General features: G+C 39.9%; 4 protein-coding genes across 6 annotated transcripts; 3 read left to right on the top strand and 1 right to left on the bottom strand.

Annotated features, from left to right (window-relative positions):
* Window positions 1-41415: 41415 nt before the first annotated feature.
* LOC116320004 (cyclin-dependent kinases regulatory subunit 1) lies at window positions 41416-43400 on the bottom strand. Its single transcript, XM_031739502.2, has 4 exons — window positions 43241-43400; window positions 42974-43041; window positions 42683-42810; window positions 41416-42142 (listed from the first exon to the last, which is right to left on the bottom strand). Exons 2-4 carry the CDS (start codon window positions 43030-43032, stop codon window positions 42093-42095), a joined length of 237 nt encoding a protein of 78 aa, XP_031595362.1. The 5' UTR covers window positions 43033-43041; window positions 43241-43400; the 3' UTR covers window positions 41416-42092.
* A 2573-nt stretch (window positions 43401-45973) lies between these two features.
* pbxip1a (pre-B-cell leukemia homeobox interacting protein 1a) lies at window positions 45974-59311 on the top strand. 3 transcript variants are annotated; one of them, XM_039605584.1, is made up of 10 exons: window positions 45974-46245; window positions 47032-47160; window positions 48290-48374; window positions 48471-48538; window positions 50921-51560; window positions 53832-54065; window positions 55252-55295; window positions 55421-55516; window positions 55675-55855; window positions 55979-59311. In XM_039605584.1, exons 2-10 carry the CDS (start codon window positions 47089-47091, stop codon window positions 57325-57327), a joined length of 2769 nt encoding a protein of 922 aa, XP_039461518.1. In that variant the 5' UTR covers window positions 45974-46245; window positions 47032-47088; the 3' UTR covers window positions 57328-59311. The 3 variants fall into 3 exon arrangements, with proteins under 3 accessions (XP_039461518.1, XP_031595387.2, XP_039461517.1); XM_031739527.2 differs by having other exon boundaries at window positions 45974-46258; XM_039605583.1 differs by lacking the exon at window positions 45974-46245 and adding an exon at window positions 46265-46501.
* Window positions 59312-60953: 1642 nt separating this feature from the next.
* s100a11 (S100 calcium binding protein A11) lies at window positions 60954-62904 on the top strand. The gene is made up of 3 exons (XM_031739504.2): window positions 60954-61111; window positions 61202-61336; window positions 62573-62904. Exons 1-3 carry the CDS (start codon window positions 60986-60988, stop codon window positions 62705-62707), a joined length of 396 nt encoding a protein of 131 aa, XP_031595364.2. The 5' UTR covers window positions 60954-60985; the 3' UTR covers window positions 62708-62904.
* A 1383-nt stretch (window positions 62905-64287) lies between these two features.
* Window positions 64288-71194, top strand: s100u (S100 calcium binding protein U). Its single transcript, XM_031739544.2, has 3 exons — window positions 64288-64495; window positions 67045-67177; window positions 67508-71194. Exons 2-3 carry the CDS (start codon window positions 67058-67060, stop codon window positions 68015-68017), a joined length of 630 nt encoding a protein of 209 aa, XP_031595404.1. The 5' UTR covers window positions 64288-64495; window positions 67045-67057; the 3' UTR covers window positions 68018-71194.
* The last annotated feature ends 214 nt before the right edge of the window (window positions 71195-71408 follow it).

Here is a 71408-nt window from a genome sequence, read left to right as displayed (position 1 = left end):
TATATATCGTATATAAAAGATGATCGTGGAGTATGAAGTGAAATTAGACACACAAAAATTGACACAAACATTTGTAAATCTTAATTTATGCTTGTGGGTCATATGCACTATCATATGCATCTGTAAGACTTTTGAGACTAATTTACTTCATTATACATATTTTATGGAGCAAGAACTTAACATACCTGGAAATAAGTGGTTATTAGTGTTTACAGTATGTATGGATGCAATACACAGACAGATACCTGTAATTACTAACAATAGAAACATTAGAATTTCACTCATACAAACTGGAGCAAAACCTTCTTGGATGACCTGCTAACACAATTAACAACACAGCAAGCCATAATATTTATTATATAATGCATTAAAAATTCACAAACACATTAAATAGTATCAGTTCAATGCCTTAAACTAGCTGAGGTGAAGCCTGACAGACTGTACTGGCACAGAGCTGTCACTCAAAGTGACCAGAGCCCTAATAATAACTTTAAGCCCTAATAATATTTAAGCAGATGAGCATGTTCCTTTGCACGTGCTCCCTCTAGGTCAAATTATTCATCAACAGAAAATCTCTTTTCTTTGCTATGCAGTATGGATTTACCTTTGAATCTTGGAAATCACTGTTCCATAAGAGGGCTCATTGAGTGCATTTAGGATATAAAGTTTCTTACAGCTAATTGAAGCTAAAACAGGGATCATATTGTTTGACCCTCCACTATTAACTGAGAAGCTGAAGGATAATTGGGGTTCTTTTTCACTTACTTTATTAAATCAGGTTTAAAACCTTGAAATAATCACAAATTTGAAATTAGACAAACAAATTAGTGTTCCAGACTATCATCTATTTTAAAATCATCACATCTGCAAAGGTTTTTTTGTTTGGTTGGGTTTTTTTTTTTTAACATCAAGACTGAACTGCTGTAATGCACTGCATACAGGAGTTAGTCAATCATCTCCAGCTCATCTACAATTAGTCCAAAATGCTGCAGCCAGATTACTGACTGGAACAAAAAAGAGAGATCACATTACTCCAGTGTTGGCAGCTTTGTGCTGGTTCCCTGTGCACTACAGAATGAAGTATGAAGTGGCACTCTTTGTATTTAAAGCTGTTTTGCACCTGCTTATGTGGTAGACATGCTGCATCCATACATTTCCTCATTCCTCATCATTAAGGTCTGCTACCCAAATCACTACTGCCCATCCTGTGGCTGAAGTTTATTTCTAAAAGGGGTCGTGCCTTTGCTGTGGTTGCGCCAAGACTCTGGAATGATCTCTCGAGTGAGCTCAGAAACGCAGCGACTGTGACTGTCTTTAAATCTAATCGAATACCTTTTATTGTCAATCTGATCTCTGGAGCTGTAGTTGAAGGGCAGGACATTGTTCTGGTATTTTATATAAATACTGTAAATGTATGTAACATGAATTTTTTAGGAACCCTTTTGTTTTATTTATTTTAACTTCACTATTTTACATTTTTTAATTGTAAATCAGTTTTGTTTTAAATTTATATAAATGAAATTTGCTTACTTTATTGTACTTTACTTATTTATTTAAGAAAATCACCATCTGAGCATTAGTCACAAAAGGTAAAAATTTAAAAAGATTACATTCGGCTGTAAAGTTCTGCATTTTAATCTGGGATCTGTGCGGATTGGCTAGTTTGTTTTTGGGGGGGCTTTCCGTTCTTCTTCCCAAGTGGCCATTTGAGGAATTGCAGTTTTGAGCTTCAACTATTGGACCCATATTTGCATATTTCCAGCTGAAAACATTTTCCCGTAGGCCACAGTCCTATCACTGGTCCATTTGGGCTAATCCAGCTAATCCCACCTCTCTCCACGGACACCTCTAGTCTCTTGGCTTTCCTCCTTTGATCCAAAGTTGCTGGGGAAGAAAAAAGAACTCTTGTCTTGTCTATGTTTCTCCATACAAAAATCCAGTGGGAGGAGGAGGAAACTTGGCAGTCCAGCTTCCCTCTCTGTCTCTCTCTCTTATTTCTGAAAATACCCTGTTCCCTAATCCAGCTAGAGATGGCAGGGAACAGAGCAGGTTGGCGTCCAAGGTGGTATATAGGATTCTGCCTGTTCTCCATCTCCATCCTGCAGGGACTTTGCCTGTTCAGTAATTAAGATCTAACAGAGAGAAGATTCCCTGTGATTGTTCTGCATCGTTAATGACTACTGTAAAATGAAACAGTGACATAAGAGCAATGATACCACTGCACTGCTCAGCAGCCCCCACCCCGCAAAAAATATCCTCAAACACTTTACACACTGAGAAAACTGACTGCTGACAGAAGACAAAACACACAGAGAAAAAATGTGCTGTGCTTTTTGAATAAACCAAAACCACCAAAATGTCATGTCAGCCACTGGAGTAATTGCTTGTGTGCTTTACTCTTTGCATATTTGTTTCACCTTTTTTTCCAGATCAATACTCATAAATACAGATAAGCCAAGCTCGCACTTGTAGTACAATTTGACAGATGAAATTAATGAGGAGTAGCCTGTCAGAAGTCAAGGATCAAAGAATACTTTTATTTTTGTCAGACCTTTAAAAAGAAAAAGCTCCAAATCCAATCAATAGCATTTTGTTTTGGTTTTCAGTGTTACTGGGTGAGAGTTTTTGTGCGCGTGTGTGTGTGTTTGCATATATTAACGTCAACTTTTGAACTTTATGAGCTACTGTGTGGATGCGTTTGTGGTTTTGTCTTTTTTTCTGGATGCTTTCAAAGATGTCTCTGAGCATAAAGATGTATTTGTGACTGTAGGAGCGCGGGCTTGCGAGGGACGGTGCTTGAGGACTGTGCGATCTGCGCGAGATGCCATTCAAATAGCGCACGGCGTGTGCTGCAAGGCTGCGATAAGCGTAAAGATCTGATTTCACTTCTCCGTGTGCCTACCGTTTCGGCTAATTTTCATAATTAATTAAAAAGCGGGTAAACATTACATCACGCAGCTGATAAGGTTCCCTGTTGTTCTCCTTGCTTCCCATTAACTGAGCATTATCAGTGAGCAATGCATTTTCTCCGCTTCATTATTGAACTTCAATGGAGTGATAGTATAGACCTAATGTTTGACACCAAAGCTAACTGACACAGTGTGGCCCCTGTCAGTCTGCCAATCAATGTGATGAGGCTGATGTTGGCATCAAAGGCTCGTGAATGTGATTGGTGGGTATTCAAACTGGCCTCCTTACCGGAATAAGCCCTTTTTGTTTTGGCTTAATGTTCCTTAATGTTATCTTCTAAAGACTTATAACTATATATTCCATATAGATAGAGAAAGAGAAATAAATTCATGAATCACGTTGGGTTATTCTCAGCTTCCTTCACATCTTTTCAATAATGAGCAAGAGGAGGAGGCTTTTGGCCCAGTTACACCCTGCACGTTTACTGCCAATTTAAAGATGGAGTGAAAATCAGAAGAGGAGGCGAAAGAGAGTTTTTAATTTAATTTTTTTTTTCATTTTAATTAACCCTTTTGTATAAAGTGACTCCCACTGTGATCTAAAATCTCATTTGCAAGCTAAGACAGCTGCTTCATAAAGAGCCACAAACAAACCAACAATAAAATAAACAATTAATAATAAGTGACATGCAATCTAAGCAAAAGGAAGCAGGAGAGCGGGCAAAGACAGGGAGAAGAGGGATGTGAGAGAGGTTTTAAAATGATGTGCTTGCAGCTGCCTGCTGTGAACAAGCCCTCTCAGCATCCAGGTCCTCATTGGTTAGGATGACTTAGAGTGGCGCCACGGGCCCTTCACTCTATTCCACCACCATCCTCCATCTCCATCTTCTCCCCATTAATCTTTCACTCGTATTCCTTCTTTTTCTTCCCCTTCCTCCTACTTTTCTCTCTTTTTTATTTGCCGTCCTATTCAGCTTCCTTTTTGGAGTCCTTTCCTCTTTTTGCCTCTCACTCTTCTTCACATCCCCCATCAGCTAAGCATCCTCTTCACATGCTTTTCACTCTGTATCTGTGTCTATCTCACTTTCTGAGAGCCATTACACTGCATGCCAATCCATATTGCCCCGCTGCTTGTCATACTTGTGTACCGGTCTGCATATACCTGTATATCGCACAATTGCGACTCTCAGTATAACTGTCTCTTCCTCTCTCTAGCCCTCAAAGAGTGCTCTGGCTGTCAGCATCACCCACCCGTAGCAGCTCCACTGTTTGCTTTGGGCTTTTGGTGAATAAGCAGGTCTCCTGTTGTTCGAGCGTCTCCTCGCTGCCCTGTATGTGAAGTGTCGCTGTCAGGATTAAAGCCTCGTAATGAAGAGCAGAGGGAGAGCCACGGACCCGAAGGTTGGGTTAGAACACTACTCTGAAGGATTAACGCAGCACATAAGTGTTTGGTTGCACCACGGTGTGTTATTTGACAAACTCATTCTTGGGGAAATACTCTCTGTGGGTTACTGCGAAGCCAACATTGAACACAGTAAGCTTGAGTGAGACCGGCGCATCAGGAAAATCAATCGATCCTGTTATAAAGAACAATATTTAAATGTTTACATGCTGACATGGGTTCTTATTTAAAACACTCAACTAGGCTGTTCAGGAACATCATAAAGATGAGTGATTTGTGGTGTGTTGTCTCCTTCATAGGCCACATGCTCATAATACTGTTTCATCCATTAGTGGGAATCCCTAAAGAGAAAAAGATTGGGAAATAAAATGGGCTAATTCCCACTGGATGTCGCTCAAACCTAGAGGTGACAGAAAAGATGGCACGGAGCAACGAAAAACTCCCGAGCCCCTGAAATCAGGTGTAAGCCTAATAAATATGGAGCCACAAAGCGCAAAATAACTGTCCACTTTAATTGCACATTTTCCCACAGTAATTGACGGAATAATTAAGACTCAGAGGAGTCACTGAAACCATCTGTGCAGGCAAAGAGAGGAAGTGCAGGAGGGACAACAGAGGAAGAGCAGAGAGACACTATAGTGGGGAAATTAGGAGAGGGAGTATGTATGAGAGAGACAAATTGAGACAGAGAGTAGGCTGAAAAAGAGAGACAACAATAATGCAATGTGAGGGAAGGAGCAGGAAGTAGAGACAGCTGAATGTATTAGCTTCAGTGTTACTCGTCATAGAGGAACTATGCTGCCAGATTACACTTCTGCCAAACAGATTTACACAAGAAGTGCCAAGTAAAGTTTCCCCATAGGTGTGTACATTCTCAAGCATATAGCAGGGATTCATTCAAGTCCAATGAGCTCAGTGAAGCTCTAAGAAGAAGAATTGTAGATTCATGGGAGCTGATAAGGCCTCTTGGAGCTATTACTAAACAACTGCAGATCTGTTAAACAATCGTATGTAAGTACAAGTTATTCACATGTGTAACTACTGTGACAAAGTCTGGAAGAAGACCCATCTGTCACAGTCAGATAAGAGAAAACTGATTAGCATGGGAACAGGTACAACAGAAAACACGTCAAAGCTCAAGTCTGCAATTAACTGAAAACCTTTTACATCACGTAGGACTAAGAGGGTGCCAACCAAGAAATAAACCTCTTCTCCAGAATCGACACCTTTAAGCTTCACAGAAATTTGCAGTTGCCCACATTGACAAGCCAAATGCCTTCTGGAAAAAATGTTTCATGATCAGACAAGATGAGATTGAGGTATTTGGCCACAATGACAAGAAGCATGTTTATAGGAGTAAAGGTGAGGCTTTCAAGCCTAAGAACACTGCACCAACTGTCAAGTGGTGGTGATAGCATCATGCTCTGGGGCTGTTTTGCTATATTACACAAAGTGGATAAAATAATGAAGAAGCAGGAATACCTCCAAATTCTTCAACTTCACCTCTAATCAACAGCTAGATGGATGAAACTTGAACAGAGCTGGGTGTTCCAACAGAGCAATGATCCTAAATACACAAACTGGTTTTGGAATGGTTAAAGCGGATTAATATTAAGCTTTTGGAATGGCCTCCCTCAACCCTATTGAAAATCTGGGGACTATGTTTAGAAGCTGAATCCATGCCAGCAAACCAACCACTTTAAATGAACTCTGCTAATTTTGCCAAGAAGAGTTGTCAAATACCCACCCAGAATTATGCCAGAAGCTTGTTGATGGTTAGCAAAAGTATTGTGGTTGAGGTGCAGCCTTCAAAGGTACAACCAAATATTAGTGCAGTGTATGTATATATGTGAGCCTGTATGTGTAAGTTACGGTGGCTCTGAGAGGCCACAGGGACTGCAACTTAAGAAAACACTAGCAATAAGAAAAACGCTGCAAAAGCGCACAAAACTAAAACAGAAATAGGAAAAACTGATTTCCAAAAGCACAAGGGAAGTGTTTCTGGGGAGACAATAACCCGACGGACCAGTTGAAGGTGTGTTTTAATCTCATGATTCATATAACAGATAGACGGATTTTTAGGCTAATAGTCAGGCTAACACACTTACCTCTCATCTTTTTGTTCCTCACAAAACCGATAGATCCTCCACTTCTTTCAAGTGTCTCCCAGCGCAATTCTTAGCATATTTTGGTTCCTGCAGCTGGTCCTTCGGGTTATTGTCTCCCCAGAAACACTTCCCTTGTGCTTTTGGAAATCTGTTTTTTCCTATTTCTGTTTTTGTTTTTTATATTTCTGTTTTCTTTTTTCCTATTGCTGTTTTCTTTTTTCCTATTTCTGTAGTGTTTTTGTGTGCTTTTGCAGCATTTTGCTTATTGCTTTCTTAAGTTGCAGTCCGTTAGGCTTCTCAGGACCATGGTAGTAAGTCCAAATTTAAGTAAAAGTCTAAAATTACCATGCCATTCATGCCCATGATGAGTGTATTTAAACTTCTGACCACAATTGCATGTGTGCATTTCCGATAGCAGTTACTTATCAGTGTGTCAGGGAAATAATTCCGTTTAGAGGACAAACACGGGGACAGAAGGCGATATGAAGAAAATAAGGAGAGAAAAAGACACCACAATTTCTCTTCTTTCTGTACAAACATTCATTCTTTGGTTAGCATGGATATGCACGGGCCATCTGTGCATCTCTACACATGTTACAGCTAACACAGCTAAAAAACCCACCAGCCTGTCTTTGTGCATGCTCGTATTACAAATTGTTGGCACAGACATGCCATCAAGACTGGCTGACAAAAAGATGAAAAAGATTTGCTTTACAGTACCATGCTACAGTGTTTGTTTTTTGGTTTTATTTTGAGGCTGTGCATCTGTAGCTACATTCATGTTGTCAGTGTTTGAGAGTGACAAGCTCTTTGCTAATGAGAGTGAATTTCAATTTGTGGTGCACAGCGGAACAGAATGAAATAAGGGCTCTGTATGTGCGAACAGGTAAACACAGTTAGCTCCCTTAGCCAATGAATAATGCCTTATTACGGTCTGTAACCATAGCAACATTTAGTACAGACAATACATGGCTTGTACCTTACCAAATAACCAGAGGTGTGTATTTGTCCACCACATTAGGTGACAAACTGATGCCAGTAAAAAGCTTGTGAGAGCAGTGGGCGGATTTTCATGTGGAACCGCAGATAGCTGATAGAAAATGTGACACAGTTGTTGCACATTTGTCGTTACCGGCAACTTAAAGGTCTCTCTAGTCCAATCACTGCAGATACCAACCACATGCACAGTGTTTTTCAACTAAATTTAGTGTAACACTGAGGTACGAGAGCTCTATTAAGCTGTGGTGTGAATATGCTGCAGTCTATCATTATACACTGTAAATGTGGAAAGAAACGGCACGGTTATGGATGACTAGAGTAGATATAAAGGCTTCTTCTTTTTTTTTTCAAAGGCAGACTATATTTTTGTTTTCTCCAAGTAACATTTCTACTAATCATGATTGTTTTTTTTCTCTAGCTCAAAAGTAATATTTCCTTTTAATAGGAAACAGAATACTTATCCAATTTGTGCCACTTTTTCATAATCCAAATCATGCTATTGTTACATAATCCAATTTTTGGAGCGGGAATGTAATATAGCCATTACTCGAGTCCAGATCGCACAATCTGCATTTTCAGTTTTATAAGAATATATTGCAACATGTGGGCTCTCTGCCACATGGGCTTTCTCTAATAGTTTCTCCATTTCTGTTTGTTTTATCTTTGAGAGGGAGATAAAAAAAATAAACATTAACCTTTAATAAAGGCAGGACAAGAAATCAGCATGGGATAAAAACATATTATTAAAAAAATGGGGAAGAGGTAGTCAATAGGTTTCAGCTCCCACAAAGTCAAGGAAATCCCAAGAGGAAAAGACAAGGAAGAGAGCTAAGTCCAGGAAGGCCCGTAGGGAGGGCGAGAATACATTACTGTCAACGATGGCACAGTTCCCCACACTCACAGAGCTACAGATTAGTGTTTAGGGCGAAGGGACCGCAGAACACAACCAATTTTTAAAAACTACAAAGACAAAGATTCCTAACTGTTAATGAAGCTGTGAATGATGGGTTTTATAGGAGTATGCATATTTGAATGTAGTAATCCTTGTACTGTATGGACATGAATCACCTGGCATTTATTTCTGAAGCTCTTTATGAAGGTTTGCTTCATTTTTATAGATGTACAGTAAACCATAGGCTTGCGTACTTGAATCTGGAAAGGGCTGTTTTTGTTCTGCAGTTGCTCCTAAACAATGAAACTCTTGCTTTTTTCTCCTATGGCACTTTGGAAAAAATTTCTACTACGGAATATAGGCAATTTTACAGAAACCACACCCTCAGTCCTCACCATTGCATGATTGCAAATGGCGCGGGAGGGGACATCATAAGTGAAATGCAAAGAAGAATAGCGGTGGTTGGCAAACAAAATAATCCCTAGCCAGTTGGCTCTTCCATTGATCCTGGTCTTCTATCATCCTTTGCCAAGAGCTTCAGCTGTCTTTGTGTTCACATTATAATAACGTAACAGCCTGCCATTTAACGTGATTGACAAGAAGTCAGAATTTAAGCCTGTATAAGAGAACATTAGTCTCTTAGCAGCACTGCGTTTTATTCCTCGTGTGTTAGACTGAAGTTGTTGTTACAGTATATTAGCTATATTAGAACTGTTTAACATGCTTACCTCAATAGACATCACAGTAACAAGTGCACTCACTGGCCAGTTCACTAGTTACACCTTGCTAGCACCAAGTTGGAACTGCTTCAGAACTGCTTTAATTCTTCATGGCATAGATTCAACAAGGTGCTGGAAACATTTATCAGAGATTTTGGTCCATATTGACATGATTCCAGCACACAGTTGCTGCAGAACATCCATAATGTGACTCTTGCATTCCACCACATCACAAAAGTGCTTTGTGGATTGAGATCTGGTGACTGTGGAGGCCATTTGAGTACAGTGAACTCATTTTCATGCTCAGGAAGGCAGAGATGCTTTATGACAGGGCACATTATACCTATACCGTCAGAAGATGGGTATGCTGTCGTAACAAAGAGGCTGAAATCGTGCCAAGAAAATATTCCCCAAACCATTAGACAAGTTCAGCAGCCTAAACTGTTTGTATAAGGTACGATGGAACCATACTTTCATGTTCATGTCAGCTACCCTCACTGGCCACTTTATTAGGCACACCTGTTCCTCTAATTATTAGCACACATATTTCATCAAGCGATCACTTGGCAACAACACGAGGCATTTCAGCATTTAATGGTGGAACAGGAGATTCTCATCATGGATGTGCACCTGCAAATCTGCAGCGACTCTGTGACACTATCATGTCAATACGGAGCAAAATCTCTGAGGAATGTTTGTAGGACCGTGTTGAATCTGTGCCATGAAGAATTAAGACAGCTCTGAAAGGAAAAGGGGTTTCGACCCAATACTGGCAAGGTGTACTTGATAAAGTGGCTGGTGAGTCTATGTACTGTATTTTGGTCTTTATATGTGAAGTGGGTGCAGTCCGGAAGTCTGATCACAGCCATTTAGTAACCACATCGACTGTGTGGTTTTGCAGCTGCAGTTTTAGCTGTTGGGGTTCAAACCATTTTCCAGCAGGGACACATCACCGCTGTTATGTGCAGTTTAATAGCAATTTTCTAGGATAACTCTTTGGACTGCTACTATTTTGTTTACCATCATATCAAAAACAGCGGCCATCTGTTTACCTGCAGCACAAAGTTTTCCACACAATAGTAGAAAAAAACAGCTTGCTTTAAAAAAAAAAAAACCTGTGCATTTATTTTCCAACAGCTGCAGTTAGAGCTAACCTGAGAGATGAATACATTGCATCTGTTCAGCAATGAAACGTACTCTTTGTTTCAGCAGTTCAAAACCTTAAATGATAAGCTGCTGCGGTAGGAAATATTAGCTGGGATTAATCACAGCTCTGATATGAAACTTATCAGTGAGATAAAATTACAAACAGTAATGCCGTATTATTTGCGTGCACTGTTTCTTTTGCACAAATATCAACTGCAATAATGAGAGATAATTATAGAATATGAATACATTAGTAAAATATGGCTCAGATTTCTTGAAAATCTTTAAGATTGCATCTTACCTGTTGAAGCTCAACAGCACATAGTTAAATTTACTTATCAGTTCAGCTTCTGTGGATTAGAGTGCCCGCCTTTGCAGCATCTTCAAGAATTCCTGTCAGCTGGTATTTAAGGTATAATATGTATAATTTCATAGCAAACTAAAGGTATGAAAGAGACAAGCCTACTAAGGCACTCACATGTCCTTTTGCTGCTATTATTAACCCAGGAAAAAAATTGAATATAGAACTTAAAACGAATGAGATCAGTTTCTTGATGTTGCTCATTTCAAACATTAGCTAGATACGACAGTCCCTGCCCTCTCCAGGTTATTAAATTGCCCATTGAGGGCATCTATCTCCTTTGATAATTAGGAGCTGCCGGGAAGCTCTTCCTTTTATTTAACAATTACATGTCTGTGAGACAGTCTAAGTGTAAAGATATATTTTCTCCCGCCTATGCTTCGTTCTTTCTGGCCCAGTTTTGTGCTGCCATCTCTCCCTAGATCTAAAAAGCTCCAACGAGAGTGTGAAACTGTGAAGTTTGTGAGAAACTCTGAATCTGAACGTTTAAAGAAGCAGGGAGCTATTGGAGGAAGCGTTTAAGGAGGATGTAGGGGGATAATGTAAAGAAGTGTAAAAGAATTTTTTTAAAGGATAGAAAGAGAAATATAGAAATAGAGATAGGCCAAAATTCAGAGTGTGTCCATCGGAGACAGAAGGAGGTGAGGATTTGTTCGTTCAGCACAGTCAGGGTGCAGTGACTGTGAAACTGCTTAAACAAACACTGCATGAGAGTCAGAAGGGGTGAAGGGAGGGGGAGAAACTTAGAAATTTGTCCCCTTTCAAGGAGACAGAAAAAGGAAGAGAAGAAAGAAAAAGAACAGAGCCTTTAAGGAGTTAGACACGAGGGTAAAGAAAGCGAGGTAGATGGTGTGTGTCACCAAAAAAAAAGAGAGATAAAGAGGCAGATTATGAACCAGACCGTGGAATTGAACTCAGAGGTGGGGCGTTGTAAAAGATGGAAGCAATGAAGGTGAAATGCGGTTGGCAAAATAAAGGGAAAGATAGCGAGTGAGTGAGGAAAGCGAACTGATGGAAAGAGATGACTGCCGGAGGGGGGAAAAAAATGCCTCAGGGACCGTTTCAACCTTAACTCACATAACGCGGCTGTGACAGAAAACCCTTTACCTCCAATCCTGGTAATTTCCATTTTCAATTCAGCCAGTGTTGGCACAGTCTGTTATGTGAGGAGCCAGAGTCATGACTCTACAGGGATTATACAGCCTGTTTAAACCAACTGACATTTGCAAAAACAAATGGATATTTAACAGAAAGTGCTGGAGTTAAGATCTGAGCTTTTTATCCATCGGGTGTCCCGTCTTTTTTCCAGCACTGTGAGTGTACTTTTGCCAAAGGCAGAAAATAATTTTGTAGGAACAGGCATATAATTACTGTACACTACGCATGGGTGATTCAAAATACATTTCAAATGGCGTTGTGTTTGGAATTTCTTGTATGTTTGACTTTTATTATCGTCACTCTTTCTAGTTCTACAAATTGCATTTTTTTTATATTATTTTGGGTATTTTTGCCTTTTATTTAATTGGACAGTGAAGGTTTTCCTGACAGAAAAGGGGAAAGTCATGGAGCAAAGGGCTCTGCAGTGGAGACGAACCCAAGCCGCTCAGTCAGAGGGTTGAGCAGATGAGTTAAACTGGCACCCTCTAAATTGTATTTCTGACTTGTTTAGGCATTTCTGGCATCTGATGTTTATCTTTTATTGATATGACCAATTGGAAATCAGTAATCTTGCAACACAGCTAATTAGTGACTACATATATGAAAAGGGGTAATCAGGGTCATGGTGGGGCTGGAGATGGACAAATGTGATATCCAGATTCTTATCTGACCACAGTTAATAACAGTCCACTGAAGGATCATTATCAGGTCTTAGACTAGTGTTATACTTTATGTGTATCCTGAGTCTTAGACCAGGATTTTAAATTCTTGTTTATCATTTATTGCAGTTTGAATCTTAGTTTGCTTACTGTTCTTTAGTTTTTAGTTCCAGTTATTGTTTGTATGAAAGGTTATTTTAACTCTGCCTCCCTCCGTTGCATTGTACTGTGTCTAGTTCACGTGTGTTTGGTGTTATTATTTCCACTGAGGAGGTTATGTTTTTCATAGCATTTGCGTGCATGTCATCATTCTGTCTGTTAACACAATAGCTCAAAAAGAGTGATGTCTTATTAACAATCCATTAAAACTTAGCATACATCCACCAAGGTCTTTAAGATCAACTTAATAATTCATTGGTCAAAAATTGACAGAAAGCCTTATAACTTGTATTGTATTGTCACAAAGTATAAAGTACTGTATAAGGATTTAAAATATCAAATATCATTTGACCTCTGACCTGTCCTTCAAGGTCAATAGATTGATGCAAGGTCAAAGTGAAAATAATACTATATAGAGCTATTTAAACTGACAACCGATTTTCAGACTGATTATTTTTAACATGATTGTATTATGTGCATTGCAGTAACAGGTTATAATCATTTACATTAACAACAATTTGAATACATGTGGAATCTTTGTAAATAAGAAAATATTATTTTTAGAAAACTGGATCAAAAATTGTTTTCACTTGATATTAATTACTAATCATTCATATTACTTTACACATACTTTACATATTACTTTTACTAAACATGAAATTAATGCACTACACACATGTACTACATGCATGTTAAATAAAAAAATAATAATTTTACTCAAAATTATGTCAAGTATCATATTTAAATTAAATGAGTTTAAAGGGGGAAAATAGCAAAAGTTGTATTTTACTCTTACTTTTATGCACAATGAACTTCTTAAAGTATGAACAAAAAAATCAAAATGAATTTGTAGAAAATACAAAATTAATCCCTTAAAAGTAAATACTGCCCCGAGGGTGAGCTGCCCTGGCGGAGGTTTGCGTTCTCTGAGTGCTTCTTGTTGATTTTATAAAGTTCTCGTCCCTGCAGCTCCCTGTTCCAGTGATTACTTCTCACTTCCTTTTAGTATTTTGTTAGTCATTTGTCTCCTGTGTCTTGCATTCATTTTGAGTTCTTGTGTGTCATTACCTTGATTAGTTTCAGCTGTGTCTCATTACCCTCCTGTTTCCACTTCCCTCATTACCTTGTGTATTTATAGCCTGAGTGTCGCTGCATCTTCTGTTGTGTCATACTGGGTTTCTGCCCTGTAGTTCTTAATGTGGTCCCTGCATGTATCCCTGCAGATTTCTTCTTATAATTCCGATTGTTCTGAGCTTACTTTGGATTTTGGACTTCCTTTCACTGCTCTATTTGTTTTGGACTTAATCAGCTTCAATTAAGGTCGCACCTTTTTTCTGTCAAATTTGTCTTAGAAGTCTGCATTTGGGTCACCCACTTTCACCCACTTCCACCTTATGGCACCTGCAGTTTGTGTCAGTTTGCTCACACAGACACTACAATACAATGCATCATTTCCACACCCTCTGGACTCCAAGTGGACTTGAAAAAAGTGCAGTTGTCCATAACTGCCTATACACATCCCAAAGCTGCTTTAGTCTTTGCATTAATGGCAAATGCAGAACAGCTTCCTGCTCGCAGCTCAGGAGCTCATCCAAGTAGACATGATGGGTGTGTATATGAAATGTGAAAACGGATTAGATTTGTTACGGGTTGCCCCAATAACTGTTCTGGTACAGGTTATTTTAGAAGGTAAAGAAAATAAGTCATCCATAAAGAATATTTTATTTACATATCAGGTGAGTTTTTTTTTTTTATTTGCTTCTCATCAGTTTCCTTGAGCATATAAAATAAAGCGCATGCAGCACATCCTCTGGTAAAGCTTCTCAAGAAGTTGATCGATTTCCACCCGTGAGACTTAAATTCAATATCTGGCTTTTAGATTTTAGTTTATGTTTTGGCAAGGAAAAACATCTCTGACATTTGAATCGACTGAAGATGATAAATAACTTCTTCCAAATGTTGGACTGTTCCTTTAAAGTTCTGCAGATAAGGCCAAATAATAGTTTTTCTGCTTGTTGGGGGAAGAATTACTTTTTTTTCTCGATAATAAAAAAAAATCAAACAAATGTTTATTTTTTGTTATTATAGCGAGGTTATGTCCTTTAACAAGATATCATAAGAAAATTTGAACTTTTTGAATTGATGGATATTCTGCGCAGGCTTAGTTTATCCACTGAGGAGGACCTCACTTATATGGGTATGATATAATTCTATGTATCCTCATTTCAACACTACACAAGTAAAGCTGACAGTGTTGTTATTGTTTTTGGGGAAGAGGTTTGCAACATCAGATTAGTTTGGAATGTTATTACTCTCATATATCATATTCTCATACACATTTCTATTTTGTACTACATCGTGATACCTTATGCGCTTCCCCAAACTCATCCAAAGCAAAAGTGTGCGTTTCATCTTTCTGGCTGTGCTTGTATATGTATGGCCTACCCATGTGTGCATGGGCACTGCTGCTCCAGCTGCCACTTTCTGTCTGCCGTCTCCGGACCAAAGGTCAGCAGCTCAACTGTCACATTTTGTCCGTCACAGGATCTGCTCTGTCCTACAACAATGGTGTGCAGTTCAAGCTCTGCTGACGACATTCGACCCTCCAGTGCGGGCTGCATGTGAGCCAGGACAAGAGTGACAGGGACTGGTTGAGAAATGGCAGTCGACACAGGGGTCATGGAGCCAAAGGGCCATGAAGAGAGTCGCAGGGATGACGAAAACACAGCCAGGGTGATGGAGGATAACCAGAAGAAAGGGCAACTTCACCAGGTAGCATGTGGGTCTCTCGCATGCTCCCATGCTCCGTCTTCCTATATTTCATTCTTCCACACCTGACTCGGCCTCCCTCTGCCCCCACACCCTTTCTTTTCTGTTCTGCACTTTCTCTCTTCCTTTCTCTCCTTCTCCTTTGCTCGCTCTACTGCTCCGTTGGCTTCGAGCGATGCTGTCCGTTCCCCCCTCTCACTCTGTGATGGAGGGATGGTTTGTGGAGTGAAGGCGCGATGAAGCGATGGAGGCCTTCAGCACAAGGAAAAATTTCCTTCCACTTGCAGCTATTACGCTCCCTAAATATCAGTTTTAATAATTATTAACTGGCTGAAAGTAAGACTTGTAAAAACACAACAGCCACATTTATGTTAAAATAAAGGGCCAGCTAACATTTTCTCTCATACCTGTAGCCATGGAGTTTTAGCTGTGCAGATCAATCTGTTGAATTTTATTTTTAGCTGGCTGGAAACTCATGACAAAGAATTGTCGTGGTACAGACAATCCAGAGAAACAATTGTGGGTAGTAACGATGCCTTTCTTTATTAAAGAAGAAATTGTTCCCTGGCAACAAAGTGCCATATCCCCGTTCTTATATCCTTATTCTAATGGGCAGTGGTTGTGGAAAGTACTGGGCTCCCTGCAGGGTGTGCATATTGAGCGTTGCGCATACTACATTAGTATAAAAGTTGACTTTTCTAAAACTCAATGAGAATTACTGCCTCAAGTTAAAAGGAAAAAAGTGCCTTTTGAGTTTTTTAATATTCCCTAATCCTTTCTTTAATTTGTTTCTTGACGCAACCAAAAAAGGATGGAGCATATTTTAGCTACAATTAGAGGATGGTGCATTTTAAAGCTGGATATGGTTGAGAAACATTTAAATAACTGCCATGAGATTTTTACTGATTTTGCTTTAATGATGTTTCCTGTTTCCTAATTATGTTAATGAAAAATAATCTTAGACATAAGGCATTATGTCTCTCCCAAAGGTCTAGGCTATTGATTATAGCCGTCAACCTATAGTTATACGCGTTTTACAGCGTAAATAAATGTGCCAATAATGCCTTAATATAAATACCTAAACGTACACATAGGAGGAAGGAAACAAGCTGTGAAATTAGGCAATAGAGGGTAGCATAATAGACACATCCAAATTATTTAGGCATGATTTTAATTAACAGGTAGCCATTCTGTTACAGGATACCGCGTGATCATTACCAAACAACAAAGATGGAAGTTTAGAAGATATGGTAATGAGTCCTGTGGCACCTAATAAACCTGCTCTAATTTACTTGCAAATTACCATAAACAACTACAAACAGTAGATCGGAACAGATGTTAAGAAAAAGAGAAAAAGAGTGTAAGTAAACTATAAATGCCTCTTTTTTTACACAAGGCACATTTGTGTTTTTACACTGCATCAAAGAGTGCAGGAAAAAAGTTTGAATTAATTTGTAGTTTGAAGACAGTCTTGTTTTTATTACAGTTTATCCCTCGTCATTATCTAGCTTCACATCTTGTTCCCTTATAACAATGCTTCTCAAACTTTTTGTCTGGCACCAAGCTCTTGTTTATTTTCCCCGATAAAACTGTTTTCGTTCAATTTTATTTCACCAGTATTGTTTTTCATGCCTCTCTATCCTGACACATTATTAATACATAAAAACGATACCGTACTTTTCCATTATTGTGCTATATGTTACATGCCATAATTTAGCGTTAAGTATACTTTCTAGGAGACAGGATTGGGCTGGATGTGGTCTGTTGGTTTGGTAGAAATTGGGTGGAAACAATCTTCAGAGATATAAATTACAAGAACCTGGAAGAATATAACAGAATATATGCATGTCTAGGTATTTCTAAAAAGTGGGTATTTGCAATTTGGTTGAAATGACCCTTTAACAAAACAACTCATTATGCACACTGAGCTGTACCCTTAACGATCTCAATTATTGGAAGCATGTGCTCCAAGTGTGTGCTTATTGAGCTGACACGGACGCGTGCATAAATGTGTCCGTATAATGCCATGTGTGAATTGACTCTGCTTGGGATTTGCATGCGTTGACTTCACATTTTTCCTTAACTTTGCACTATCCTTCGTTATCTCGTTGCACACCTTAATGAGCCAGTTATTCACGATTGGACCAATTAGTCTCAGTAACCTGGTCAATTTAGCCTCTCTGCTGTCTCTCACTGCTCTCCTGTTCGATGCCTTAGCACTGAATTGAATGGTACTGCAGGAAACAGGGATATATTTGGCTTGCGTGGAGGTCAGTGGGGGTGGTGGCAGGAGGAAGGTGGAAGCTATCGGCAGTTCAATATCATAATGGTGCATTACGGCTCGGAAAGCACCCAGAGCGCCTCTGCTAGTTGCGTGCGAGGTCAGAGAGAGTATCATTTAGCTGTGATAGAAGCATCTGTGCTTTGAGCGGCAGCCTCTCTCTAGTTTTCTCTCCCAAAGGCATTATCGTTTAATTGCAGGTGTAGCGGGTACACAGGGTTAGCAGGGGTTATCCTTAATGTGAGGCAGTGTGGCTCTAACCGTGTATTGCAGCCACTCGTTTCTCCATTAGACTGAGCCAAGCATTGAGAGGAATCGATCTTCAGGCTTCATTTACATCCATGCTTTAACAATTATCTGAGCTTTAATGAAGATTTTATATCTGTATTTGGATCTGGTGTGACCCCTGTGTCTAGATGTGTGGTCTGTGGCCCCGTGTGCCTTCCCCCTGACCCTGTCTCCATTTTCTCTCATTATATAGTGACATTTGTGCAGCAAGCATGACTTCAATCTAGCATAATTAGCCCCTACGTATAATTAAGGCAGCTCTTGTTGCCCTTCTCTATCTGATTGTTTTGCTGCGTTATGCTGTTATTAACTTTGCAGAGGAAAAACTCCACGGCTTCTGCTTTTCTGCTGATTTTCTCCTCGCGAAGACACTCACTTAATACTTTAATATATATGTTTTGCAACTCTATATTATAGCTCTGTGGCAATTTTCTCTTTTTTTGGCTTGTGAACATGAAAAGACACATTTTTCTTGTCTGAATAAATGAAATGGAATAACATTATAGATAAATCTCAGATTTTAACAATAAAACAGTGCTATTATATCTTTTGCAACCCGCTGGTTTATTTGTCACATCATCTTTCACTCTTCCCCGCTTTAGGTGTGCATAAATGACTCCTTCATCAAAGTATACACTAGCAAAATGAGCAGTTAATTGAGATACAGCATGTTTGTCTGGGACTAAATATACTAACATCATATCGATCCCAAGGCCTTGTTTATGTCACATTTGACTGAGCACAATCAATTCTGTCTTGGGACTTTGATTGATCACCAATATGCTGTCACAGGTATTGACTGGGGCTATGGTTAGAATAATGCCACTATCCTAAATGGAGTGAATGAAGACGAACATGCTGAGCTGGCCCCATTTGGTTTTGGTCTGTCCCTTCTTCTCTGTTTCGATCATTGTCAGTGTTTTCACATTTCTGTGTGAACATCTCTTTCCTTCCTTCCTCGGCTCTCTGCAATAAGCTTCCCCTTTTTCTCCATGTCCCTCTTGGCTTTGGTCCCCCTCCAATTTGCACACAAACACATACTTTCTCCTCTACATCTCTGCTCATTATCCCACCTTCCCCAACTTCTTGACTTGTCATTTTTCCAAAGCCTCTCCCAGATCTCTGTGCATCTGTGTATTGTCTCTCTCTTCATAGCAGTGCCCCTGTACAGCCAGACTCTTCACTCCATCCATCTCTGTCTGACTCCTGCCTCTCCCCACTCCTCTCATCCATCTCTCCTGCTCCCTTATTCATGTCCTCTGAGCTTTTGCTCCTCTCCACTTTGTTGCGTGTCATGGCAACCAAGTTTCTCCTTGACCCTTTACATCAGAGGAACACGCACATATTACTGTGAAATGTCAATACGTGAGGAAATCGGTTTTCCTGTGATGTTCTTGTTACATTGTTCTACCTACCATAAAGTTGGCCACCGATGTTTAGCAACAAGGCGATGATGGCTGGTTTGCACTGTCATCCATCCCAGAGGTGTTGGTTGTGGTTAAGGCAGGATCTCAGTGCAGGCCGTGGGAAAGCATTTTTTTATGAGTCTCTTTTTGTGCTTGAAAAATATCCTTCTTATTAAAATTGAATGAGATATTGTGTAAAATATGTACCTTGAAGTACTGAAGGGTCATTCTGGTTTATTTCCTATAAATGTGGCCATTACAGTCTCATGGTCACTTTTATTCAAGATATTCAGCCTGCAGTGGTGCAAACAACAGCAACAGTTTTACAAAAAAATAAAGTAAAACACCGAAAGTAGCCGGCAAAAGCAACCATTATACCTAACTGCATTAGAGAGTGACATCAGGGGCAACTCACACTCTCAGTTTGTGTTCACGAGCTAATAGCAAACAAGTGCCGATCCTAATTGCCAAAATGCAATGGTAAGAAACACAATGCTGCTCGATGACAAAGCCTCCAGCTGTGGCTAATTGACAAAAACACTGCTGTGAGATGTGACACTCGTTTCATTTATTTATCCATTTATTCTTTTTAAACATTCGAAACTTTGGTTCAGCTACGACTTTAATCTTATTAAGGCACACATTGCACTCCTTCACGTACATCCACAACCCATTACACTTTGAAATCTCGGGCATTTGGTCTAGTTGGCCTCTGGCTCATCTTTAATTGTTGGTTAATGCCAGTTCAGGTAAATAGACCATCCATTCCAAATGCAATTCCCCTTAAAAACAGATAGCTAAATGGTGTTTCCATAACTTTCAGAGTTCACTTTCAGCCCGAGGCAAGTATTTAAAATTAGTCATTTAAAAATCCAGGAGGCTCTTGTTGCTTGCTATGCAGTCTTTTGTATAAGTCCTAATTTCTTTGAAACTATGGAAAGAGGTAAAAGGTGAAAAGTTAGCACAGGTGAAACACAGGAACTACTTTTAAGATATACTGTCAGTATTTGGACAATAACACAACTACAGTGGAAGTCAAATTAAACACACAAGAGGTCTCAGTGGCGTCTCACAAAAGTATTGCATTAACTGTTTGGGAATTACAGCCATTTTTACACATAGCCCCTGTTCCCAGATGCTCAAAACTAATTGGACAATTGACTGACAAGCAGTTTCATGGCCATGTGAGGCCTTTTCTCTTATTATGGACATGTATGGCAGTGTGCCACACATGTGCAAATGGATAATGACCCAAAGCATGCTGAAAAAGAGTTTCTCAAGGAAAGAAATGGCTTCAGTGGCTAAGTTACTCATCTGATCTCAACCCAAAAGGCCTAGAAGCGCATCTCAAAGAAATAAACACAGCTTTTGGTAACGCCCATGAATTAGATCAGCCATTAAATCCTTAAAATTATATGTGACATCTTAACTCATTCAAAATCTACTGGTATGTTGTACAGAGTCATCATTGCAAAGATTTTGTCATTGTCCAAACCTAACTGTATGACAGGTGAAAAACAAAAACTGCAGTGTTCCTTCCATATTTATCTTTAATGCAGCTAAACAGACCATCCTGTTAAAAGCATAACTTCTGTAGATGAGAAGTATAAGTAGAAATAAAATATCAACCTTTATTTAATATAACATATTCCTGAATGTAAGATAGAACAAAAGCTCTGTAAGTATGTTTATTATGTTTATTTTTTATCATTAAGGCAACATGACAATACTTGAAGTAGTGATCAAAATTCAGGTTTTTATGTACATTGTCATAAATTATGTTTTTTTGTGTGTAGTAATTACACTACATGGGCATGGTGCTACTGATGAAAAAAGCCAGATGCAAAAATTTCTTAATTCCTATATATGTATTCCACGATCAGCTGTGAGTGGTATTACTGCACAGTGAAAATGTTTAGGAACCACAGCAATTCAGCCTTGTAAAATTAAAGAGCAAGGTCGCCGAGTGCAAATGCGTAACAGTCACCATCACACTGCAGAGCTCCAAACCATCTGGCATTAAAATCAGCACAAAAACTGTGCACTGTGAGCTTCGTGGCTTGGTTTTCCATGGCCAGGCAGCCCCTATAAGCCAAATGTGTAGAATTCTGCACCACTATATTTGAACCACTACATCATAACTGAGCAGTTATATAACCTAAAACTAACCCTAAAAAGTATTTCAAGAACTGCTCTGAGACTGTCTTGTCTCTTAGGGCTTGCATCAGACTATCCGTTCTACTGTACCAGTTACTGTTCATTAAGCAACAGCAGATAGGAACTAGAAAAGAAGATCACTACATGCTTGCCTGATATACTGAAAGTAACTGGTTACTTTACTGAAGCCTGGCCTATGGAGACTAAAAGCAGGGGGGGGAATAATCCTCCGACCAGCAGTTTGTTTAATATGAATAAAAATGTTGCAGCTTTTATATTATCATTTCAACACATTACTATTAAAATAACTGTTTAAAACATTATACAGAATGGGTCATTCCAACTTACCTATCAGCAGCTGCAGATGTTACAGAGATGTAGCACAAGGTGTACTTTGGGGTGTACATTTAAACACACCGGCCACCTGACCTGAGAGGTAATGATCACACTTTAAACAACACTTAACCCCACTGACTGCATTAAAAATGTAAAATTTTAACTGCATTTAAATGTGATTTTGAGGCATCCTCTGAAAATGTGATAAGTCAGGAGTGACAGACCCATCTCTCTATTACTTTGTATCTGACACTGGCAGCTGTGAAAAAGTTTCTTTTATTGCCAAAGTACTCAACATGAGTAAAGTAAACTTACATAAGTTGTAGTGAATACAGTAAATAAGGTTACATATCTACCAGACGAAAGTCCAGTCGTTTCTCCCGCTTCTCTTCTCCTCCCTCTTGTGCCTGTCTCATCTGTGCTTCTTGCTTTTTCCTCCTTCCCTCCCTCTCCACAAAGCAAGGCCAATTAGAGAACATCCCATGCTCCTTCTTGGCTCAACCAAGACACTCTCCAGGGCCGCTAATTAAACACAACCCTTCCCCCTTTCTGTCTCTTTCTTCCTCTCTTTCTTCCTCTCTCTCTGCACTGTCACCTCTCTCCATCTGCCTCGCCTCCTCCTGCTCCCGTTCTCCCACCCTGCCTTCCTCCTCCACTCACAGCAACCTCTTTCCATCAATTCACTGGTGCTTCTCTCTTTTCACAACTCTCCCCCGGCCCTTCATCCCTCACCCTCTTTGCCTATTTGTCACGGTAGAGGTTTGATATTCACATCGGGACAGTCTTCAGAGTCAATCTGTACAAAGCACTGGACTTGTTATTCTCTTCTGCTAGTGTTAACCATGCGCCCTGTGACCTCATGTACACTTTAGGAGAATGTCCAGATCTGACAGTGCTGCTCCTTTTTAACAATGTTCCTCCAGAACTACTGTTGCCCGCTGTCCACAGCTGAGCCCACTGACACTGACAACCAACCCTGTTAATGGGCCAGTCATAGTTACTGGATGTTCTCCTATTTTCTCCCTCAGTTTCCATTTTTCTTTTTCACCCCTTTCCCTGCTCGTCAGGGAACTTCACGAGGAATATATGCGGCTTTTTAGAACCATTCACCTGGCTTGGCAAAGCGTTTGTTGTCTCTGCACATAAATGTTGGCATACAAAAAAGGAGGACATCTGTTGTTGCCATATTTTCACATAATGAGTTTCATCCAAGAAACTCAATTAGTCAAAGATATGATCCAGTCGTGGTGTTTATTCCCTTTAAGCACATATATTTGTTCTTTTTTTGGCAGCAATGCACACTCATGTAACAACCAGGGAGCTAGTTAGTGCTCCTTTTTTTTCTTTCCTTTTTTCCCCCCTCATATCCACACAACTTTGAAGAAAACTTCAGACACCACAAATGGTTTGTTGCATCATTTTCTTACCCTCTATCACAGGAAACAACACCCAGTTGAGCACTATTTCTATGTTAAAAACTCTCTTGACATCCTCAATAAAAGGAAAAAATATATCACAAGCAAATCTTTCATTTCCAAGGCAAAATAGGAGCAACGAGAGATTCCTGCCAACTGCAAATGGAACAGCTGTAGAGGCTTTTTCTGACTCATGTGCTGTAAACTAGTTTCTTGTTTTTGGACTGTTCTGAGTAATTACTTGTGATTTTTAGGAATCCAAAAAAAAAAAGAAATCTGAATGCACTATTATTCGCACTAATTCACACTTTGTTTACCCGTAGCTTCCATAAGGAGACAAAACATTAATGCATGATACTGGCTGCCAGCATGGGTGTAAAGACTTCAAGAATAAAAGATAGATCTGCATATGCAGAATGATTATTATTTTAGTAACAGCTGCAAAATAAAGCAAATGTTTATAGAGATGTAGCTTGTCCCACATTCTTTGTGAAATGCTTGGTGTTCCTAACATTGACTACAGTACTGTGCAAAAGGCTTGTGTCGACACTCATTTCTTTACTTTTTGGGAGTGAAAATGGGAAATAAGTACAACAATTTATTGAAACAAGCAAACTTACAGTATATGAGACAAAAGTTTTACAATTCTAACAAGCTTAAGAGTCAGTATTTGGTATGACCACATTTTATTCTTAAATGCAACCTGAACTCTCTTAGAAAGCTTTCTTGTAATTTCTTTAAGTAGTCTGCAGGAAAAGTTCTTGAAGGACATTCAAAGCTATTCTTTGGATGTTCTCTGTCAAGATGATCCCACACAGTGCTTCAACAATGTTGTGGTTTTTAGGCCAATGCATTACTGATAGTGTTCCAGTGTCTGTTTTTCTATCCATGTACAGTATGCTTCTACTGCATTTGCAGCATGTTTGGGGTTGTTGTCTTCTATGCTAACCACTAATGACTGTGGAAACCTGCTAATGACCAAAGCAAGCACAAATACATTTTTAGTGCAGTAATTTGTACTCTTTGTGATAAATTTCATGCTAGCAGCTGCCAGCAGCCTCCATCAATCACTCTTTAACCAGTCACAGAATACACAGTTTCTCCTGGGAATGGGTGTTTAGCGAAGGTGACTGATCTCTAAGCTTGCATCGATGTGATTTTAGCAGTCAGTTTCAGAATGGCTGCCAGTAACTTCAAGCAACTACTTCCAATCGGTCGACAAATACAAATTTTTCTGGTTTTAGGGGTTGGTAAACCAGTTTCCAGGCCTAAACAGCGCAGGTGTTGTGTACCTTTTAAAACATATTAAATTCAACACGGTGTTTATTTTATACATTATGGCCACCTTTAGTGACCAACATGATGATAAAGCAGGGTTTGCTTGTTAGTGAAAACTCTCTATATGAGCGCAGTGTCCCTTGATTTTACAGTGAGATCCACAGTTTAGCATCTTGTTTCAAAAGAGCTAAGACAGCCATGGATAAAATAATCAGCTTGAGGCTGCACAAACCAGTGAATGAGGTCATGGTGGCCAGGTCCATCTTTTCTACTCAGTGAGCGGGAATCACCAAAGTCACTGTGATTCATCTTCTAGGAGTACCTTAAAATTTCACAGCAATCAATCCAAAAGGTTGCCAAGAAAAATGACTAAAAGCCAAAAATGTCAACCTACAGAAGCAATACAGAAGGAGTTAAAGGATCATCACGTGAGTAGCATTTAACTCAGTAGTGGATAGGCTTTTTTTTTTTTTTTTAGTGTATCAAAAGTGATTACAAAGTTAGCAAAATTTTTAAGTTATTCTTTCAAGTACAGACACTGCAGTTCAAATCTTTTATTAACTGCTGCATCATTAGTTATAAACTGTGCTGCAGGTGACGTCCAGTAGATAGACACATCCCAGAGGGCTGTGAGAGTAGGAAATGAGAGAGATTGCTCTGGGTCTCACTTTGTCAACAATTGATTGATAAGAGGTTTTGTTTTCATGACGCCAACCAGATCGCCCAACTCTCTCTCCCTCATCCAATCCCCAGCCTCTGAAGCAAAACTAATCCTAACTAAACTCCCAGGATTCCTCCCATCTCCCATCCCACTCCTCTTTCTCTCACTCACCCATGTTCTGTCATTCCTGAAGTGGCACTAATCCTCCCCTCTTCTCTCCTTTTCATCTCCTCCTTCCTCCCCTTCGTGTTTTTATGATCTGTCGTTACCGGACCAAAACTAATCTTCACCCCTCCTCCTCTTCCCGCATCCCAGTCCTCTTTGCCCCCACCGCCCTGCCCTCCCTCCTTCCCACTCTGACTCCCACTTCTTCCCTCTGACACCCAGCTGTTATTTACCTCAGACCATAACTGTATTTACCTCTCAGCCTACTCCCTCCCCACCGCAGTACATCTCTTCTACTCTCCACAGGCAAAGTCATATTGACAGCAAAGCCTTTGGAAAAAGGCTCAGGTGAAAGCTGCCGCCACGCATGTGATGCTCCTCCTCAAAGCATCTTACACAAATAGACTTCATCTGACACTTTGTATCCAAGAGCTGCACTAGGAGGAAGAAGATGTACTGTGTGATTGTGTTCTCCCACCTTTCAAAGAGCAGACAGTGGCAGTGCACAAGGAATAAAAGCAGAGCCAAAGAATTTCCCCATACTTACCTGCAGCCCAGCTGGATTCAGACATCCTGAGACGTCTCATTCATATACTGAGATACACCCGTGAGTCCTCACATACACACAGAAATACTTGTGCATTTGTACTGAAAAATGCCCTGCAATTTTTTTTTGCTGCATCTCAAAGTCCAAAGAGGGAAAGTGGATGTGGAGAGAGCATGAGGCTGTCAGCTCATTCTTCACAGCTTTGCTACAAATGTGAATATCTGCTGTAGCCGCATAATTACAGAGTTATCAGAGCCTTTCTCAGGTCCTCGGCTACCGACAGCATATGAAAAGACCCCAATTAAGCAATTATCTTTAAAGGTAGAGCCTAATTCAGTCATTCGAGCTCCAAAGAAGCATTGAGAAGGAGACCACAGTGGCTGACAGCTAATTCAGAAAGTGGGGCTAAAAGCATTAAGGCTCAGATAAAAATGGAGAGGGCTTGTCATCATGTAACGCTCTGAAAAATTGCAATAGCGGCACGCAAATGTCAGACTCTTTTCAGAAAAGATTACAGTTTTTACATGCATGCCTTGGACACTTATATTACTTTATCATACATGTCCATTCTTTCCAGTGGCTTTCACATTGCTATAGCACTTACTCATGGAGTGCAATTCACTTTTATAAGGCAATCGAGTGTGGACTGTTTTTATTTGGTTTGTTTTTTTACTAATTGCTAACATCTCAATAAAATCTCCTTTTCTGTTTCATGCCACAATTTAGTGGCTTAATGCTGCTGCCATTTTTACAGTCAGTTTCTCACGCTTTCACTCCTTCTTTTTCACTCTCGCTGATGTGAGAAGACCTCCTCCCTAAACTGGCTTCTCGCTGTAAAGATTCACACAAATCAGCAAAGCACTTACGAAATTCCGCGTCTTTTTGAAGCAAATTAGGGCATTTTCTTTGCACCCGTTTGCCACTTTTGCTCTTTTTATTCATTATTTTTTTTAAATTTTGTAACTTTTTCATTGTGCACATCCTTTGTATATCTCCTCTCCGTGCTTGATCACTGGAACGTAGTTGTCCAGAGCTTTCTGTATGTCTCTGCGGTTGTATTAATCTCAATTGTCTGTGTTATACTGTTTGTCAATGTGTCTACACTACTGGGGCAAAGCGAAGTGATAGACGACTCGACTACCTTCTTGCCTCTTGAGCTTACACTTTATGGGGAAGGAACTGACAACTGCAGTTCTAGCGTTTTATAACTTTTGGATGCAGTGCCACATTAAATTCGAACTGTATAGAGGAGGCTGAAGATGTGTATATTTGCCTTCGGACAAAGTGGAAGAGCTGCGCTGAACATCTTTTCCCTTCAACAACAGTACTTTGGTTCATTCTGACAATAATCAACACTGTGATAACCAGACATATTGAGATGCATTATTCATTTTTGTCTGTCTGATTACCCGCCACCATTTGACAACCATCACACTCAAATGTGTTTGGATTACAAGCAGTGAGCAGTGCAAAGGGGGAAATGGCTCATATATTGCCTATCTATCATGCAAAGAGGGTATTTTGCAGCAGCAAGGGAAAAGAAGTAAACATCGGCTGACTCACCGTGGGTATAGTTCATAAACACTAAGCCCCAGCTTGACACAATGTCTACCCTGAGGGAGGATAAGTAGCCTCACGAGTGGTCAATAAGTCAGACAGTACCCCACCATCCACAAAGATAAATCCACTGTTGCGAAGGCTATTCATAATATTTGAGTTGTGTGGAGGGTCATTTAACCATTTCCATTGATTACTGTCATTTTGGAAGTGGTTACTGTCAAGGGGCCTGAATGGAGCGACTACTTAAGACTCGACACGCTGATCAATAGTGCAGTCTCTAGGTCCAGACAGCATCTCACACCTCAAGGCCATGTGGAAGTCCTCCCCAGCTCTCCTCCAGCTAGATCAATATGCCATGCATACTCGCATGCACTCCATTTGCTCCAAACCACACATCAACAGGTGCAGCTTAATATGCCTCATTTATATGAGTGAGTCCCTGATTCACCTCAGATTGAGCTGCCTTGTTCTACATAAAGAGCGCAGTCAGACGATTCGACCGCCACTTGCCAGTGCAAGAAATATACTAATGTTTAAAACACCCCTAAAGGATCTGCCAAGGTTGGAAATCAAGATAAAGCACTCAGCCTATCCTAAAATTGATTTATAACTCACCTCTTACAAAGAGCTCTTGAAAATACACGAGCCCGTGCCACAGTGTTTAAGGCCGATTTCATTTTGAGCTTTTTCCCTTTCAACGGAGTCTCAAGACATAATCTGAAAATATTCTTGGATAATACCGCCACAGAATGATGGCGAGGAAAGAATGACACCTTGAAATGCTGGGTTATGTGTTTACTGTACAGCACTTTAAGGACAGGCAGCTTGACCCCTGCCGCTCATATCGACTGACATTACTGATTTTTCTGCTATACAACTTAATGTGACGCTTGCTATCCCGACAGGTCGGCTTACGAAAGTACTCTTCCTGCCAATCTCATTATTCTTTTCAAAAGGCCAATTCATAGTACTGCTCTTACACAAACATGTCTAATGAGCAGTCTGCAAGGTTAGATCAATACAGCTAACCAGAAAAGTGCCCAGAACTAAACATCTTAAAATCAGTATCACCGGGTGATGGAGTCATTTCTCAGGCCAGATCAATGGCTGACCAGAAGACTCCATTAGAGGACCTTTTAACAGCAGCAGTGATTGGTGGAGGTGAATGGGTTAGGCTCGGGCTTTAACATTTTACAGCAATTTCCAGTAGTTGGATTTTTTTTTGAAGAAGCATTCAATAAAAACAATTAGGCCACATTTAAACCCCTATACGGACTAATTGCAGAATTTAGGCCAAGTTTGGCACCCTCAACAGCAAGATAGCATGAAACTGAACACCCATGGGGTTCTGGGTAAAGGCTGTCAGTGCTTAGAACATTTATACTTATATGCACTACAATCAGAAAAGTATATTATTGGTCACAAAAGTAGTCATGAGGTGCCATAAAGAATTGCCTTCAACAACAAGGAGAACAAAGAGCACTGCAAACAAAGGCTCCAACAGAGCCATCATTTCAACATTGTAGAATCAGTCTGAGGTTACACAAAGAGACAGAAGACACCGAGTCCACGGACAAAGTGTTATCTTCCAACCAAATCCCTTGAAAATATGTTTACCTTGGAAAATGTGCTATATATTAAAGAATAACAGCAGTCACAGGAAAATATTAATCTTATTCAAGTTTTCATTCTGCTTCAATGACATGAAAAGAGGAGGAACTTAACAGAACTCCAACTCCTTTGTCCCAATCAGCCCAACAGCAAATTAAATAATTTTCTTCATTACTGTTTTCATTCTGTCATGAGGACGAGCCACTTGTTGCAGATAGAGGAATACTTTTCCCGTGCAGTTTTTGGCAAATACGAAATATGTCTTTTATGAAAAACGCTCCTGAGGTTTTTGGATTAATGCTGAGATATTTAATCTGTGAGGCACCATAAGACGACTGCTCTTTGCTTCTATTATATTTGAGATACAGGAAGACAAATCTCGAATTGGTCTATCACACCAAACAATAAATAAAAATAGGTTAAAAATAAGAATGCATTTTAAAAATGACAGAAAAGATATCTAAATTTGATTTTGGGGTGGATGGCACAGATGTGCCAATGTTCTGCGTGCCAGAGTTTGGATTTTATGCTCTGGTTTCTTTCCTCAATTGAAAGACATGCATGTTGGTAATTGGTTGTTCTGATTTGGCCTGAGAATGAGTGGCAGAAGTCCATCCAGGGTGTGCTTTGTGATATTTTTGAGCTAACTTCAACTGCTGTAATAGGATCCATACAAAAAGGCTGTTAATTAGTTTGCACAGGGTTAAACCTGAACCTATGTATCAAGTCATCAAGTTTCTCTGACCCGTGCTTGACGGCATATGACAAAAAACTCTGAAATTTGATTCAGCTTCAATAGATTCGTGACAGAATATATTCCTTGCACCATACTAGATACTGTTGTCATACTTATTTGCATTTTTCTTGTGCAGTGCAGAATAAGGTATCCAGATTTGACAATTACTGAACAATGTTAAATATCATAATGCAACACTTAAGCTGTCGCCATGACTGACATTCCCTTTTTTTAAACTTTCATTTAAAAAGGAAAAAAGAACATGGCATATGAAAAACTCACAGTGGGGTTTTTCAGATGCTCTTTTAATACCGAAACGAGTTATTTTTTCATTTCTTTTTGTCTTCTAAAATGTGCTCAGCTTTGTGCCTTTGGCTCTGGACAAATCCCACCAGGATCTTTAATTTAATATACACTACAGCACTCATTTCGACAGAATTGCCCTTCTAGCCTCAAGGTCTCATGTTGTGTGTCTTAGGGCTGGGAGATCATTTTTATATTTTCACTTTCCTTGACAGAATCAGTCTGAGGAAAATCGGTAAATCATATTAGCTGAATTATACATTTTGTGAAATGTATTATTAAAAGATTAATTTATCACAGACAGTTTGTTTTTTCACAGAATATTAACCTTAGAATGACTTCCAATCAAGTGGCTTTTTTGTATACTTTGATAGATTAGTCTTATAAATTATTCCATGCTTCATTTTTAGAATATGATTTTCTGGACAGTCTAATGGAGCAATTTTGGGCTCTTTGTTCCATCAGCCATCTTTCAAACACTAGCGCTCTCTCATCTCTCGCACTCTGTATCAAACTTGGCTTCTTTCAGGAGGTGTCCCACTGTGCTGACGACACCCAGACATAAATATCCCTTCTCGCCAGAGCACTTTTCATCTCTCTGTCTGACCTTCTTTCTCTCCTCTCCTAATGTCTTTCTTTCTCTGATTCCTCCCTTTTTGAATTTCTTTCCCATTCACGTTTCTCTTCCACCTGCTCCTGTGAAGACTTACCTTTTTGCCCAGCTTGGCTTTATCTCTTTGTGTCTCAACTTCTTTTTTTTGCAGTTTTCAAAATTTTCCTCCTCTGGTTCTCTTTTCACGTCTTTAACTGAGCACATCTACACACCTCGCTGTCCTCCATTACATCTTCTTAATCCTTTTCAGTTGAATTTTCTGGTTAAACTTACTGACACTTTCGAGGTCAGTAAGTTGTCTTTTTTTTTAATTGAGGTAAGAAGTCATTTAATAATAAAGATATAGAAGAATCAAACAGAAGCAAACTCAGATTCTGTCCCTGAGTCTTTTATCCACTGGGCTTTTTGGTGTTCTAGGTTTTTTCTAGTATTATTTTTGATTATCTCTGAATTTTATTTCAACATTCTGTATTGTTGGAATACGGATTTCTGGTTTATGGTTTATTTTCTGATGTGTTGTAGAAGTTACTGTTATTTCATGCCTTCACATCTGAGCTTCAGTTTCATTCAGTTAATCCCATTTTGTGTTCCTATTCTGTTCCCCCAGCTTTGTCTTCATGTCTGTCTTTTGTCTCTCTGTGTTGAGTTTGGATGTTTGCGTTTTTGCCTAAGTGGTTGTTATTTCCTGTTTTATTTTGATGATTTTCTGTCACTCATGCATTTTATTTAATTCTACTTCCTTGTCTCGTCTTCTGTGATTAGCTTCAGCTGTTCTCCCAACTGTTTCCTTTCCCTGGTTACCTGGTGTGTCTTTATTGTCTGAGTCCCTCGTGGTTGTGTGTCTTCATCTTCGGTGTTTCCTAGTTTTCAGTTTCCCTCTTCCTGCCCTGCTACTGTGTTGGACTTTTGTATTCTGTTTAAACTACATCATTAAAGTTAATTTTGAGTGCATTACCACCTCATATCCTTCATCTCAGTCAAAATCCTGCCTGCCATGCCACACATCTGTTTTATGAAATATTTGCTGTCATGTTGCATAAACATTTCGATTTGGTGTCCTAATCTAGTATATACGATGGTGTAACAGTTGTAATCAATCACTGCTATCACAGTTCAAAGTGAAATATCATTTTTACTGCTTTACTTGTGTAATTAACCAAGCCTTTACAGAATTAACACAAGATTAACGATTGAGTGAATATAAGCTCTATTTGTGAAGAGTAACTTAGCACCAGACTGATAAGTAGCACCTTCACTACAGTATGTGGATGTTTTAACTCTGAGCACGTTTTGAATCCTTGAAATGAGTGTTTCCATTTTACCATCTTGGTTGCAAAAAATCAGTGCGAGTCTGACTGGGACTTGTGATTGACTAGTTGTTAGCTAATGAGCATCCACTTTAGCTAATGACTAATCAATCAAAGTAGAGACTAGTCAGTTACTGATGGAGATAGCTGGATGCAGAAAGGACTGCAATCACCCCTGAAAAAAATTTGTACACCAGATGTTGCTGACTGGCCAGCACTTCTGACACACACATGCGCGCACACACACACGCGCACACACACACACACGTCTGGTTTGCTATCCTCATGGGGACATCTCATTGACATAACAACAAGAGAAACTTATCTCAAATCACATTGTGCACCATTTCAAGGAAACATGTTGTTCGACCCAGAAAAAGCAGAAAAACAATATTGTGCACCGTTTTCAGATTGAACATGCCCCAGGTGAGCTGTTTCACCTATAAACACACCCAACAGTGATGTCACAGGGTCATGGAGCCCAACTGTGCATCGTTCAAGAGGATGAGGCATTAAACTTCAGGAGGTCAGCAAAAATGTTTTCAGACAGTGTTTCTGCACAGTGGAATTTTTAGCAGAGCTAAAAGAAAATCACCACCATTGAAATAATAGTTGAGGCTTACCACTAAGGAATAATATTGGTCATCAAAACAGCAGAAATAACAAGAAAATTCATCAAGTGCTGTCACACAGGAAACTGACCAATTGCAAACTGTACATGGAACAATGGAACAATACTTATTATGCTGTCACCCAAGGCCCAAATCTCAGCCAGGGAAAAATCCTGGCAATGGGAATGAGGTTAGAATTTAGAGATGGCACGATACCACTTTTTTATGTCCGATACCGATACCGATATCATAAATTTGGATATCTGCCGATACCGATATGAATCCGATATAGTGTGTTTTTTAATCAATAAAACTGTTTTTTTAATATCTTGCTGCATTTTGTATAAGTTCATACTCAAGTTTAAATAAACAACAACACTAAAGCTATTCTGTTATACCTGTATGTAAAAAAATACACTGCACCCAAAATATTTCATAGTTCAGGAACACTGATCAATCTAATAAACTTAATCCTCCCTATTCTGGTATTTTAAAGAGTACTTAGCAGAAATATTAAGCAACCTAACTAATAGGGTTGCAAACTCCCAGCAAAAAAAAATAGGGAACCACCCCCCACCCTCCACCTCATGATGCTTAATCGATGTAATCAACTTTAATTTGATGCAGGGTGAAAAAAAAAATGCACAGAAATAAATTATTTTTCAAGAATAATTAAATAGATTCAACATCTTTCTTCAACAGAATTGCAGAATTCACAGATGGTACCTTCTCAAAGAAAAAAGTACTATAGCTTACTAGGGTATATTAGACTTAACAGTTACTATATACAGTAATGGACTTCTATACATTTTAAATCAGATTAAAACTTTGGGTGTAAGATTCAGATAATTATTTATTAAAAGCTAGGCATTTTAAATGAGAATAAGAAAGAAAAGTATGTCTTTGTGCCCCTTTTCCTGTTCATGCCCTATCGGCCCCCTGGCTACACTTTGCTAGATCCGCCCCTGCACAGTTACCAGCTGTCAGCTACGTGAAAAGGATCCTGGTGTAGAAAGTAATATTAAATAAATTCTAACAACAGCTTATCAAGCTTAAACGTGCTGCTGTTGTTCAGCCGCTGGTTTCCTCTTTCTGGTGCAAAGTGGACCAAAAACAAAGAAGAGAGACGGACTCGCGACAGAAAAGCCGATCAGCTGATCGTTAAGCAGTTTCACGATTGAAGTAGCCGCAGGAAGGTGAGGGAGAGAGAGAGTCAGTCGCTCCATATATCGGTTGTTAAGCTTAACATGGGAACGCTTTACAAACATTCAGAGATGAACTTACACACTTGCTTTACTTCTCTCTGGGATAACTTCCTCAGAGATGAAATGCTGGTTTGGTAGCGGCTACAAATACACACAGCCGCTCTATCACGTGAGCACACTGCTCCTACGTGCTACGGTTATGAGCCGAGTTACGCCGTGTCGCAAGTTTTGTGAGGTGTTTTTTTGATATTTAATGGATCGGATTACATTTTTTATTTCTCGCAGATATCCGATCCAGTAATTTAGGTCAGTATCGGACCGATACCGATACGTAATATCGGATCGGTCCATCTCTATTAGAATTTAACTAAAAATTGCTCTGTTTAAAATGCTGGATCAGTGCAGCACTGATACACAACACTGAGATAACTTTGCTTTGTAGAAATAGGTTGTTTCATCCCTGTGTTTATATTACTGTTGGGGTTACTGGACCAAAGTAAAATATAATTATCTTTACATTGAGTTATAGAAGTTTTAAGAGTAAGATATTCACCTGAGGCTTCCTGTGTTTTGTTCATTTTCTACATTTAAACTGAAAAGGAAATATGCAAAAGGAAAAATGCAATTTATCATCGGGCAATTTTTTTACAAATGGGAAACGTGTCAGACATGCTTAATTTTCTTGTAACTAATGGTACAGACAGGTCAGTTCAGCTGTTGTTAGTCTAAAAAAAAGATTTTCTGAGAACTGGAAGGAAGCCTTGTGTTTTATCATGAGTAGTAAAGAGGTAAAGAGAAGATACATGAGAAGATTGAGGTTGGGTGGGAGCCTCTCTCTGGAGTTTCTAACTTCTCCCTACAACAGCTTGAATTTTCTCCAAGTTCTCCCATAGAAAGTTTCAATAATGAGAAATCATGTGAAGGAACTGAGCATGATTTATTGAAATACAGAGTTAGAGCAATACACTGTTTTAATTATATTATTTTAATTCATATATTAATTTATCATTTTTATAATTATTATGCTTATAATGATTTATTATTATTATTAACTATTTAAGCTATTTTAAACTATTATTTTAATCTGATGTAGTTTATTGATGTTAGGACAGGATCCAGAGTCTAGAGCAGGGGTGTCAAGCATAAGGCCCATGGGCCAGAATCGGCCCAGCAAAGACGCCAATTCAACCCCCTGGAAGGTTTTGGAAAATATGATTGCAGGCCATAAACGTTGGGACTTTTTTAGCTATTCCTGTTCATTAAGAGGTCCCCACTGCCATTCATACTATAATAAAGTAATTAAGTAATAAACTATTAAATAGTTAAAGAGAAAAATTCCTGTTTTTCACTGTTGACTTTGGAAATTTAGGTTAAAAAAGAGAAACTTTTCATCAATCAACAAAAACTTTGTTTTATAAATGCGGGAGAGTCTGGGCCGTGAGCTTCCACAACTTTTTCTGTAATTTTACACATTAATCATGTAGAAAAACTGAGGGGTGCTGTTGAAATGTGTGTCGTTAAACGCCTTCACACAAGTGGATTTTCACTTGAAGTGGGCTGTATGTAGCCCTCTATGTAAAATGAGTTTGACATCCCTGGTCTACACGCTGGTGGTGGCAGAGGTGAAGCAGGTGGAGACTTAGACAAGGACCTCTATTTGTGATGGAGAGGAGGTGGGTTGCATGATTGAAAGTCTGAAAGGCAGAATGACTGAAAGGCAGTGAGATTTTAAGCACACAAGACAGAAGCTGATTAGCTCATAGAAGGTGGATAAGGTGGCGACTGGGTCAGAGCGATGACAACAGGTTTAAGTTTGACAGCGTGGGAACCAGAAGTGATGTAAAGAATAGATTAGCAGCTCAAACACCCAGGAATGCAACCAGATGTGTCAATACAGATCCTTCCTACAGTTCGTTATTAACAAATAATCTTGACATAAAATGTAGCTGCCATGATGTCAGCCATTGCTTTTTGAAGTCCCGTCTTGAAGCCTTTCCATTTTCACCATCTTGGTTTCAAAAACTCAGATTTGACAAGCAAAGGCGGTTCTGCCTGGGACTAGTCGTTAGCTAATAAGCGTGCACAGATAACACTGTGTTTTACATAATAGACTTCAGTTTTTACTCAATCTGTTCCAGAACGAGTGACTAGATCAAAAACTCATCAGGAGAGGTCAATACAGAACACAGTTTTCTCATCGACTTCTATAGGATCAAAGTCTTTTTCTAATGGTGAGTAGTTGTCCTTCTCTAGCTCTATGATGTAGTAACAACCACCTCTCACCTAATGTCAGGTGAAATTGGTTTCAGCCATCCCACGACCCAAGCTAGATTACATGAAATCTAAAACTGCTTTAGTAATCATTTCTAAATTAATCTCAAGGAAAAAAATATTGAGTGCCAGTTTCTGAATTTGAGTTAGAACATGTTTGTTTGTCTTTTTCATATGATTGTCGTCATTGTACAGCATCTTTGGGTTTTAAGATGGCTAGTCAGAGAAACAGAAAAATCTGAACACAAGTGTTCTTTGACATTTCCTAAACCAAATTATTCATGAATTATATGTGAGGAGAATCTGAAGCTTACTCAATAATGAAAATTATCGATGTTTTGAAGCTCTAATTTCAGCTTGCATTCACTGTGTTTCCTTCCTAGACTTGAAGTCAGGGTGAAATAATCTCCTCCTCTAAAAATGACCACAGTTATATTAGTAATAATAATAATATTATAAGGTGCTGACTGGTCGAGTTTCAGCAAAAAGGTCGTCGGCCTCATAAGCTGGTTCACCATTTTATTTTGAGAGTACAGTGTAGGTTACCATTTACCTTTAAGATTCCACAGGAACCAATTTTCAGCATGATTCATAGATATCTGGCCCAGAGTCAAGGGTTTTTTTTCCACCTTAAGGCGTCAAACATCTTATTCTGCCCACTACACGTCTCTGAATCTCAGCAGGAGGCACAGATTGCTGGCCATCATATCCTAGTTATTACCTGTAAAACATTTCACAGAAACTGTGAGACATTTTGCTGTAATTCAAGAAACATTTTCTTTCCTCCATTACCTCTGACTTCCAAAGTTGTGTAGTTTCTACCCACAGTGTGTGATTGTTGCCATGAGCCGCTTTCACCCACTGTTAGTCTGCATGCATCGGGGACCTGCACACTAACACGTTTGCTTTTAACCACAGAGACACTACAAGCCTACAGTTCAGATATGGTTTTAAAAATGTGATTCATGCAAACATAAGATGCAGATTAATTCTAATATAACACTGAGTCAGACATTTGTGTTTATTTTCTGTGTTTATTGCAGAATATATGCAAGATACCTGCTGAATTAATGTAAATGAGCCCCTCTGCCTTATACCTGTGTTGCACTGCCCCCCACAGTCCAAAGTATGCAACTATGATTTTTTTGGATGGTTGCAGAAACATTTTAACACGATGCTGTATTTGATGAGGGGGTTCTTTTTCATTTGTTTCTCTGTGAATGAGTCCATCACTTTGTGACTAAAATCATTCAGCTTAAGGCATCTGGTGCCAATGGTAAACACCTTTTATTTACATGTCTTTGTTCTCAGAAATGATCGATTTTTGACTGCCAAAACCAGGGGTGTCACAATATTTTATCCTGTGCAGCTCAATTTGACCTTAAGTGGACCACACCAGTGAATCAGAGTGTTGCCTAATAACCTACAGTATTGTCCAAAAGTCTTGAGTCACCCCTCGTTTTACTTCCAATGAGCCAGACTTTGGTGAAACGCAACTTTCTTTCGGATAAGCGGAGGAAAAAAGGATAAGAGGCAGGCCTACAAAACAATCTACAGGAGATGAATAGTATCTGAAAGTCATGTCTTTAAGAAATTAGGGAAAACGTTTGGCTGAACTATGCCAAATTACACAAGAAATGAACTGAGAATAAGTAAAAGCAGGTCTCAGGAAGTGATGAATTCAAAATCCAAATTTTGGTTAAAATCATTCTCAATATGTGCAGAGGTCAAGAGAGAGGTACAACAGTGAGTGTCTATAGGCATCTTTAGAACATGATGGAGGTTCTGTCATGGTTTAGTGCTCCATTTCAGCCAGCAGTGTCCATGATCTTGTTAAAATTGACAAAAACATTATGCACAGAGAAAAGTGCTGATTTGTATCCACCATGCAATGCTATCTGGAGTTTCATTTTTCAGCATGACAATGGTTCCGAAGATACAGCCAGTGTAGTAAAGGCACACCTGGATAGAAAAACACACACTGGAACACTATCAGTCATAGACTGGCCTCCCAGAGCCAAGAGCTCAACATTATTGAAGAAGTGTGGGATAACCATGACAGAGAGCAGAAAAAAGGCAGCCAATATCCAAGGAAGAGCTTTAATTGTCCTCTCAGAAGCCTGTAGAAGTATTCCTGAAGATTCCTTACTGTAGTTCCATGTATGTTTGCATGTTTCAATAAATCTCATGTCCCATTTCCCCTGGCAAAATACAAAGAAATGAAGTGTGATGCATTTCTTCTCACTGTACTATATTAAAAACAACCGTCAAGTGTTTCCCACAATAATCACGTGGACATTGTCTTGGAATTAAAACCTGAAAAGTTCGGTTAATTCTCTCACACACACACACAAATTGTTGTTATGGACCAACAATTTCTATGGTAAATATGAAAAAGTGTAATTTAATAGAATACTAGTGGTAAATATCTGTCATTGGCTCGGTCTGTGATTTACTTACATATTTTCATATAGGATGCCAGATGTCTTTGTCAGTGAGAAATCTCTAAAACTGAATATTGTTGCATTGTTAGGTACTTCTCCTTTGCAATGCTGACATTTTCTGAGCCATCCAGTGGGCCAGATTGAACCCTTTGGTCGGTCCTGGCCCTCAGGCTGCATGTTTGACACTCAAACAACCTAACCATTTTTTATTGCTTGACCCATCTGAGGATTTATTACACTGCAGGACTGCTGATTTATAGACATACATACTCTCAAGTGTTGTAGGAAACTCAACCGAACTCTTTCACATAAAAGAGGGAAAATTCATTTTTAACCTTTCCTCCATGATACTGAGGCGTTCTCACCTTTTATCTTAGCGACCTCTTTCAACTTCACGCAGCATCCCTCCTGAAGTTTTCACAACAGCTCTGTTTTTTCTAACCTGGAAATGTTAAAGCTGAAGGGATCTGATTTCAGATGCACAGTGATTCTAATTGTGTACACAGTTAGTAGAGCTAAAGTTATTAGTCAAACAAAAATGTACTTTTTTTAAGTCAGCGATGCAGTAAGCAAGCTAAAATTTCTCCAGTTTCTTGATAGCATCATTATAGGATTAGTCTTTGAAAGTCTGTTTATAGTTTCTCAGAATCTGACACTTTAGAGATCAAATGATCAAAAAATAATCAGATTAAGGGAGACAAAAAAAATACTTGTTAGGCTATTTGACAAATGGACCTATTAAAATTCTGCTGTCAAGTATCAAACTCAGTATTTTTGCTGTTGCCGTCTGCTTGTTTTGAAACCAGGACATGACAAATGAGGGGCGGAGAAACTCAAGGATACTCCACTGTCATGGGCTAGTGACTTTTTAGTCACGTAGCAAAGTATACCATTCTTTCAATTTCAAATGTGTTCCATTTAAAAGACAAAGTCAGACATCCTGACTTCCCAAATTTGAGCTGGAACGTCCCTTCAAGTCGACTTCCTACTCGTAAAGTCAGAGAAGCCACACCAACCACGTCTTTCCTATCCAAGACGGGAGGAGTGTATAAAAAAAATAGTAAAACTGTAGAACATATAATCTGTGCCTCCACCATCATGTATTTGTGACTGACCAAACCATACAAAGAGTACCAAGTAGGCTCTATCTTGTTACATTTTCCCCACTGCTACTACTGACATCCAACTTCTGAACGCAGCACAATTTTCCTTTTGACCCTAACAGGTGCCATAATTTATAAAATGAACACCATGTTGTATTAAATAAGACTTTAAACTACCAATTTACGCCACAAACATTTCAGGAAAGTGTTTACTGAGGTCACAGATCAATAAAACAAAGGGACATCACCTCATTAATTTTATTACATTCTCACATTTTTTTAAAACCCTGCAGGCCATTGGGAACAATGCAGGTTTAAGCCTCTCTTCAGATCTTGAAGCTACAAAATTCTTGCTCTAGTGAAGCAAGTCTTACACCATTCGCCCTATCAAGGCTTTTTTGTCTCAAAATTCAAGCAGCTAAACTTGGTTCATAAATAACTCGCAAAACAAGTCCTCTGAATTGTTCAGCCTCATTTCTGGTTTTGATCCCTGTGGTTAAAACCCCCAGTACAACAATAATCCATTAACCTTTTACACAGAGCATAACTGCTAAATGTGTGGCAAACATTGTGCCCGTCTCTCCCTTTATGTAAGTACGCCATCGTAACAACATGCACGTTCAGGAAAACACTCCCAGAGAAAGCTACTCGTAGATGAGACACATGCTGCACATTAAACGGCAGGAACTGGTGGTGGTTTATAAGCAACTAATAAGAAAAATGAGAGTCTAGTCACAGTGTCAGACAACAGATGCAGTGTGACTGCCACTGGAAGAACACCAACTGTGCACCATAATGTCACAAGTCAGCTGTCTGGCACACAAGTCTATTTTGTGGGATCACACTTTAATCTAGCGGGGCTTGCCACATTACAGTACGACAGGTAAGGCAATAAGGCAAGCTTCTTTTGTACATGTGCCAATTTGAAAGCAGCTATAATTCGCACTTATTTGAGCAGCATGTTAAGTCACAGTCTTGGGTCCAAAGCTTTGGGGGGGGGGGGGGGGCAAACTAAACAAACAGAAAAGATGTCATTTTATTAAAAAAAAAAAAAGAAAAAAAGACCACTTCTTGCATAATGACTGCTACTAACTATAGATGAGACCAAATATTGGCAAGGTAATATGCATCATGAATAAAAAATTTTAATGCTACAGGCATCAGTATGTTATCTGATTATTTTAGCCCACACAGCAGAACCATGTCAATTTATCAGGATTATAGAGGCTAACCTGGTTCAGAATGGGCCTCTGGGGGATAACTTCCACAACATTAAGTGTGATTGATCAGCCTGCAGTTGATGTGTAGGTGGATGTCAGCTGGAAGTCACCGACATTATATACATATTTGGAGAAGATAGAGTTGCTGTTTCTTTGCAATCATTTTGCATGGGTTATTTGCCTTTTGGGGAAACATCAAAACTCCCTCTGCAGTAAAAACCTTATCAAATGCATCGCTCATTTAGTGCTTCAACCAATGCAATAAGTTGTTCATGGAGATGTTTTTTCAGGATCTGATGGAGTTCAAGTATTAAGATTTGCATACTATGGTGCAAAAGTCAGTTAATTGGTAGGTTTACAGTTATGAGCTCCAAATATCTTGTCGCTTCTTCCTGTAGTAATTGTGAATTTCAAGGTAAGCCATCAAGTGCTTCATACAGATTTGTTTCCTCACATGAACTGACACCAAAATAGATTTATTGAATTCAACTCTGCTCAAGCTGAAAATGTCACAAAACTCCATGTTGTAAAGATTTCCCCCCCCACCAACATTCAGGTTCATGCTGCATTTTCAGTAAACCAGCCACTTTGCCACTATCAAAACACAAGTCCACACTAAGATTTAAAAGATTACATTTATTTCAGAAAGGGCAAAACGTTTCATAAATACTGAGCAGCTCATTGGTATAGACCCAGACATTAAGCCAGAACTAATATACATGCTTGAGAAAACTGGATCAAGACTAGCATCTATCCAACTCAAATGCAGGCTTTCCCTCATCTGCATATGGCAAAATGTCATTAAATGCCAGTCTACAGTGTCATTTTAACCAAGCAGCAACATGAGACTTTGAAACCTTGATTTGTGGCTTCAAAGTCCAACTCAATTTAGGATCCAACTATTCTGCTAGAGCTCGACCCAGAAAGCACTTAGAATAACTCAAATGGTTGATCAAGTTTCACTCCCCACATCTTACAGCAATTGTTCTAAAAAGCTGGAAAAATCCAAGCATGTTCACAAGATGGGCAGGTTAAGTCAAAAAGGACAGTTTAAGCTGAATTGAAGGTTTCTGGCAAACGTCGTGTTGCTCTTAACACATGCAGAAGTCTTTTCCCCAAATAGGCGGGTCATAGTTTTTCCTTCAACACAATCCATTCCATAATCACTGTTCATAAATGCAGCAGTCCTTCTCCAGGTCCAGCAAAATCAGCCCACATGGCAGTTAGAGCATGGTGATGAGTTGATCTGCGACATGGTAGACTGATGTCCCTGAAGGACCCAGAGAATCTCCTTTATGATTTTGGGTTGGGCAGAGGACGTCGGAACAGCAAGATGTGCGGCTCTGGAGGTGGAACAACAAGAAAGGCTCATTATCTTGCGGAAACTAGCAATTTGAGTTTTTTTTTTTTGGGGGCAAACACATCTCTTGTAACTCTTAATTAACAAGAGGGTGTGCCCGGCTGGCACGCTGGGCCACAAAATACAGTAGCAATGACCTCTAATCTGCATTACCTCAAATGCAAAAACTTAAGTTTTAAATTACTTTGTTTATTTAAATGTTAAATTATTCTCTTCTGTAAAATTAAAATTCCTTGTTTTAGACTACCGATTGGTCAATACACTACTTTGCCACCTGGTCATTCTCAGAGATTTAGTTAAAGGTAATATCACAGGGTGAGAAAAACAGTAGTGAAAGTGATCAGCTGCAGTTTTAGTCTAATTTTGAGTTGGCCTTTCCTGCAAAATGATCACCATGAACTACTACAACTTGTCTCAGTTCATTATCAACAAGCTACACCACCACACACCCACCCGCAAGCACAAACTACCAAACCAATATTTAAAATCATGAAGCTGACATAACTGGGCTGTCAGTTATTACCTGGTTGGTGAATCATGTAATGCACCCATCCTTGACTCTGTTGGACACCAAGGTTTCTCCACTCGGTCTCCGACATAAGATGGGTTTTGGGAACACGCTTGGCAAGCTCTTTGGGTAGCATTACATGCCTGCGGGGGGAAAAAGGTAGTATTACATTGTCAACGCAGTTGTGTTGGGCATTAAAAAAAATACTCATGATGTGTCGTGTAACGAGTTGGAGACATTTTCTGCAAAGAATCATCTTAGTAAAACTTAATTTAACTGCATGTCGTAAAAGCATGTCTTACGTACCTGTACTCGTATTTGTCGTCGTCATATTTGTCAGAGTAGTAGATCTGTTTGTGAGACATGGTGGTACCCTGTGGGAAACAACGGTCACAATAATGAAAAAAAGGCAAGAAGCAAAGGAAGGCTACATGAGTTCATGAGAGCTATGCTATAGCCGTCCAAGCTAGGTCGACAAGACTTTAGGACAAACATGCGTGCGTATTTATCGTCTTAAAATCAAAATACGTTGTTGTCAATGCCCAACACGAATAGTTAAGTTTAAGAACTTACCTTTTGTTTCGTTTTTTCTAATTAACAAACTTTCCCAGAGGTTTTAAAAAAGCCAACTATTCCAGTTATTTCGCTTCCGACAGCGACGAATTGTTTGCTCTCTCTTTGTTTCCCTCTCGAATGCGTGCGAGCCCGCTTTTCACCGTTCAAATAGACCTCGCCTCGTCCTATTGGTCAATACGACGGAAAAACTCGTCTGCTATTGGTTACTTCTATCTGTCGCAGGACATTGACGTAACTTCTTCTTTGATTTCCTAATTCGTCATCAGGGTGGAAAAATCTGGGAAAAAAACAAAAAACAAAAAAGCAAACATCTAGTTTCAGTCCAAAGTTCGACCACAATTCTGTGCTGACATGCTTTGGTGTGATTGCATAACCAGTCCCAGACTGAGCTTATAATCGTTTTTAGCGGTGATATCGTGAGAAAGTTTTAAGTCTATTATAGTTTTTGACACTGTTTTATTCAATTGAAAGACAGGTGACGTCAACGAGGTGCTGCAACAGTCTATTTTTCTTATTATTTTAGCTCTAAATTTTTAACATTTCAAACCGTTTTCACTTCAGTTCGTTTCCAGAATGCATTTTCTCATTGTATCTTAGTTTTTAATTTTTATAAGAGTTTATTTTATACAAGCTTCCGTATTTTTTTTATTATTATTAGTAGTAGTAGTAGTAGCAGTAGTAGTAGTTTATTTTTTTATGATTAAACAGATAACACTGTGATCTGTAGTGATAGCTGGAAGCATGTGGAAGAGAGCCTGGAGAGGTGGATGTCTGCAGGTAGTAAAGATGGATGACTTTTACATATTTCGGGATCAACCGTCCAAAACAATAGACTTTGCACGATAGAGATGAAGAAAGTCCAGGTGGAGACGATTGATATGTGAAGAAAGAATAGCATCGAGAATGAAGGTTAGAGAGGCAAGGATGAGATGGTTTGGAGATATTCAGAGGATGGATAGTGGATATATTGGGCAAAGTTACTGAATATGGAGCTGCCAGAAAGAGAAAGACCTCAGAGATTATTCATGTATGTAGCAGCATTAGTTTTAGTTAACCAGCCTGTAATTTATAGTCTAATGTTATCATTTCACACCTATGGACATTTTAAACACCCTACATGTGTATCTAGAATCTCTTAACTTTTTACTTCTAAATAAATTCTAAACTGACCTTTGCCCTGAAACCCTTATAAAGACTGTGAGACCACCAAGTTATTCTAGCTCACTTTAGCTTGGCCTGCAGTACTTCTGTGAGGATTCTTGGGCTTAAATCCCTCCTACTTAGGGGCTTAAAACTTTCCTTTTTAATCAAGCTCACATCGGGGACAGATCATGTGACCCTGAGCCACCCCTTATTTATGCTGCTATACACCCTGGCTGCCCATTATACTAAGCAACCCTCGGCTTTTCTCTCTTTCACTTTCCAGTTATTAATATATGCCACCATCATGTTATTATCTTTGTGCCCTCTCTTTCCCGTAGTTTGTCCATTGTCCTCTCTGTGTTTTTCTGCATCCTGAGATGAATGTTCCCTTATCCCCCAAGCCTGCAGAGTATTTATTGTTATATTGTTTGCAGTAGCTTTGTGCTCTTCTTTTCTCACCCCACTGTCAGATGGCCACCCTCCCCGAGCTTTGTTCTGTGCAAGATTTCTTCCTGTTAGTAATGAAGGTTTCTCTCCCCATGCACTGTCCTCATTTGCTTGCACAAATGAATGTTTTTTTGTCTTTAATATTGTAAGGCGAGGTTGTTATATTACAATGTAAGAGTCCTGGGATTACTTTTGTTGCTAATATGCATTACAGTATGCACAATATAAATAAAATCTAAGAGATCCATCTTTATGCAAAAGTGTTTCCCTATTTCCTGATTTTTCCCTCTTATTTGTCACACTTACATGTTTCCAATCATCAAACAAATTGTAATATTAGACAAAAAATAACCTGAGCAAATAAAAAATGCAGCATTTAAATGATGACTTCAAATATTAAGGGGAAAAAAGCTATCCAAACCCAGCCCTATGTGAAATAAAGAATTGCTCCCTAAACCTAATAACTGGTTATTAATGCAATTCCTTTATCACACAGGGCCAGGTAGGTTTGGATAACTTTTTGCCTTAATATTTGAAATCATCCCTTAAAAACAGCATTTTGTATTTACTAGTGTTATGTTTCTCTGATATTATTTTTTTGATGATCTGAAACATGTAAGTGTGACAAAAAAAAAGAAGGAAGGAGGGCAAATACTTTTTCACACCACTGTATGTGTACATTTACCTCTGGGGATAGACCACCACAGTAAACATGAGCAGGCCCAATCTTTACCTTTCAACACCTCAAATAAAATAAATCAACTTTCACACTGCTGTCAACAAGACATTTTTATGTTGTTGTTTGCTTTAGGAGTACAGAGGCGTAAAAAGGAAAGTGCTTATCCCAGAGAAAACACTTAAATGACTAATTTTAGAGGAGAAGGGTTAGGAGATGATGAAATGAATGCCCACATTGGAGCAATAGTGGGAAAGGGGTTGTCCACTCTGGCAAGTCCCGTACAAATATAGTTCAGCAGACGTGTCAGTGAGCGACTGGTGGCTCCTGTATATATATATGTGTGTGTGTGTGTGTGTGTGTGTGTGTGTGTGTGTGTGTGTGTGTGTATGTGTGTATCTTGTGGGATCACACATGAACTTGTATTATTATAAACCAAGGAGAAAGAGCCGCGACCATCACCTGCCACTTTCACCTGCGTGCGTCAATCAAGCTGGGATGCACGTCGCTTTCCTGACGCGACACTTTTATCCGATTGGTCCAGCCTTGATTCGGGGGCGGGTGCTCCCGCGGCTTTGGTGAAATCCCATTGGATGTGAGACACGTTGGTTGACGTGACGCTACTTGGAATTCCCGAAGTTCCCAAGTTCAGAGGAGGAGAGGAGCTGTGCTCGTGCTAAACAAAACAAAACAAAAGCAAAGGGCTTTGAAGTGGAAAACGCCGAGCGACTCAAGTGTGAGGACGCGGGGTAAATAAACGTCTTCTTCGCGTTCGCGGTGATGGAGCCGAGCTCGTGTCGGGGACAGCCTGCTTAACAGCTGGGCCTGAGTGAGAACGCGGAAGAGTGGGAGTGGGAATATTCAGCCAACCATCCTTTGTTTACCATCATGAGTGAACCTTGAATTTGGTTGCTACAACAACCACAGCCCCCCAGCATTTACCTCTTATATGAGCAAATCAGAACCTTAGCGCGCGCTAGCGTTGCCGATAAGTGAGTATTGACCTTTATTTGCACGCTTGGATCAATGAAGTACCCGTGCAGTTTGGGGGGGGCGCTTGACCATTTTTGGGCATTTAACTGCTGCACAGCTTGACTGGATGAATGGATCTGAATGAATGGCTGGCTGGAAATAGCAGTAGCGATGAATGCAGTCAGGAGATTCTTGTTTTCTGCACTGACTGAAGCCTTTGTTTCACTGCGCAGCGGTGTATTATGGATGCCTCCGTTACATAACTTGAATCAGCGACAATCTGCTCTTTATCCCGTTTGCGTTTGCAAGGTTTTAACTGTGCCACAACTGCGCGATTCTGCCCTCTTTTACCGTAGTTTTCAAAATTGCATGCGAATGCTGCATAAAATCACACACGGCTCATCGAGTTTGTGCATTTTTTTAATGTTCTCAACTGCGCCTGATGCACCTGAACTCGTTGTAGTCGGGTAATTGCATGTTGATAATGAGGCTCGCATGTGTGCATTAGGCGTGCTCGCTGAAGACACGTTGTTTCTGTCGTCATATGCAGGATTTTTAAAGCTCAATCTGTCCCGTGTGCTGTGCCAAGTTAAGCCTGACGGGGGCGATGTCTGACAGCAGCAACAGCACAGGCAGCACAGGCTCCTCCACCAACAGCTGGACCCTCCTTTCCCCCGAGGTAAGACGAGATGAGCATAGCTAAGGAAAGTCTGGGTATCATTTGGAGCGCCATGATTATTATCCTGCTCCGTGAATACTGGTTCATTTATAATTTGTCTTGTCCTAACCTGCAGCCCAGAGCGGCTTAAAGTGGGAGACATCCTGGTGAATGTTTGCAGAGCGCCAAATTGTGACTCATCAGGCAGATAATGTGCACAGTTCAGATGGAAATAGGATTTATTTCACTTTTGTCTTTTATTTATGTTTTATTTATACTATTCTAGCAGTTCTCATACTTTATCCAATAATGCACCCCTGTGGAATAGCTTTCTATGCCACTTGGCTATCTGACCAGCACAAGGTATTTATAGCAACGCAAATATCCCAGTATACACTGTGCCAACTAAGATAATATTGTAGTCACACTGAACTGAGTCTTTCTGATATGTTGCACCTCAGATTTAGTGACACACGTGTGCTTGCACTTCCCTGGGAAACGTTGTCATTCTCAGTGGCAGAGAGGCAACTGCAGTCAGTCGGTGTGATATGCAGGGGCAGGGTTTTTGAGTCATGAAAGAAAAGCTGCGGTGGTTTCACCCACAAATTTCTGTTAATCATTAAATATCAGAAACGGGCTTCCCACTCACAGTGACCACACTGAGGTTTAACAGCAGCTAAGAGGTGGCACTCAAAACAGAAGTACTGAATGTAAAATGTATTTTTTTATTGAAGTCATTACTGTTTAATTGCTTCCAGAACTATATATAACTGGCTTTTACATCAGCTTTTATATCAACAACTTGTATCCCATGCAGTACTCAACTTCACAGTTTTTTTTTTGTGTATCAGCTCAGTGTGCAAGCATGACTTGGCCTTGTTACCCAGCCTCGTTTGTTAGGATAGAAAACCCACGACAGCTGCATGGATATTGTTTTGTCAGTTTGGGTTGGAAAATGTGTAAAAGCTCATCAGACAGTAGTTTGACTGTGATTTGTAGCTTTTGTTATCAAGTATTTCAAGATCATTACAGGAAAATCTGACTCCATAATTAATTGGTAAGCAGTGCCAGTTGTAATCATTGGTGAGTGTGAATGCTACAGGTGTAAATTTTTACCAGCCGGTTCTCATTAGCTCTTCTCACTCAACAGGAAGCTGCCATTGAGAATGTCGGGCCCGTGGACGATGGCACAGAGAGCCTGGGGGATGTCCCCAGTCTCTCCGAGGAGGTGGCAGGTACTGACAAGTCAACATATCTGCCTGGTGTCTAAAGCTGTGACCTTTTCTTGTGTTCTACATCTTTGTTTTTGCATTGTGTTGGTGTTATTTCAGGAGCTGCTGTGGAGTTCAAACCAGTTGGCATCCCCGTAGAAACTGTACTATCTGAAGAAGGCCACCAGGTTAGTAACTACGCAGCAGTTCATTAAGAAAACAAAAATTCAATCACATCATATTTAGACTGAGATCACCAACTGTGCCAAATGTATTGCTGTTTGACAGATCACAGCTGAAAGCCAGAATATCATCTTCTTTTCTGAGTTTTGTAGCTGCTCAGAAGGTGCAGCTCCACCTACTTTACCACAGTGTGTAACCTCAGGGTATTTTTGCACATCAGGATAGATTTAAGAGGGGGGGGGACACATCTGCAAAAATATTTTAAGTAGGAGCGCTTCCTGGATTCAAATTGTTTGTGTGTCTTTGGAAGTGATCTATGATTTAAAACCCCAAGCTCTCTATAAGTAAATATCATGCCTTTCTTCTCATAACATGGTCACATTTCACCTAAAAAGTTTCAAGCTTAAACCTTAGGAATTTTTAAAATCTTTTTATCTGCATCTTATCTTCCGATCCTCCATTTAAGAGAAATAGAGCTTCTTCTCGTTTGTCCTCACCCTGTCTCATAAAGCTTATGTAAGATCTCTGAATTATATAAAAAAAGCTTAAGCTTTGCCTCCCTATTTCCAAATAGAGCTTTTCATTATGTTAGCCTCTAATTTCAACTCTTACTTTGCAATTTTGTCTGCGTTCCCATTGCCCTCCACACTAACATGAGCATAAGTCCAGCAGGACTATACACTCACGCCTACTCCATGTATTCTGACTATTTTTGTAAGTATTTCCTTCAAATATTTACCTCTGCTTGTTTCTTTTGACTTCAAACTACCAAGGACTGGTACTGAGTCTCAATAACTCCTAAATCAGGTCTTCTGATGTAGCAGGTCTACAACTGTAGAACCTGTTTCTGCTGTAAGTACAGGTAATCTGTCTGTAGTCTTTTTCATATGACTGCACATAATTCATACACGCACTGCCACCCAAAATCCAGTAGTAACTGCTGGCTATATAGTTATCACAATGTTACCTGTAATAACCTTTCACTACAAATCTGATTAGCATAACAAATTGAAGAAACAGATGGTTATAATAATTCCTGTTTACACAATAAAAATAAAAATAAATATCCAGTGTTATTCATATTTCTACCAGTGAATTTTCTCTTCTGCTTCGGTCTATAGTGGGCACCAAAAATATCCATGGGCAAATTTACACACAGAATTTGGCCCATACTCTATTTAAACAACGACTTAACTCCTCAAACTTTCTGTTGCTTTGTATACTCTCAACAATCACACAGCATCTACCCCAATATGCAGCTGACAGCTTTGATAGACTTACATGTAAATGAACATTCATCAGCTTCCACCAGCAGCACATTAGTAGGAGTTTAATGTATTAAGAAGGCCCGAAGACGTCTAGAAGTGACTAATTAACTGTTTACTTTGCACAGTTTGACCATAAAACTTAAGCTGCATTATCTAACCTTCTCTTCCTGGTAAAGAACACGTAGCATGACTTCATCACTCATATTTTAAAACCACAGTCATATGACCATCTTTCTATCTTAAATGTTTACCGCTTAAAAGCCTGTTAGGAGTAACACTCGAAGCTCTTTTCTGAACTTTACAGATGCCTGAAAAATTAATAAATAAAAATTTAACATTTTAATTTTAAATCCTGTAAGTAGAATAAGAGTAATGATTCATCTCTATTCATCTACATAAAGCTATTACTCACTATTTCTACCAACATTTATAAAATATAATGTATCATTCTGTTAAACACAATAGGACTAGAGTACAGTTTGCAATCTCAAAATTCTCACATAAAAAATTGATCTTTAATAATGACTTTGTATCCCTGCCTGCATCAAGACACTGAAAGCAGAAAATGACAGATGTCATAATGATAGATGTCGTGTTGACTTAAAAAAAACTTACAGCTGCTTCAGTCTTACTGTCATGCTCATGTAATATCAATTAAAGGGTTAATAAAATTGTCAAAGTAATCCTGGTCAGCATCACTTAATGAAAGAGAAATACTGTAAACGATGCTGTTTGCAGGGAAATGACCTCAATTACATGTAAAAGTTGCAGAACTTTATCAAAAAATAAAATAGAAAATAACAGCCATAAGTTATATTCGTGATCATTTTTATGCAAAAAGAAGTTTAATAAACAAATTGTACAAACAGAATTACTTTCTAGATTCATGCAAGTGAACGGTTACTCGTTAACACTTTGAGCAACAAATGAAGTCATCATAGACAGGGTGTTTCCTTTTTCATTCATTCATGACATTTCTAAACAAACATCTCGTTAGTAGACATGTTTAAAATATTTTGTGCAGGAACAGTCAACACTGAAGTATTTAACAGTTTAACTACCACTCTGTTATTTGAAGGTTAATTAAAATGTCAGTTACACTTTTGTCCTTGTCATCAGGTGTGTCAAGAGACCTCTCCAGAGTCCAGTGAGGGTCCTGTCCCTTCTAGTCCATCCCGTATGAGCCCTCTCCCACCCAGCCTTCTTGACCCACCAGATCTGGATTTGGAGAGTCAGCCTCCAGTTATCCATGACATTGTAACCAGTTCTCCCAGTGACAATGAGCACCTAGGTGCCTTGCCATTTGTCACCAACATTGACATGGGGGCTCCACTGGATATTCCAACTGTTGAAGTCCCCCCATTCGAGTCCGAGGAGTCCTGCTCTGCACCTCTGATTACTGAGATCCCCATCTCTGCAGAGCATGAGCTCCAGAAGCCTGTTGATGTTGGACTGATTCCTGCGAGTCCTCCTGGGGAGAGTCAAGTCTTCAGTGCTGAACCCGAGGTTAACATCCCCACCGAGACCCTTACAGCCACGGATCCCCCATCTCATGTTGAAGCTGATATCAGCTTTGTTCCAGACAGCACAGAGTCACAAAGCCCAGTCCCCGAGAGCCTGGTGACAGAACATCCTACTGATGAAAGTCCTGCACCAGAGACCATTGGTTCAGCTGAGGCAGATGAGGAGGCGGCTGTTAAAAATGAGCCCGCAAAGCCATCGGAGCCAGTGAGGGAAGATGAGAGAGACGATGAAGAAGGTATTTGATTATCTTACATAAGCGTTTCAGTAAATGTAAAGGCACTCGCACAGTATTTCCAAATCCAGCCAGACACACACGGCTGTGTATTCTACTTTTCTTTGATTTTTTTTTTTCTCAGTAGAAATAGATTCTTTCAAAATATCTTCACATGAAATTATCAGTGATGGCAAAAACAGTGTGATTGGAAATCCACAGTAAAGCCATGGTATGCAAATAGCTTCAAGCACGTAACCTTAATTTAAGAGGTTGTAAATCAAAGAGTGTGGAAGATCCTGCTATGATATATTCTCTGAATCCTGCAAAATGTATTTTCTAAAACTTAAATTGACTATCTTCTTTTAGATGAGAGATGAAATATCTTTTTTCAACAAGCAGGACAAAAGCTTAAATAAAATTAGAGATGTAACAAAAAAAAGAAAACTAGCGCAATAAGAAAATGTAATTAAACAACACAAGTTTCTCATTTCTGGGGAACCGGTCTTCTTATTCACTGTGGGAAATGGACACCAGAGGCTGAAGTCAGAGCAAAAATTTGTTGTTGGAGTCTTGTGAACGTCTGTCTCCTCTTTCTGTGCGCAGTTAGAAATATACATTACTGTGCAGAATTTCATCAGATCTTACAAGATTACCAACACTACTGGCCAAAATGAGGCCCCATGACAAAGCCTCCACCATGTTTTACAGCCATCTGTAAAATATGGTGGCTCTCTGGCTCTCTTCCACAGCATGTCTTTTATCCTGCCTTCTTTCTCTCACCCCAACCAGTCACAGCAGATGGCCGCCCTTCCCTGAGCCTGGTTCTGTCTGAGGTTTCTTCCTGTTAAAAGGAAGCTTTTCCTTCCTACTGTCGCCAAAGTGCTTGCTCATAGGGGATCATCTAACTGTTGGGTTTTTCTCTGTAGATCTTGAGGCAACTGTAGTTGTGATTTGGTGTTGTATAAATAAAATTGAATTGAATAGACAATCACTGTTGCACCTCTCTCCTGACATCCTCTGTACACATTGGTGACAATTTGAAATACAAATGTGGATTCATCACTACAAAAGAACTGTTTCCAGTTATTTTTCAGTCCAGTTCTTGTGTAATTTGGCATAATTCTGGCTTTTCTCTTTTTTCTTCATTAAGAATGGCTTCTTGACAGCCATCCTTCCACTAAGACTATTTCTGTTGAGACTTTAGTGAACAGTCGATGGATCAATTGAAATCCAGATGCAGGTCCTGTGTCAGGGCTTTATCTGTTTCTTCCTCTACTGTAGATACTTTTTTTCTTCTTCATTTGTCCTCCACTCATCCACTTTTAGTTCTTTTAAGGATACACTGCACACTATGCTTATAAGTTTTCAGCTAATAGCTCTTTAGGAATCGTCTTGTTAGTGCAAAATTTTCTGTTTTATGTCTTTCAAATCAAGACTTTTGCACAGTTCAGTATGTGAACCTCCTTTTGTTTGTTGTCAGTTAATCTTAAACCTGTAAAATGTCTTTTAATAATGGATGTCTTAAAGCTTGATGTTGACATAGTAACCCTCTTTTATACTCGATCTCAAGATAAGATGACATTTTACGGACCTTAAGTCAACGTTGTACCTGTAACAATATTACAGCTGATCTTATTTGTAAAGTGACATAGAGTGAGCATCCTGCCTTTAAATATTTCCATCTGGGTCCCAGGCTCTGGGGCTCTTAGCAGGTTTTCCCAGCTGCCTCTGCAGCTTTTGAGGAAAGTAAGCGGTGCTTTATAATAGGCACAAGTTGATAAAAGCAGAAAAATGAGAGAATTTGTTAACATGTTGCTTATCTATGTCTCACTAGCAGCTGGAAAGTGATTTATCAGTATGACAGGAGAGCCCACACCCCACTGAGAAAATGAAGAAACCCCCATGCATGAAATTACTGTTGTTGTAATTTAGTGCGAAAATGTCATCCATTCTGAGAACCAGCAGTCGCTTTTTTTGTCAGACACTTTTCACATGCTGTTTACACGCTGTTGTGTTTTGCAGCTCATTTGTTCACTTAGAGTCTGGTATTTTGCGTGAGGAAGTCGGCCAGCACATAATTATTCACTTCTGACAAAGATGCCACAGATGTTGAGATGATTTGTTGAAGTGACTCCAGCCCACAGTTGAATACATGTGGTTTAGGTTTAGGCACATTATCATCATCTGTCACAAAAATACATCAGAAAATGTGACAGGTCTTTGCTGTCTTGCCATTTCTTTCTCGTGCTTAGAATTTCTTCTTTTTTTCTTTTTACGTTTTTCCTTTCTTAGAGCCTTCCATTAGGTATGACTCGGGTGACACAGGCAGCTTTGATGATGGACTGCGGCGGAGAAATGTGCCCACCTTTGAGGCACAGAGACCAAGAACATCAGACGAGGAGGATGAGGAAGAGGAAGTAGAATTCAAGCTGGCTGAGAAGAAGGAGGAAAAGCCATGGTTCTCCTTGAACAAATGCATTGTGGGTGCTCTGGTCTTGCTATTTCTAGGTTCCCTCTTTCTCTCAGGTCAGTTCCTCTCATAACTAAGTTAGCGAGCTTGGTTCTGCTTTTATTGTTTGATTTAGTGCAATATTGTGGCTACAATTTGTATGCTGCACATTAACAGTAAGAGTGAATGTTTTAATACCATAAATTATAATATTTATAGAACTGTGCAAAAATCTTGAGCCCCACTGTGTATCTTTAAACTTTGCTTTAAAGTGCTTTTGAGCAATAGTTCTCAGGTTTTCCTGACCATTTTCTCTGACCTATGAATCATTCAAGCATAAACGGACAAACCAGTGTTTTGTCTGCACACAACAGAAAAGAAAACAACGGTTTTTATGAGCAGCCTGTTGCAAAAAACAGATAATCTGTTCCCATTTCTTTAGATGAATCTTTAGAAAACAACTTTAAAACTTTTTAGAATTGTACAAGCTCTGTTTTTGTCTCATATGCCGTGTTTCGGTATATGTTTGTGTCCCATCAAAACATAAAGAAATGAGGGGTTGGCTCAAGACTTTAGCACAGCACTGTATGTTAAAATGTCAGAAAAGAAACTGTGATCTTCCTACACAGCATCAGAGTTTGGCAGTGTTAGGGAGCATTAAGAGTTTAGAGTAAATATTGCCATAAATTTCCATCATTTCACAGTTTCTGTTTGACAATGACAGTATTTACGAGTTACATAAGCGCCTTTATTTGCTGTTGTCAGCAATAGTTAGATGTCTGCTTTCAGATCTTGTTGACTAAGCTCTACTATGTCAACAGGTTTCCACAGTGACCTGGATAATGGTAGGTCCAGAGCTAAAGATAAGGCAGCAGTGTAAGCTTCTGCGCTCACTGGCTAATGCTCAATAGCTTGCCCAAGCACTTATCTGGGCTGACAGTTGGTGCTGCAGCAGCAGAAAAAGGCAAATAACATGCATTCTGAATTTTAACGCTCTCTATAATATTTTTGAAGGACTCACTGAATGTTTTCTGGGGTTTAAATTAAATGGGAATGTGTCTACTGCAGTCACACGGTGTTGAAGGCAAAATATGCCATACTTATTAATGAAATGGAAAAGAAAAACAGTTGGTGTGGTGTGCAGAGAGTGGCCTGAGCTCAAAGAGTGCACTTGAGCATCTTGAAAGGCAGCATGGCAGTTGTGTGTCAGTGAAAGTGCCTGTGGAAGGACTCGTTTTAAAACGTTGTCTTCCTGTCTGACAGGTGACTTTGACGCCTCCGATCTGAGTGACGGAGAACAAAGCCAGGTCTGTTTCCACAGATTCCTACTTCATATGATCATGTGCTATTAAAATTTTAAAAACAAACATAAAGAGATAGAAATTTTTAAAAAATATGTGTTTTATTCATGTGCCAATGATTTTAAATCCAGGACGGGCTTAGCAGTGATCCACAGGATATGAAAGAGCTATTGGATAAACTGACACAGGAAAACCAACAAATCGTTCAGCTAGAGGCTCAACTTCAGGTCAGTATGGAGTCACACTGATGCTAATTATTTAGTTTTAATTGGTTTTATGATGTTTCAATGAATGTTTTTAATTGTTACACAAGTTGTGCAGCACCTTAATTTACCTACGGCTTTGTCCACATTATAAACTGTCACTATTTGACCATATTTCTCAGTCTAAGAAAGAAGAACTTGACTCTGCACTGAAGGCGTTAGCAGCAAGTGACGATAAAAAGGGTGAAGCAGATCTGGAAAAAGAAAATGCAAAGCTGAAGGAGGAGCTGTCATCTCTGCCAGAGCTGAAGAGAGAGCTCGAGACTCTCAGAGCCAGAGTGACTGAACTCAGCCAGCTCGCAGGTATAATGTGACAACTACATCGCCCTTTAAGTTTATACTTATTGATTGTATCCTGCATGCGTAGAGACACACTGGTAACGACCAGGGTCATTTTAACTTTGATATATATTAAATCCTTCACAGCTGATCAGGAAATACTTCCAGCTGCATCTAGTTCGGCCCCACAGCCTGAAGACAAAGATGGTCAAAGTAACCAGAAAACACCTGGACCAGAGAGGGGGAGGGACACAAAGCAGGGAGGAAGGCTGAAGGAAGAACTCCAGCGGCAGAAGGTTCTTTTGGAGGAGAGCAAGAAAAGGCTGGACGCAATGAAAAAAGATGGAGGCAAGAGAAAACAGGTCAGGGATCACTTGGAGGAGATCCAAAAGAAACTCTCCAAAGAAGTTGAGATGTGGGGGAAGAAGAAGCCCCAGGAGTCCAAATGGAAAGGGAACAAAGGCAAACACAATGAGCGGGACCACTACAAGAAAGAGGAGAGGGGAGGAGAGAAAGGGTGGCAGCACAACAACGAGGGAGAATGGAGGGACAAAGAAGAGAAGAAGCAGAGAAAGGGGGAAAAAGAGTGGAAAGATAAGGAGGGCGAATGGAGGCACAAAGACGAGAGGGAGGGACGAGGAAAAAAAGAGTGGAAAGACAAGAAGGAGGAAGAATGGAGGCACAAAGACGAGAGGGAGCAAAGAGGAGAAAAACAGTGGAAAGACAAGAAGGATGAAGACTGGAGACACAAAGACGAGAGGGAGCAAAGAGGAGAAAAACAGTGGAAAGACAAGAAGGATGAAGACTGGAGGCACAAAGACGAGAGGGAGCAAAGAGGAGAAAAACAGTGGAAAGACAGCAAAGAGGAAGGGTGGAGAGACAAAGAGGAGAAGAACGAGAAAGACTGGAAGCCTCAAAAGCAAAACTCTCATAAAGAGGCTTGGAGGAAACACCAGGATGAGTGGGAGAGCAAGAAGGGTGAGAGGAGAATGGACAGAGAGGAGAGGAGGAAGGAGAAACCGTGGCACAGCCGGTCTGCTAAAAACCACCAGCACCAACATCACCATCAGCAGCCTCGCCATCCTCATCAGCACCACAACAACGATTTCTGGAGAGACCAGGAGCGAAAGCTCCAACGCAATGTCCGTCCCCAGCTGGGCTGCACTTCCATGGAGGACTGCGCCAGCAAGGAGGGGCTCTATCCAGTGGAGCTGTCCGAGTTTGAGGAACTTCTGGAGGGCTACCTGAGCAAGCTTGAAAGGTCATCATCAGAGAGCAAGGATAGGTTCAGGAGGCTGACCGCAGACTACTTTGAGGACGGCGTGTTCATCCACGACAGGATTCGTTTCAGCGACTTTGCTGAGGACGTGGCAGACATTTTGGAAGACATGGTGGATGTTTTAGAGGGCGACGGGAAGAAGGACGACGACTCCCTGGAGGAGGAGATGGAGGAGTTTGAGCGAGAAGCCCTGTGGAAGTTTGCTGCCACGGCTTAAAAAACGGACGCAGAGAGGAAACCAGTGGTGGTTTTATAGGACATTTCTTGCCTACCTTCTCTTCGGAGCTGTAATAGTAGTAGCTTCTGGCACAGAGTGGTCGTGCCTCTCATAAACATGTCTCTCTGAGTCTGTAATTATAAGCTAGACTTGTATTCGTCATCTTGGACTTAGTCGTTGTTACCTACCTCTGTCGAGTCATGCCTCCTAAAGCAAAGTCCTTCAGTAATGTGTTGTGTGAATTTCCTCTGCTGTTTAGTGCTTTACACACGTGTAGTGCATGTTACAGTTCATTATAATGTCAGTTTAAATCGATCACACAGATCACAGAAGATGGTATTTGCAAATAACCATCAGCACAGCTTATGTACCGTTATATAAGTTGTGAATAGAAAAAAAGGGGGGTTTATTTGTATGGGAGCCTGACTAATCTTTACTCCAAGCAGGTTAAAAAAATACTGAAATGTTTTTGCAGATAGGATTTATCCCTGCTCGGGTGTGACTGTCCAATCCCAGAGGATGAGATCCCGGTCCTTTCAGTGATAACAATCAGATCAGGTCGGACCAGTTTTCTGTCAGCAGCTCTTTATTTGGCCAAACACACACAGAGGACTGCCTGAGAGGGCCTGATTTCTAGATTTGAAGAACTTTTCCATCCTCTTGGCCGACGGCAGACGTGTGGAACAACCAGGAACCGGTTTGTGCTGCTCAAGAAAAAAAAGCAATAGGGCGACGCGATAGCCATAGTTAAGTTAAGTTGAATATTGCTAAACCACTTTAGCACTTTTCTCAAACATCTGAGAAACGGCTTCTTTCATTTTTTTGTTTCCAATTAGATTTATTTTAAATAGGTGGGGTTTTTTTGTTTGTTTGTTCTTTGTTTTTTTAGGACAGGTTTTTTTTTGTTTGTTTGTTTATTTGGTAGTGTATCCATGGGGACCACTAACACCGCTACTCTTACTCAGTATCCCACAATCTGAGTAAAATTAGAGACGTTAGTGAGCTGAAGTAGTTTCATTTAGTATATCTGTTAATTTGCCAAAATGAAATTGGCAACAAAACAAGTATATATACATATTTTTTCCTTTTTTTCTCACGCATAGATATGAAGTGGCATGCGTGGCAGTTACCTAGACATAGCTTTGTTGCTTTTAGGTGATATAAATAAGCACGAAAAAAAAACCCCAAACATTTCATTTAATTTTATTTTTAATTTTATTTTAGTGTAGGTAGGTGAAACAACACAAAGCAAAGTCCAAAATATATTTCAGAATTACTTTAAAATTGTGAAAAAATAGTTGTTTTATTTGTATTTTGATTGTAGTGAAATTTGACTTTTCCCTCTATTTGTGGATGTGAAGTTGAACAGATTGTGATTGTTTTTCTCTCAACAGTGATTTCATGTTTATTTATTGTCTCACTACAGTGCATCTCTTTTTCTTATTTTAACGAGAAGAACCACAGATTTTCTCCCAGGCCGAATGCATTGAATGTGAAAATGGTGACATTTTCATTTATTTAGCTTGCCAGCTCCTGCTTATGTGCCTTTTATTATATTACAAATCCTTTTGATTAGACGAGAGGTAGATGATTTTATTTGCTTCTGCAAAGATTAATAAGAGAAAACAAGTTTACACGACTTGTAATTTTACTGCTGTTTGAATGAATGTCGTAGAGTTTACACACAAAATGTTGAGCTGATTTTAAGTTTTGGAGATGGATGTTTTGTCTTTTTGAAGGTGTCCAGACCAAAGGATTCAGAAGAACGCTAATCACAACAGATGGATCTTTTAATGAAGCAGACTTTAATGAATATTTGAGGAGTATTTTTTTGTCTTTGTGGGACAACAGTAGGGCTGTGTGCGTACTGATAATGTAGGACCTGACTCAAACATGCATGTAATCGATCCCCCGATCAACAGTTATGTCCTCATTTTGAAGGTCAATATTAAGTTCAATAAATCTTTCACCCTTGATACGTAAACAATGTGTTTATTTAATCATTTCAATTGTTTCAAAAAATTCACGCGTTTTTCTTTTTACATGATACACTGTATGGACAAAGGTACTCTACACCACTTTATCTTTGAATTCAGATTTATGAAATAAGCACCTAGGCATGCGGTCTGATTTTACAATTATTTGTGAAAGAATGGGTCATTCTAAAGAGCTCACCAAATTCATCCTGGGTACTCTAATAGGACGCCACCGTTGCAACAAGTCAGTTGATGAAATTTCTTCCTCCTAGATATTCCACAAGCAAATGTAAATGGTATTACTGAAAGGTGGAGATCTTTAGGAGCATGTGGCCCTAGTGGTTTACACTTCTTCACCTAACAAGTCAAAGGTCCCCAGTTCAACCCTGAGAGGAGAAGCAAATCCCTTGGGTGTCAGGAAGGGCATCCGATATACCAATAGACCAAATGAAGTATGTGCCGTAAATAAGGGACATATTTACGGACATGAACGTTGCTTATTGGAAGTGTTTAGGTACAACAGTAACTCATCCACAAAGTGGCACTCTACATACAGTTACAACATCCTCTGGCATTAGCATCAGCACAAAAACTGTGTGCCAGCAGTTTCACAGCATGGGTACCATGGCTGAACAGCTCCTGTTGGTGGCCCAGTACTTATGTCCATACAGTGTACATTTTATGAGGAATATAAAAAAAACTGTGGTTGACTATATCCCTAGTATTTGTCACAGGTCACAGTGATAAGTATCAGTATCAGTGTGACCTGTGAGCATTTTTGAAATTGTACCGAAAAATGTAACGCCAGATACGCAGCTTACTGGAAGTGTTTAGATGCCGCGTGTGCGCGACATCTGACTCAGTCTGGGTGTGAAGTGGAAGTGTTGGCACGACAGGCATCTATCAACACAGCTGTGATTGCAAACTGAAAAATTTACACCTAGACCAAATACTCAACAGCTACACGTTCACAGGCACGAACACACTTTCTGCTCACGCTGATACGACAGTCACAGACCTGACGCGCTGATGAACAAGAATGTCTGTCAGCGATTATGAAACTGCAGTGAGAGCTTACCATTCTTTAAATTCTACATACCAGTCATTATAGAAATGTTTCAGTACATGTTTGCTTCCTTCTGAGTAGGGCCCTTTTTACGAGTCCATCATGGAGACGTGATCTCATTTAAATGAAAATTAAGGTGCAGAGGGATTTTCAGCTATAAAATACTGAGACAATCCTGAGGAAGTGAAAGACAAGTGAAGTGCTGAGGGGGGAAAAAAAAAGATAAAATGTCTAAAGTTTAAATGCTGTTTTAATCTTTTTTAAAAGGTTTAATCAGCTTAGTGCAGTTGGAAAGGCTCACACATGACACTGTGTGTTTGTACCATATTATTTGAGTCATGTTTTGTATAAACTAATTACTGCTTAGGCATGCATGATTCGGTCACTTGATTAGAATGGCCTGATGCTACCACTAAATGCCTTGCTCTGCAAACTGAAATGGGTTTTGTGCTATCGTTAGTACAGTTTTGCCCTTTGTAGGGCAGAATGGCCGTTTTCTGTTCTGTGTGTGTGTGTGTGTGTGTGTGTGCGCTTTGTTTTGACATCTGTCTCCAGAGAAGTGGAATCAGGCAGATAAGGGCAGCCTGCTGGCTGGGGGAGAAGGGGGAACGGTTTAATGTTTTCCGCTGATGTTTGCATCAGTCGTGAAGATGAAGCGTATATATTTGGAGAGGTGATGGTCACAGTCAAGGGACAAAGTTCTCAGTACTTATTGCGACACGCCGCACTGCAGACACAGAAAGTAAGACGGATGCTTTTTTCTTTCCTACTGCATCTCTTTATTTAAGCTCTTGTGTGAGAAATGCATTCACTCTACTTGTTTATTTTGCAGGTCATCATGGAAGCTGCTATCTCAACCCTTGTCACCCAGTTCAAGACATATGCTGGGAAAGACGGATCCTCCAGCACCCTGAGTAAGGATGAGTTCCAACACCTGGTGGCTTCTCAGCTGCCCAACTATGTCAAGGTGCGACTCTTAAATTGTTCTTCCTCTTTTCCTTGTTATTTGTGTCCCTGAGCACCCTACACACAGATATTAAAGAAACTAACTGTGGCATTGATCTGTTTGGCAAATGCACATTTTTTCTACTCTGAGCATTCACCCAAACATACATGCACTTTTCTATACTTAAGCACCTCGCCTGACATTCACTCATGCACACACATTCACACTGCACGCATCGGGGTCAACTTGGGGGTCAGCATATTACCAAAGGATACTTCGACATGCAAACTGGAGTAACCAGAGATTGAACCACCAGCCATCCGATTGGTAGACGACCCGCGCTACCTCCTGAACCACCACAACCACCGCAGCGTTTGGAGCCGTGTCACTCTTTGTTGCTCCACTGGTAGGGCTGTATCTCCACTGGTATTTAAATAGCAAATCAGTTTTGGCACCACACACTTTTAAAGATGCTGAGCAGTGTGTACAAATATTAAGATTACTCCCTTGGCAGCCAATCAGAAAAATCCTCCCTCATCATGTTGTATCATGTGTACTCTATACAACATGATGCACACTTTGCATGTAAAAATTCAACACTTGTGTGTGTAACATATATTATATTACTATAATTTTGCTATCGAATTCTAATACTGTGCATTTTAATTCTACATGCAACGTGTGACTGTACATCATGTGACATAATCCATTTTTTTACATCACTTAATGAGTTTCTCTGATTCTGATAATAACATTTTATACAAAATTGACTGATAAAATCACCATCTGCATCATAAGGTAATGTCTGATTTTGTTGTATTTACAGTGGAATTAAAAAACTGTCAATACATTTATTTGATTATAACAAAATCTTTAATTGATCAAATCCGTGGTCAGCTGATTCTTGTAAGGAGTGTAATTCTTGTAATTTGGGATTGTATCTCTGTGAAAGTGGAATGAAATTAATTATAAACTGTACACTATCAAGCAAAACACTTTGACTGCATATAAAAGGTAGTAATCTAATGTGTTTTATAGCCCAATGGCCATAGTAACTGACAGGGTTTGAGCTCTTTTGATAGCTGTTTTCCCCATGATCAAGAAACGTTGTGAGTGTGCCTACAAATGCTTTTCGGGTGTTTTTGTTACTTCATTCAACCATTAGGTGGCAGGACAGTGTTTCAAAGTAGCTGATACCGCATCTGAGATCATTATATTGTATTGATCCTGAAGTGTTCTTGTGATCACCCTCTGCAGAATGCCAGTGATCCCGCAGTCATCGACCAGCTCATGGGCTCACTGGATGAAAACAACGATGGGGAGCTGACTTTCTCCGAGTTCTGGCAGCTGATCGGAAAACTGGCGAGCAAGCAGGGAGGCTTCAGTCAGTAGAGCTCGTCGCTTTCTGTCAATCGAGACTGAAAGTGAGCTGATTGTGCAACGCCAATCGTCTCAGTTTATGCTTTTGAGTTCAAGACCGTTTGAATTCTTTTGTCACCCTGCTGGTGCCACTCTTCAGTTAACCATTTGTTGAATACAGGAAACTATGAATTAAAGGCTTGATTGTCTTAAACCACCAACAACAACTAGCACTGCCTCCTGTCATTCATTCACTATATTATATGATGTCCAGCCACCCACATTGTATTACAACCCTGATTTAGGGGGCTGTAATCCAATATGCATTACCACTATTACAACTACACCATCCAGACAATATCTTGTTGCATAGTGCTTTATAATACCTGTACAAAGCTGCTTGTCCAAGCATTAAGCAGGGATGATGTAAAAGCATAGCTTAGCCTTTGCTGTCCATCAGTGTGGCCTCTGCAAAAACATTCTATTATATTTTGCTTGTGCAGTTTAATTGCAATGTGCTTCTTCAGCTGGCAGTTCTTAGTGTTACGGTCACTTTGTATTAATTCCAATGTCTAGACAGAGTTATGTGTGCTGGCGTGCTCCCCAGCTGTTTTATAGCCTATAGGCCTGTTTTAATTTTGCCAGAGAGACATAAGGAGGTTCTGCTAACTGATTTGGAGAACAATGATCTTTAACTGATTAATAAATGTGACCTTTGTATCCAAGTTACACAGATTGAGGTGCCAGTGTGGGAGGAATGATGCAATGAGTCATCAACTCCAAAGTGATAGACAAAGTGAAGTTGGAACACACAAATGAATTGTCTGTATGAGCAACTCCCTTTGGTTTGAAGTCCAGAGCGTTACCAGATAGCATCAATGTGAAGGCTTCTTTAGAACTTATCAGCACAGAGCGGGGGATATTTATCTGTGGCATAAATTCAAAATTTCAAAGTCTCAAAAGCTCTTTCGGGGATCTGGAAAGACTGCTTTACCTCTTCAACCATATTTGCCACCCACATTAGCTTTCCTGCAGTATATTCAGTAGAGTCCCTCGCCTCACCCTCACATTTCCAAAGTGTCAGCAGGAAAAAGAGACAGGCCATTATTTTTCAGCCTAATATAAGTTTTATCCTATTCTGTTAGTTTAAAAGCGTTAAAAAAGTATTTATTTATTTATTACAATTTTTATTTCCGTCAAAGAAAGTGGGTGCGTAAACTTGTGCCAATTGTGTGTTATTCAGAGACGTACAGATGTGTGTCTGTTTCACTTAAGACACATCCTCCCGCAAAATTTTGCAAGATTCTGGCGTATCGCTATGCTTTTTCTTTACTTTTAGTGAGTGAAATACTTTGGAAAACGCCTGAGCTGTGTGCAGATGAAGTAATCCCACCCGCCCTGTCTCCTCGTCCCAGCAGATGAAGCCGCTCCAAGCCACAAGCCTGCCTAGTTGGCGTGAAACTGAACAAATCACACATGACGTGAAACAGCTGGCTCGAGAGCCAAAGATAATTCCAATAAAAACCGAGTATAAGTGTTTTGATACACTTTCACTCCCTTTTCACGAAAGTTGGGGTCGCGCTTTTGCACATTCCCAATTCTCCGCTCTCTCTCTCTTCCAGGTACACGCCCTTTGACTTGTGAAGGGGGAAAAGTTTTAAGGACAGGAAAAAAAAAAACCTAAATCACGGAAGAGATTCTGCAGTCCTACTAGTTTGGCAAGTTCTCTGGGCGCAAAGCAGCGTAGAAAGGTGGGGAAGAGGGCAGAAACTCAAATTTGCGCACATTTGTACACTTCTCTTGTCCTGCAGGCTGTAAACGGTGAGTTAAAAGCGTCCTTTTTGGCTTATTTTAGTATTCTCCTCCGTGTATGCAGCTTATTTGCTCATCGGGGTTTTTTGCCACGTTTCGATAAACTCTCGCAAGAGCCATCCCATGAAATTTGGCCGCTGTCTGACTGCGGGACGGTTTCAATGACTCGACTCTACCGAAGTTTTGAGCTCACGTTGCACTTCCATTAAAAAAAAGTAAATCATTATAGTTAGTGGCTGTTTTGCTTTCATGTGCGTTTAAATTTTAGCTTTTACAGACTGTGTGAGATTGAAACATGAGCTCATTTTCTTGGAAAATATATTTGATATGATTAAGGCAGATGCCGACCATTTTGCCAAATGCCTATAAAAAATTAAGGTAACGCTGAGTGACAGTATTGGGCTTTAACGTGACACATCCACCGGGCATCCGGGTCGCGCGTAAAAGTGCATTTTTGAGCGATTTTTTGTGGGGGGGTTTACACCTTTGAGCACAATATGCTTTTAATCGAGAGGCCGTGAAGGCGGCAGTTTGTCTTGCTGAGTGAAGTTTTGTATAGTTGTGTCTGTCACTTGTGACAATTTTATTTGTTTTGGCTTAAATATTTAAAACTGGTCTACTTGTGGTATTTGGGATGAGTCCTGGAAAAACCGTCATGCTTGTGGACGATGTGGATTCCACATTGTCTGAGTTGTCTGTATTTGCAAACTTGGAAGAAAGACAATGACTGCGCGCTGTATTTTACAGCCACAACCCAACTTGTTCCTCTCTCAATATTTAATGCCACACTAGCGGTAGTATTGTCATTACTCTGCGCACGTACCGTATCACATTCGCCCGTTTGGAAACGCAACACTCAATCCTCTCTGGGCTCTGGAGGGAAATGGGAAACCTCTGGTTGTAGGCCTGTATATTTAATTATTTGCGCAGTAGTTTTGGGGGCCTTTAAGGCAAATAGCGGGGATTAATGTGCCTTCTCTCCCGAGTTCAACAAGGTGAAGCTCTGACGTGGGATATTTGTTTAAAATCCTGCGCGCTTTTAGAAGCTATTCAAGCAATACTGACTTACGGCAGGTCGTAGGTAAACAGTGAATGTGAGAAATGAAAGAAATGTCAGGCTGTAAATAGAAGAAATGTATTTTGAGTAGGACACAGATAAGCAGTTAAGGCTCTTGTGTATTCAGGCTGTGGAGGGTGTGTCACCAGCGGAGGAAGAAGTCCCCTAAAGTTCCTAAAAGGCCCGAGTTTGTTTGTTTTAGCATAACAAGAAATTAACAGTTTCTTCATCCATAGCTGGACAGTTTAAAACTGGTGAAACTAATTTTCTTTGAAAATGCTTACGCACACACACACGCTTGTTTATAACTTTATTAGGTCACTATTGTTCAGTGACAGCTGTTTTGACGATCAGAGATGTGCTCACTCGCCTGCATGCAAACGTGTGGTTATATTGTGCGCTCTGTTGTGGCACAACAAGGTCAGACAGTTACAGAGCAGTAGGTCAGCTGCAAGTGTTAGATTTTAAACACTCTATGGTGTCAAAGCCTGCTGCTATTTAACATATGTTGAGACTGACACTAGCACCATAAACTTAAGGTGGGTGTTGTAAAGTACACATACTTTAGTAATTAATGATGTTAATTTTCTGCATGACAGCTTCCTTGTTGAAACAAAGAACAGTTTGCTTTTGCTTTGTACTTTGCGCTGCTACAATTGAATTCTGAAGTTGACATGCAAGATGTTTGCCTTAAACATATCTTCTCTCTGCGTTGGGACAGACTAACTCGGAACTAGCCTGTAAATTCCTGTCTAAGTGATTTTTAACATGCAGCAATGAATGGAATTTCTGCAAACATGTGTCACCTATTGGCATGTTACACTTGGGGAAATGCCTGTAGACTATATGCACGAGTTTGTAAAGATCTAAGGTGCTGATAGTCTCTCTGTCAGACTCCAAACATCTGCAAAGGTTTTAATGTATAGGAATTGGCTGCTGATGTGTAATGAAAGAGTGATAATCCACAGCAGGCCTAATTGTCCCATTTGGTAGCGTGAAAGGGGGTAACAGAGTGAAAACAAGAAAGAGACAGTAGCAGGTAAGAGAGAGGCAAGTACAGCTGGCAAGGTAGCAAAAGCAAGACAGAATGAGGGAGAGGGGGAGCGGGAGAGAAGCGCACACAGGGACTAGGTAATCCCTTAGGTAATCTGAAGCCCAGTCCCCTCGGTAGCTTCAGTAGATCAGATGACCTATCAAAGATCAGAACTTCCATTGTGTGTTACAGCTTGTCTCTCAATCAGACTCCCTCTCACCCTCTCCACTTATCTCACGTCACCATCCCTCCCTTATTGGAACTCAAGGCTCAACACCTGAAACGAAAGGACGCGCATGGAAATGAGGAGATCCTCTGTTTCATTTTCCACTGCATGTGCCTATTACTGCAACACACTTGAACCACACTGTCTCCACGCAACTTCCCTTAAACAGCACGCAACAGTGATTATCACTATCTATGTATCTATCTATATATGATCATTGTTTTTATCTCTCCCTTTTTTAGAGACAGAGAAGTCATGGAGAGTGCCATTCAGACCATGGTGAAGGTCTTCCTGAAGTCATCCAAAGGAAGGGAGAGTCTAGGGAAGAAAGAATTCCAAAACCTTGTCTCATCCCAGCTGGGAAACATCCTCACGGTTAGGAAATCTTTGTTGAAATCTCAGAATTGTTGCTTATATTTGGATTATGTAATCATCTTCCATAAAAGCAGACAATGGTGTTGTGTTAGCCCTGACCAGCCTTAGCCTGTCCAGAGTTTTGAAATGTGAACTGTGAACAAATGTTGCTGTAATATACAGCCAGTACATGGGAAAAGTGATCCTGTATGATGAAATGACACGGATCAACATTATAATGTAAACGGAGCTACTGATAGAGGGCCATTTACTAATCATGTATGGTGATATGACCAGTAAGAGGTGAGGTAGAGTTACTAATCATCATGATTGTATGTGCCTACTATTCAGGACACGGACAGCAAAGACGCGATAGACAACATGGGTAAGGAGCTGGATAGCGACCAAGATGGCAAGGTTGGCTTTGAGGAGTTCATGAAGCTAGTCGGCTATGTGGCCTGCTCGCTGAGTGAGCAACGTTCGCTCGCCAAAGAGGAACCTGCACAGAATTCTGCATCTGCACAAGTGGCACAAAACGCCCCCAACAAGGAGGATCAGAAGCCCGAGGCGAACGAGGAAGCGAAGCCCGAGGCGAACGAAGAGGCAAAGCCAGCAGCAAGTGCTGAAGTGAAGGTAGAAGCAAACGCAGACGCAAAGGTAGAAGTAAAGGCAGAGGGGCAGACGCAGCCGGAGGCAGCAAAGGAAGCAGCAGTGGCAGACACAGCTGCAAAAGCAGGAGAAGCGGCTGTAAAAGCGGAGGAAAAGGTGGAGGAAACGGTAAAGGTGGGGGAAACTGCAGACAAGCTCCCCGCTGCTGTGAAGGAAGATGTGGAAAAGAAGACAGAGGAGGCGACCTCATAGGGGACAATTCATCCTTCACAACAAAAAGAGAAAAGAAATCACACTACACACATTCAAAACACTACACAAAGCACAGCCTTAACAATGTTAAAATGAATCGAAAAGCCACTAATGATTTTTTTTTATGTTTCAAACACAGAACTTTGAAATAAAACAATATTGGGAAAAGTTAAAACACTACAAGACCAGCTCTAAAATAACGAAATATTCCTTTTTATAAGATAATAACTGTCAGTTTATTGCTTTGTACTACTAGTTACCACTATGTTCTTATGTACAGCATGTGCATCCCACTATATAGCACATTTACCTCATTATGATAATACACTATGATAGCATGCAGACGTACGCTATCCCGTGCATGCCGTGTCCCTGTGAAAACCTTGCTGCACACGTGACCAACGCACCACTGCCAACGAGACCTTTAGTTTAAACCCAAACCTTTTCCCACATTTGTCTCTGTGTGGGCTTCCTGCACAGTTGTGGCATGCAGTCATTTGGGTCCTTGGTAAAACAGAAGTAAATTACATCTTAAAGGAATAGTTTGACATTTTAGGAAATGTGCTTTTAAGATTAGTGGCCAAAAATTCCTTTACGTTAGGTAGCTTTGAAACATCTGCCAGCATCCCGAAAGATAAGAAGATAAGAAATAACATTTTACAACAACTTTTCTGTTTAATCAGTTGTTCGCATCTTTTTAGAACAAAATACATTGATCATATCTGTTATTTAGTGCTAAAAGAGGGTAGCTGTTTTCCTCTTTAACTATAATTGATTTTCCATACAGACCCTAGGGTACTATTTTTCTTCTCTTCCAACTCTTTAAAGTGTATTTCTGAACGTGTCAAAGTGTTCCTGCATTGGGTGCATGAAAATCTGACAGTACATTTTTACTAACATTCTCGTGCTATATTTCTGATTGAGCATGACAATAAACAGAAGTGTTTTGCTGATGCTTTGCATTACTTCAGCTTGTCTTCACTGTGGTATTGGCCCCCTTTAAACCATCTTCTTCTTCTTCTTTCTCTTTCAAGTCTGCTTCACGGGCTCACTGTGCTGCAAAAGTTAACTTCATCTGGCATCTGCAGCATATTCTCGTCACTCTTAGTCTGCCATAAATTAGGAACTGGAAGATCAGGTGTGACCCTTGGCTAAATAATTAAGGTTCAGGGGTGGAATCCACACCAAAGGGCCATTAAGTGGCCAAAGGGGAGCCCAGATGAGCCTCATATGAGTGGGCTGGTCACTAGAGGGGCAGGTCAGAAAAGACGCTCTTGTAACCTAAGCTGAAGAGAAGAACATGATAACTAAAAGCCAAGAAGTCAAGCAGTCTTAACAGGTGTCACTTTTTTTAAATTAGTGCCTGTATTATTGTGTATTTGAGACAGCAGGTCCTTCCTATTTAACCCTTAGGTGCTGGGCGGCTCATTATCAGGAGTGATCCCTGGCAGCACAGGACAGAGGGGAGTGACAAGCAGAAATTTGACCTCTCGTTTGGAGGCTTTCCTTATAATTGCTCGTCGTCGTGGGTGTTTTTTGTTTTTTTTGTGGTTTTTTTGTGTTTTTTTTGCTGTTTTAGGCACCGTTTGTTCATCCTTATGTGTTTGTTTGTTACTCACACTCTCATTCTGTTTAAAGACCCTGTTTGACCTGCAACTGGATCCTTGGGCATTAGGCATTGGGAAACTACTGGATTAGGCATTTGATGGGTAACACACCCTGGGACACAAACAATTACATGAAAGTAATCCCGGGCTCCAGTGAACCTGCCCATCAGACGAGGTGGTAGTGTCAAAGGTATCATTGTCAGAGGTTGTGCTTTTTTTTAAGCAAAAAAAAGAAGAAAAAAAAAGAATACTGAGCCATCAATGTGTGAGCTTCTGCAAAAGGCTAATAATGAGATGTTGCATGCTTTTGGAAACTTATTACCATTTTATTACCATTATTGCGGCCATTATTTAAGTTCTACATGGCCTCTTTATAATTAACTTTTAAGCCTATACGTAACTCTTATCTGGACCACTATGGAGATAAACTTGAAAGTGTACTTCTTTGTCACATTATATGCAATTTGTTAATTACAATTTAATGATTTGCAAATTGTTTCATCATCAATAATGCACCCATGAAAACAAAAAGGTTTGTGTTGCAGGCCTGCTGTGTTGCAGGTCTGTGAGACCAGCTGCAAAGTGCTTCAGGCACACACATTTTGGGCAGCGAACCAAATGTGTACCTTATGTACTGTTAGAGCACCTGGCACCGCAAACCGCTCAACAGCAACACGGGCGAGACAAATAAGCTTTGAGTCATGTGACCGCCATGGCTCACTGCGACACTCCCATTGTAAATAACCTCATTTACACACTCTGCTCAGACTTTATACTCACAGTATGCTACGTTTCTCGCCGCAGTTATTATTAACACACTTACTGAACAATCGGGGCTTTTTACACTACGTTATGATTTCTTTTAATAAAATATGTATAATTTTTATATTGCAAATACATTTTGGTACTTCCTATGACTAATAGAACCATCATCTCTTAAATTGCTGCAGTCAGCTTCCTGTATAACTTGCACTAACAGCAGATGCCGTGTTTTTGAAGTGAGCATACCTGGGTTGCACATCATCTAACAAAGGTAATCCCTTATTTGAATCTCTGCAATGATGACCTGTGAGAGCTGCAGTCTCTTTCAGAGAGCTTAAACTGTCTGCAATGGCAGTGTTATTATTCTGTCCCTTAGTGTAAACCCCACCCAGCTTTAACTCATGTAGATTAAAAACATGCTGGAACTGAGCACAGCAGATTTGCAGCGGGGATTGTTTGCCGTCGTGTCTTCGTTGCCACACAATGAATCTCATTCATTCTGAGATACAGAAGATGCAGATAACAGCATGCGTTAAGAATCTTCAAAGTGATACACGTACGAGTGTACGAACGTGTGAGTCATAATGTTTGTGATTACGGGGCCGTTCCCAGGGAACTGTGCAGGCTTTTATCACTGTGCATTAATGCAGTCCTGCCAAGTACAGCAGTTGGACTTATTCAGGTCCACTGACCTGTTCAGTAAACTTTATTATGCAGATTTTTTAACTTCATATGTAACGCTGTATCGTTTTGGATAATTTTATGTAAAGTGTAATGGCTAATATTGAATAAACTGTGACAATAACAAGTTTTTGTAGATTTTTCAATTAAAAATCCTGGTGTCGGTTTTAAGGTTTTTACAAATCAGGATATAAAATACCAGAAAGTAAGAAGCTCATCTGGCTGATGATGCACCACAACTTACAGGTTAACATAATCTGTGAAGTACAGAAAGTAAAAGCATCACTGCATGGGTGTTTTGCACAAGTGTGCCCTTGAGCTTGAGCACAATTTGGATGAAG

This window comes from Oreochromis aureus, linkage group 22 (assembly GCF_013358895.1).
Source record: "Oreochromis aureus strain Israel breed Guangdong linkage group 22, ZZ_aureus, whole genome shotgun sequence".
NCBI lineage: Eukaryota > Metazoa > Chordata > Actinopteri > Cichliformes > Cichlidae > Oreochromis > Oreochromis aureus.
Note: the sequence above shows the minus strand (reverse complement) of the source record. Positions and strands in the feature narration are given on the sequence as shown.

What these genes read in the sequence shown, in the direction of transcription:
- LOC116320004 (XM_031739502.2), bottom strand. Translation starts at nt 43,032, where the DNA reads ATGTCTCACAAACAGATCTACTACTCTGACAAATATGACGACGACAAA. An exon ending in GACGACAAATACGAGTACAG is followed by an intron (nt 42,811 to 42,973) that starts GTACGTAAGACA and finishes TTCCCCCCGCAG; the next exon opens with GCATGTAATGCTACCCAAAG. An exon ending in TTACATGATTCACCAACCAG is followed by an intron (nt 42,143 to 42,682) that starts GTAATAACTGAC and finishes TTCCACCTCCAG; the next exon opens with AGCCGCACATCTTGCTGTTC.
- pbxip1a (XM_039605584.1), top strand. Translation starts at nt 47,089, where the DNA reads ATGTCTGACAGCAGCAACAGCACAGGCAGCACAGGCTCCTCCACCAAC. An exon ending in TATCTGAAGAAGGCCACCAG is followed by an intron (nt 48,539 to 50,920) that starts GTTAGTAACTAC and finishes CCTTGTCATCAG; the next exon opens with GTGTGTCAAGAGACCTCTCC. An exon ending in AGGTTCCCTCTTTCTCTCAG is followed by an intron (nt 54,066 to 55,251) that starts GTCAGTTCCTCT and finishes CCTGTCTGACAG; the next exon opens with GTGACTTTGACGCCTCCGAT.
- s100a11 (XM_031739504.2), top strand. Translation starts at nt 60,986, where the DNA reads ATGTTTTCCGCTGATGTTTGCATCAGTCGTGAAGATGAAGCGTATATA. An exon ending in CCGCACTGCAGACACAGAAA is followed by an intron (nt 61,112 to 61,201) that starts GTAAGACGGATG and finishes TTTATTTTGCAG; the next exon opens with GTCATCATGGAAGCTGCTAT. An exon ending in AGCTGCCCAACTATGTCAAG is followed by an intron (nt 61,337 to 62,572) that starts GTGCGACTCTTA and finishes CACCCTCTGCAG; the next exon opens with AATGCCAGTGATCCCGCAGT.
- s100u (XM_031739544.2), top strand. Translation starts at nt 67,058, where the DNA reads ATGGAGAGTGCCATTCAGACCATGGTGAAGGTCTTCCTGAAGTCATCC. An exon ending in AGCTGGGAAACATCCTCACG is followed by an intron (nt 67,178 to 67,507) that starts GTTAGGAAATCT and finishes CCTACTATTCAG; the next exon opens with GACACGGACAGCAAAGACGC.